Below are 72,089 nucleotides of genomic sequence, written 5' to 3' on the forward strand. Positions count from 1 at the left end.
CGGAAAAATGTATAAAATTTGTATATATAAAGTGATAATACCCCTTAGATATTGTCGAAGGCCTTTCTACGAGGGAAAAAAGGTAAAAATAGCACGTGCTGGTCAGTTTTTGGACTGATAATTGAAAAATAGCCAGCGTTTGCAAAGTCATTCAAAAATAGCCATTATTTTGCTGCAACACGGAAAGTTTCAGCATAATATACTAGAGATTGGTGCACCTATGTATGAACTTCCGGCATATTATGCTGGAATTCCAACACACGGAAGGTTCCAGCATAATATACTAGAGATTGGAGCACATGTGTATGAACTTCACACATATTATGTTGGACCAGTATATTATACTGGAATATTTTCTGAATTTTGAACAATATTTTCGTTCAAATTTATTTTTACATGAAAAGTGGCTAAAATTCGATTACTTTTGAAACTGTAGCTATTTTTCAATTATCACTTGTAAATTTGACTATTTTTGAATTTTTCCCGAAAAATAAAAATATCGCCCATCTTGCCTGCTCAAATATAGGCGGGTTGGGCGAGTTAATAAAATGGGAACTCAATGATTGCTCATATACTTTTAAACATTGATCTCTATTAAGTCCAGAATAAGTGAGTTTGTAAGCTAGGTAATCTGCAATCAGGGGCGAAGCTACAGTAGAGTATGCGGGTTCGGACGAATTCAATGACTTTTTCCCGAACCTTGTATTTGTGTTAAAAAAATTCATTTATGTATATTCTTCATAAAGCACGCCAAACCAAGGGGTTTGGGTTCAGCGCAAAGGTTCTGGTTCCGGGGAAAATAAAACAAACGTTTTTCTGTTACTTTTTCTTTTAAAAAAAACCTAACTAACTTAAAAATAAAGCAAACGAAGTTCCAAAAGTAAAAAAGGAAGTTCCAAACTTACGTTTTTTCTGCTTTTTTTTTTCTTTTCAAAATAACTAAGAAATAAGAACTAGTTTTAGGTCATGGTCTTGTCTTAAAATTTAGAACTCATACACTTTAAATTCTAGCTCCGTCTCTGTCTGCAACTGATCATGTGTTTGCTCGTTCGAAGGTGTACAGAAACTTGTTGTTTGTTATACCTGTTTATATGCTTACCACTCGTAAGGTTTTTAGTTTGTGATGCAACAAATGATAATCTAAATGTTCAATATCTATTTTGGTTTGTATGAATACAAACACATTTTGAAACTTCACAAGAAGTGGGGAGAGAAAATGAAAGGAAAACTAGATCTTAAAAAAACAATTCAATCTTTTCAATTAGGTCCAGCCTGTGACAAAGATGCGAATGGTCCAACTTTAACAATGGCCTCAACTTCAACTTCATTATTATTAGATGGGAGCTGCAAAAATGAATTCACGTAACTATCCTTCATTTCTTGAATTTGATTTATCCCATTTGCGATTTATAGATAGTCATATCAAGTGACAACGTTAACGTTGCTTCTATTACAACCCACAAAAATCTTTGTAAGATCATCCACCGGTCTTTTGTTTTCCATTCCCTTTCGAGGGAAAGAGCCGCATTGGCGGAGCCACAACTAGGCGTGACAAACAAGCGGTTCAGGTCGGATATGGGTAGGTTAAAAGCGGGTAATGTAAAAATAGATAAATTATTCGACCTTATCCATATTTAATATGGATAGAAAATAGATTAACCTCCCCAGGAAGCAACCTCCACTTCCAACCAAGAAGTTGTGAGTTCGAGTCTACCCAAGAACAAGGTGGGAAGTTCTTGGAGGGAAGGATGTCGAGGGTCTATTTGGAAATAGCCTCTCTACCCCAGGGTAGGGGTAAGGTCTGCGTACACACTACCCTCCCCAGACCTCACTAAGTGGGATTATACTGGGTTGTTGTTGTTGTTGTAGAAAATAGATTAACCGGCATTCATAGCTTCTTGAGTATTATCACTTTTACAAATATAAAAGTTAAACTCATTGATTATCCATTATCCTTTTTTAAGCGAATAATATGGATCTTATCTATATTTGACACGCTTATAAAAAGTTCATTCCAATTCATATTTTAATGGATAATATAGATAGATAAATATTTTTGTTATCCATTTTGTCACTGCTAGCCACAACCGAGAAAGTTAAGGGGTTCAATTGAATCTTCAACACAAATACAATTTTTTTTTTCATATATGTTGACTTTTGAATTTCACTGTAATGATACAATTAGTTTAAAAATTGCTTTAGGTCACAAATTCCAATCTTTTTGAGGTTCAACCATTGAAGAGAGAAATAACTCCATGTGTTGATAAGAAAGGACTTTGCTAAAACGAATAATTCTCATTCGCCCATTCTATTCGACATTATTCATTCGTGTATCATAAGTTCAAGATGTTAATTCAAATGTTGTGCTGCTATTACAGAATTATAACCATAAGTAAAAGTAAATTAGTGGTTAGAAATTTATTGATAGCTAAGAAGTGCATCATATTAATGTTTAAAATTTAAATAGCTAAGTGAGTTTTTAATTGAAGTTTGTATAAAGTACACTACTAGAAACACATCATTTTTCCACGAAAATTTCCCACGGAAAAGTTTTCAGTGGCACATCCCACCGAAATACAATGAGAAAATTAAAATTCTTTTTCCTAAAAAAATAATAACATTTGCCATTGACTATCTGTGGGAAAGTTTTGGCGCAAAAATGTGCGGGATTCAGTTCCCTCTGATTCTATGGGAAAAGTTATTAAAAAATAATTATATAAAACTGAAAAAATTTCCTAGTGAAGACAGTGGGAACTTAAACAATAAATAATTTTTTTTTTTTACATATTCCCATAGATTTAATGTAAACAGATATTTTTACATTTTTCTTATAATTATGAAAAAGATTTCCCACAAAGATTTCCTAGGTAGTAGTGGGAAAGTTTTATTATTATCCACATAACCTTAAGTTTTCCCTCATTCTATTCACATCATGTTTTCCCCTCTGTATCTTTCACTCTAGACGCTTCTCACTTCACTCAATTCTCAAGTAATTCGACCCCTCCATCCCTCCGCCTCTCTCTCTCTCTCACCCTCTCCTTTTTCGTTTTTTATTTCCCCCAAAGTACTTTGAAACTTAGGAATTTTTTCAAATCCTAGGTTTAAAAAAATTAATGTGAAGCGAATCAAGTTGCCCTTTCTTTTCTTTCTCGATTTTTTTAATTTCTAGGTCTCAATTTTCCAATTTTCGTAGTTGTTAATGGAGTTATATAGTGATAATGTGACTTCCACTTTCAAGATCAAACTTGTTTCTCAAATTTTGCACCTGTACATTCGATTTTTGTATGTTTTTTGAAGAATCCAAGCAATAGGGAGAAAAATCATAAAATAAATCATAGATTATATGAAATAGTTATTCAACAATCTGTAACAGGTAAACGCTCAAATCATAGATGATAATCTTGAATGGATTTTTAAGAAAAAATGCTTCAAAATTTGGACTGGGGAGTTCCTGGTTTGTTGATTATTACATACCAAGATGCGAGATTTTTTATTTGGCCATTCACTGTTCTCTTGTGCATAGAAAAACTTAATGGTTCTTCTCCAGGTGTGATAGGGTAGGGGTTATTTTTGATTTTTGTAATTTTTGGAGTATAAGCTGACTGGATGTGATTTTTTCACATAATATTAAAGAACATCTTGTGTGGTGCTTATAATTAGTTAATTTCATTAATCTATTAATGCCATTTAAGACTTGCCCGCAAATTTTAGTATCATTCCGAGTAGTGTAAGTATGTTTCGGTATATTGGAAGTAGATTGAAGAACTTGAAGTTCATAAGTTTGATTCAATTGGTTTTAGGGTGTGTTTCACAGTTTTAATGTTGTTTCAGGCGTTCCGAGGGCTCGAGTGAGTCCGTTTTATGATTCTAAACTTGTCGGTATGTTCGAGCGGGACCCTGGGAGCCCCGAGCGTCAATCGGATGAGGCTCGAGCTAAGTTGAAATTTTGAGAAGGAGTTGAAGTTCCAGATTGTTGTCATAACCGCACCTGCGGTTGGCTAGCCGTAGGTGCGAGCCCGCAGAAACGGCTAAGTCATCGCAGATGCGGCCCAAGGGGAGGAGCCCAGGTTCCGCAGATGCGGCTCCTCTTCCGCACAAGCGGCCACCCGACCGCAGATGCAGCCCCAGCTAGCCCGACCAAATTCCGCAAAAGCGGATGATCTTTTGCAGAAGCGAGACCGAAGATGTGGTCCTCTCATCGCAGATGCAGAAATGCTTAAGGCAGTGGCCTTCATTTAATACGGGAGTTTTGTCATTTTTGACACATTTTACTCCATTCTTGGGCGATTTAAAAGCTTCAAAAAGGAAGATTTCAACCTAGCTTTGTGAGATAAATTATTTCTACTTAATGTGAGTTTAATACATAGTTTATGGGTAGATTATAACATGTAAATTAGTGAAAATTATGGGTTTAGAGTAAAATCTAGGGTTTTGATAAGAATGAGATTTAACCACGAAATTTGTTATGGAATGTAGTAGAAATCGTATATTCTTGATCCTTAGATTATGAGTAACAACTTTCTTCGAAAATTTTCGAAATCCCGACACGTTGGCCTGGGGATGAATTTTAGGAACCTTGCATTTAGGGTTGAGAAATTACATTAATAGTTAGAATATGAACTCTTGAGCATGTATTGACTAGTTCTTACCCCATTTGAATAGTTTTGGATTGTTCGGCTCCGATTTGAGGGTTTGAGCGCATTCTTGAATTTTGAAGTAAGCTTTGAGGCAAGGTAAGTCTCCTTTCTAACCTTGTAAGAGGGAATTATCCCCATAGGAGCAATAGTATAATATGTGTCACTAATTACGGGGGCTACGTACGCACAAGGTAACGAGAGTCCATGTGTAGCTACTATTATGCTTAAGTCCGGGTAGTCTAGGACCCAAAAGCATGCTTTACTTGTCGTACTTGTAATTTGTTGTCAATTTAAAGTGCGTAAATCATATCGAATTTGGAAAATGAATTTCTAAAAAGTTAAACATCATTTTTTTGACAGTTAAAGAGAAGTTAACATTACTTTGGGTAATTGCTTTCCTGATGAATTTTTGATTGACTGTTTGATGTGTTTATTCGTATTTGACTGTGTCACATGTATGATTCGCGAGCGGGGCAATAGATACATCTGTGGTTCGCATCGTTCGACCCTCCAGCAGTGCACACTTTATTATTATGTTGGATCGGGTCGTTCGAGCTCGGCATTATTTGCGCATGTTGCTTGCTTGGTACTTTCTGTGATTTGAACTGCTTTAAATGCCTTGAAATATAGATTGTTAACTGAAATATTATTTATGAAAGAACCTGCCACTTCCTGTTATTTATTCATGACATCCATGCTTAGCATAATACTTAAATTATATTATTATTGACCCTAGTAAGTGTCAAGTCGACTCCTCGTCACTACTTCTTCGAGGTTAGACTGGATACTTACTGGGTACGTATTATTTATGTACTTATACTACGCTTCTGTACTTAATTGTACAAGATCTGAGGCAGGTGCATCTAGCTAGTCATCCGGCGCGCGGTCCTGATACTTGACCGAGATTTCACGGTGAGCTGCCCCTTCTGAGTTGTTCAGCAGCATGCCGGAGTTTCTCCCTTTTGTTATTACTGTCTATTCTATTTCTGGCAGTATGATAGTTATATTCTTTTATACATTCTACTAGTTGCCCTAGTACTTGTGACACTAGATCCTGGCACACACACTAGTAGACTTTTATTTTTGGGTTGTATTCCTGTTATTATGATTCCCTTTAGTCTTTCCCAATTCAGTTGCCTTATATATTTATTAATTATCGATTATTTTAAATTTTAGTTAAATAAATGTTTAGATTGTTTATTAAAATAAATGAGAACTCATTAGTTGATTAGGGTTGGCTTACCTAAGAATGGTGTTGGGTGCCATCACGACCTATAACGGAATTTGGGTCGTGACATAGGCTTCCCTAGAAAATTATTTTTGGATATCACTTATATTATATACAAAAAAAGCCAAGACAGCTATCCACCTTATTAGGAGGTTGGTGGAACAGTACAGAGATAGGAAGAGGGATTTGCATATGGTGTTTATTGAACTAGAGAAGGCATATGACAAGGTCATTAGGGGCGCTCTTTAGAGATGTCATGAGGTGAAAGGTGTACCGGTAGCTTATATTATGGCGATAAATGATATGTATGATGGAGCTAAGACTCATGTTAGGAATGTGGGAGGTGACTCACAACCGTTTTCGGTGGTTATGGGGTTATACCAAGGATTTACGTTTAACCCGTTCTCATTTGCCCTGGCGATGGACGCACTGACACACCATATTCAAGGGGAGGTGCCTTGGTGTATGCTGTTCGCTGATGATATAGTTCAAATTTATGAGACGCGAGGCGACGTTAACGGGAGACTAGAGGTATGGAGGCAAGCCTTGGAGTCTAAAGGTTTCGAGTTGAATAGGACCAAGACGGAATATTTGGAGTGTAAGTTTAGCGACGTGTCGGAGGAAGCGGGCGTGGAAGTGAGGCTTGACTCACAAGTCATCCCTAAAAGAGAGAGTTTCAAGTACCTAGGGCCTATTATCCAGGGAGATGGGGAGATCGGTGGGGATGTCACAGACCGTATCGGGGTGGGTGGATGAAATTGATGTTAGCGTCTGGAGTCCTGTGTGACAAGAATGTGCCACCGAAACATAAAGGTAAGTTCTACAGAGCGATGGTTAGACCAGCCATGTTGTATGGGGCTGAGTGTTGGCCAGTCAAAATTTCACATATCCAGAAGATGAAAGTAGCAGAAATAAGGATATTGAGATGGATGTGCGGGTATACTAGGATGGACAAGATTAGAAATGAGGATATTCGAGAGAGGGTGGGCGTGGATTCTGTGGATGACAAGATGCGGGAAGCGAGGCTTAGATGGTTCGGGCACGTACGGAGGAGGAGCCTAGATGCTCCGATTAGGAGGTTTGAGCGATTGGCTCTGGCAAGTACGAGAAGAGGTAAGGACAGTCTAAGAAGTATTGAGGCGAGGTGATCAAGCAGGACATGGCGCGATTTCAGATTTTTTAGGACATGACCCTTGATAGGAAAGTGTGGAGATTGAGCATTAGGGTTGTAGGTTAGAGGGTAGTCGAGCGTTTTTCCTCGCTGTGCCGGCTAGTCTGATAATGTTTTATCTAGGACTACTAGCAGTTTTTGTTGTGTTTCACATTTGTGTCGTCTTTCACATTTTGGCCTTTCTATTTATTTGTTGTATTTTATGATGCTGATACTATTGTTCTGGTTTATGTTTGTCACGACCCTAAACCCGAACTCGGTCGTGATGGCGCCTCTCGTGAAGACAAGGCCAGCCGATACTTTCCATTTTAGATTTAAGCAATCAAACCATAAGAATTTAAGTCTAAAACATAATAAATAATCCAAAAGTAAGCAATTAACAGTACAGTTGCGGAAGATAAACCCAACACAGCCTGATATCGAGGTGTCACTAGTCATGAGCATCTAACAATACGCTATAAGTCTGAGATGCCTACTAAACTATTACAGAACGACTGATAAAGATATAGAAATGAGATAAAGGGGGGAAACACGGGAGTGCGGATGCCAAGCAGCTACCTCGTGAACTCCGAAGTCTGCCGGGAGCTCTCAACTCGCGCTAGCAGGATCAACAACGTTTGAATCTGCACACGGAGTGCAGGGAGTAAAGTGAGTACTCCAACTCAATGAGTAATAATCATAAATAAAGAGTGAAGGCAGGAAATTACGTAAGGCACATTACAGGTTATGATTAAGCAGTAAAGACATGTAAAAATCGTTTTCAGTTCAGTTTAAACTTCATAAAAGACCTTTTTTTAACAATTAAGCAGGTAAGTGACGGGCAATAAGGAAAATAAACACATAAAGGTTCGCCCCTCGGGCACAATGTCAACAAATCCGCCCCTCGGGCAATATCTCAGAACAAGACAGCCCCTCGGGCTATATCTCACATCATAATGGGTACCCACGCTCACTGGGGTATGCACACTCTTGGAGGGGCCCCTTACGGCCCAAGTGCAATATCAATCCATCTCGCGGCATCATCACTAGGCTCTCGGCCTTATATCAACAAGTTACCTCGTGGCGTACAAATATCAGGCCCTCGATCCTATAATCATAATCAGTGTTTCCTCACAACATAGGCCCTCGGCCTTACTCAGTCAGAATCTCACAAGCCACTCGGGCAACAGTAAAACATGGTGCTCAGCCTAAAATATCAGTTAAAATATCATTTTAAGTGTTAAAGCAGAGTAGACATGGTTGAGTTATGAAAACAGTAGAATATAGCATGACTGAGTTCAAGTATAAAGTCAAAATATGGTATTCAGCCCAAAACATGATGATAGCAAATAGTTTTCAGTCAAATACGCGGTAAAATAGTCATTCGGGATGGACTAAGTCACAATCTCCAATAGTGTACGACCCCACGCTCATCATCTAGCGTGTGTGTCACCTCAATATAGCATAATGATATGCAATCCGGGGTTTCATACCCTCAGGACATCAATTACAATCATTAGTCACCTCAATCCGGTCCAAACTCTAGCCCGCGACACCTTTGCCCCTCGAATCGGCCTCCACTCGCGTCGAATCTATCCAAAATCAGAATCACGACGTCAAAATATGCTAAGGGAACGAAACCCAAGTAAAAATAATAAATTTACAACATAAATTCCGAAATTACCAAAACCCGACCCTCGGGCCCACGTCTCAGAATTCGATAAAATTCACATTAATAGATTCCTCATCTCTCCACGAGTTCATACATATCAAAAGTACCAAAATCCGACCATAAATGGTCCCTCAAATCCTCAAGTCTAGGTTTCCAATACCAAGCCCTAGTTTTCCCAAGCTTTTGATCCTTAAATTCCATTAATTACAAGCCTAATCCGTGAAATAAGGCCATAGAAACGAGTTTTAGGTCCAAAATCCTTACCTCAATGAAGTTCCCTTGAAATCCTTCTTCAAAATCGTCCAAAAAGCTCTCAAGCCGACTTAGAAATGGTGGAATAGCTCAAAAATCGCGAAGGAAACAATTTATACTTTCTGGCCCAGGGATTTTGCATCTGCGGCCAATTACCCGCTTCTGCGGTACCGCTTTTGCGGTCAATGGACCGCTTCTATGGTCAATGGACCACTTCTACGGTCATCACTTAAATGACCACTTTTCGCTTCTGCGATCCTTTTCCCCCGCACCTGCGCTATCGCAGATGCGGTTCCTCAGCCGCTTCTACGGCCCCAGCCTTTCTAGTCCCTTTTCGCTTCTACGGTCCTTTTCATCGCATCTGCGGCATCGCACTTGCGGCCCCAATCCGCAGGTGCGGAAACAACAGAAGTAGAAAATCTGCAGCTTCACCAAAATTCCAAACTTCTCCGTCAACCATCCGAAATCACCTCGAGGCCCCCGGACTTTAACCAAAAACACAAACATACCCTATAACCTTATTCAAACTTATACCAACCTTCAAAACACCTCAAACAATATTGAATCAACCAAAACACATCGGATTCAAGCCTAAGTTTCCAAAATCTTCTGAATTCCGCTTTTGATCAAAAACCCAACCAAACCTGAAATGTTGCACACACATCCCAAATGACACAACAGAACTACTGCAACTCTCGGAATTCCATTCTGACCCCTATATCAAAATCTCACCTATCAATCGGAAAACGCCAAAAATCCACTTTCGCCAATTCAAGCCTAAATCTACTTCGGACCTCCAAAACACATTCCGATCACGCTTCTAAGTCTCAAATCACCTCTCGAAGCTATCCGAACCATCAGAATTCACATCCGAGCCCTCTAACACATAAGTCAACATCCGGTTGACTTTTTCTAATTTAAGCTTCCTCAAAAGAGACTAAGTGTCTCAAACCTTACCAAAATCTTTTCGAACCCAAGCCAACCAACCCGATCACATATAGAACCGATAGACAAAGCAATAATAAGCAGAAATAGGGGAAACGGAATGGTAACTCATGAGACAACTGGCCGGATCGTCACAGATCTACTATGCGCCTTTATCTCACTGTAAGCCTCGCCGGCGTGAGCTCTAACGTGAGCTTTAACTCTCGCATCGCTTGCTACTTCATTTACAAATTTGTTGCCTAACCTTTCAATTTTACGTGTTCTCTTCTTTTTGAATTGTTCTTTAGTCTTCTTTTGGTTTGTCTTCAATCATTGCACAGTAATACATCATAATATTTTCCGTCATCAAATAATCATTGTGAGCACGTGATTTTTGCCTCACACGAATTACTCGAAAAGAATTCCTAAAATTAGGTTTTTTCTTTAATTATGTGTTATTTTAAGAATTATTGTGCAATTTTCCTAATTGTTTGCATATGTTTGTGTGCATGTTTAATTTTATTAATGCATTAAAAATACAAAAAATATAGCATTTGCATTTAAGATTTAATTTTTACATTTTTTGGAATTAATTAATAATTAGGAGTTTTATAAAAATGAAAAAAATAATAATAATAATAATAACATATTTTTAGTCAAATTGTGTGCTTTTCTTTTAATTTAGTGTCTAATTATTCATGTTAATTATAATTTAGAGTGAATTAGTATTTTTAAGATTAATTTTGGTTTTATAACTTAATTTAGGATTTTAATTTTTGAAAAAAAAAATAATAAAACAAGAAAAGAAGGAATTAATTTGAAAAGTGAAGAAATGAAAAATCAAAGTTTGGGTTGTTCTTTAAACCCAAATCTGCAGGCCCAAAAAAATACGCCCATACCCGGTCCAAACTTTTAGGTCTCTAAGACCAGCGAAACGACGAGTATAGGGACAGAACTATGTCGTTTCGATTTCAACAGATCTCAACCGTCCATTCATCTACATCCAACGACCAGAACTTCGCCCCATCACCCGTATCTGACCCTGACCCGCCCTTGAACAGGTCTTGCCCCATGACACCAAAACGACCTCGTTTCCCATTTACGATTTAATCAGAGCCGTTAAATTCCAATCATCCAACGACCCTAATTAAATCAAACATTTAATATATCAAACCCCCTCAAAACCCGACCCTTCCCATTTCATCCCCCCCATCTCTCATCAAAGACCAAACATAACGCCACCACGAACCGCCGCCTTCCGCCCACCGGAAATTGCCTCACGACGGTTCCGGTGGCCCAAATCACCCCATCTTTACACCATAGAATATCCTCACTCCCCTCTTCCACAAACCTTAGCCCTCAAATATCCCTAGAATCCCTCGAATTTTAGATCAAAGGGATGAACCCTAGCGTCTCCCTAACTTCCTCCTGTGGCGGCGCCACTTCTAACCAGCCCCAAAATAACACCACGGAACCATCAAGACCCCCTCTTCCCAAATACTTACTCTGTTTCCCTCGAACATGGCCTGAACCCTTCGAATTTTAAATCTAGGGTTCGAGCCATATAAGCCCAAAGCCAAATTCAGACATGCAAGACTACTCCTTCAAGTTTTCTCAAGTGTTCAAGACGGTTTGGTCACAAAAATAATGCTGCTCGTTTGTTCTTGGCAGAGAACAAATGATCGACATTATTTGGGGACCAAACTGGATTATCAGTTGCAAGTTCAAGTGTAGGGTGAGTTCGTTCCTATTTTATGGTTATTCTTATTTTCATTTTTCCCCATCTCTGTTTCTTTTCTCTGGTCGATTTCAGTTGAAATTCGACCAGTTCTCCGTTTTAAAATGTCTTTTGTTCACTATTTTGTTTTTCAAACTGCTTTGTTGTCGGTTTGTTTAAAATTCTAAAGTCGTAGCTTGTTTAATCACTTAGTCAATTTAACTGACATTAATCTGATAATTTCTTGTTGATAAGAATTGATTAGTGTAAGTTTGATTCAATTGTTTATCTAACTTAGGAAGTTTCTCAATAGTGGTAGGGTATAAATTGCACTACTGAATTAATTAAAGGCACTAGGCTAGTGGAGACAATTAAGAAATAAAAAGCTGAAATTGATAATGGGAATGACACTAATTGATTAATTTAGAGAAAATAAGTTAGTGGGGATAATTAAAATAAGAGAAGGGACACTCGTAATAGGGATGGCATTAATGGAATGCCTATAAAAGGACATGGACAAGAGAACATTCTAAAAAAAGAGAGGACCAGAGGAGAAGATAATCTGAGAAATACTGAAAAAATAGATTTTTACTGTTCCATTAAAATTTACGAGATTTTGAGGCTTTTCATTTATGAAACAATTCCTGAATAATCACAGGTTAAAATGATTTGAATGTGCTGGTTTTCAAGTGTTTGGTATAAGTTCTGACTGCAATTTGATTACTAAGTATCAGTTGATCCTTCTACTAGGCTGAATTTGGCTAAAAAACTAGTTTCCTTTGGTTTATTTTACTGCTGAGTCCTGTTGATGCTACTGCTGCACCTTACCCCTCTTTACTCTCATTTCCAGGTATTCATATCACATCCCAATGTATGAGAATGGATGAATATGAAGATTGGTTCCCTTAAATAGAAATTTGTACTAATGTAGTTTGTTATTCAAATGTTTCTGCACTTTCGAAACTGTTTAGCTTAGTTTAATCTTATTATATTTCTTTCTGTTCGTTCCGAGTATGGACTGTTGTAGTATTATTGGCTGGGTAGTTCATTGTGGAGCATCAAAGGTGCATGAAAGGTCATGTTAAATGTTTGGCAATGTTTGAAAGTCGTAGGTATCTATGAGATTGGATAATTAGTACATTTGGTGATCGGTATGTAGGCCAGCTTCTATATTTATCTTGTTGAAAGGAGTATGTTCAAAGTTAAGTTGTAAATGTGATTAAGTATAGAATCCATGTTAGAAAGGGGAGGTGTGATTATATAGTTAGTTGTTTCAGTGGTGTTTCAATTCTTAATATATGAATAAAATCTTGTGAATGTGTTTCATGGCTGTGGATTGCATGATATTTATGCCAATCCATCTCTGCAGTAGTTTAGTGAGTTTGATCTAAATGTACCTTCCATTAAACATGTATTAAGTAAGAGCTTCTTAGTTTGACGTAATATATTTGGATCTACTATGCATAATGGATTTGTAATTACTTAAAATGAAATTTGATTTATTAATTTTAGGGGTGTTCTAGCTTAGTGGTATCTATGTTTATACAATGTTGCAATTTTTTATTTTATTTTTATATGTTCAAAGGGCTGTTGGTGTAATTGTACGTTTAAAATTAAATTTGAAAACCTATGAGTTGATCGTGTTGCTGCAGAGATTCGACCTTGAATCCCTGCGTGGCCATTACATTGTGTCATTGAATTGGGCTGGCATTGGTAACATGATACTAGGCTCCCTTTGGGCCCAGGATTTAGATAGTATCTGGACTCATTTGTAAATAAAATAAGGTAGGTTGTTGGGCTCAGGTTTGAGCCTAAACTGGGCAGCCTTGTGTTAATTAAACCATCAGTCCGTTAATTGAAGAAGTATAAAAGAATGGGCATTAGTTGGATTGTAGGGATTACTTCCGAATGAGACAGGAATCCGGGTAATTGGAAAATGAACGTGTTGAGTTTTGGTCATATTATGCATCGGGCTTAATATCAACTTTATTTTTCTTTTTTCATTTACACTAGTAGTATGTTTATTTAAGGTAAATTACTTGCATTTGAATGTTAAATATTGTTTGGTTTATTAATTATGCGAGTTTGCTTTAGGTGGTTTAGGCTAGTCAATATAATAAAATCTGGGTGTTGTAGTGCCATGATAAAAGTCATTTAATTGTTGGAATTTTACATCTCAAGCCTAAGGCTCAAGAATGCGAAAGGTGGTTATTCTCGTAAATGTCTCTACCTTAGTGTAAGGCTAGTTATTCTTGCAAATGGTTGTTTAATTAATGAGTAATTAAGGTTGCAAATTAAAATAGTTGGTGCAGTTTGAAAGGTAGGAGCGAATTAACTAATTAGTGTAGGAATTTAATTGAGGTGCGTCATGCCGAACAAAAATGACAATTGCGTGAACCTCACTTTAATTAATTTTTAACTCAACCTTAGAATTCGAGACGTGCCATTTAGCAAATTTCCATAGCAAAGTTAAAACTCGTAGTTGCTTTAGACGCGTATTTTAATAATATTACCTTCCTAAACTCGGGTGCACATTTATGTGATCCAAATCCAAATCTTAACAACGTTAAATAAAATATGTCGTGAATCGCGGGTGTATTTCATGTGGCATGATTACGGGTTCCAGAATTAAGACCAACGTATGCGTTCGCACAACGTTGGGCGAAACAATCTTAATCTTAATAAAATACTATCGTGGTTGTGTACATGTTCGCGTGACATAATTACGATTCTAAAAGCAAAATCGGAGTATGCGCAACTTTGGCCCAATTTTCTTAACATTAATAAAGCATTATTAATTGTGGACACATTCGCGTGACATGATTTTTGACGCACCAAACAAAGGGGTATACGTGCGCGTAACCCGTTTCAAGATAATTTTCTTGATTAAAAAGCGTTGAAAGGTAAATGCACATAGGTTTTAAAATCAGTAATTAAACAATTTTAATAAGCCAAGTATGATCAAAGCGACCGTGCTAGAACCACGAAACTCGGGAATGCCTAACACCTTCACCCGGCTTAACAGAATTCCTTACCCGGATTTCTATATTCGCGGACTGTATTACAGAGTCAACCGTTCCTCGATTCAGATTTTAAACCGGTGACTTGGGACACCATAAATCTCCCAAGTGGCGACTCTAAATTTAATGTAAATAATCTCGTTTTGATTGTCCCTTAATTGGAAAAACTCTCTTATACACTCCTTCCCGAGTGCAGGAAAAAGGAGGTGTGACAGCTCTAGCGACTCTGCTGGGGAAAAGAACCCAGAATCTCTGGTTCAGGGTTTAAGAATTTGAGCTTAGAATAATTGTTATATTTGGCTTTATTATTATCTAATTTTTACATGTTTGGGCCTAATGTGCTAAATGTTACTTTTTACCGCTTTGATATTTTCTGAACTGTATATATAAGCTGTTACGAAATCCTTCTTCTTTCTGAGTCTTCTGAATTTATGGTACACACGTGCGCGTGGCCCACCTTTATGTTAGAGTTCATACAAAATAGAACGAAGTTAGGCCAAGTAACTAGGCCGGGTAGACTTTCGTGCTCCCGGTACGTTGCCCCACTTCGGCTCGAGTTGTTTGCTTGGGTAATCTAGAATAGTATACCTCAGGTTTTACACTTAGAATAACTCAGCTTCATGCCGGATCCCTAGTAGGAACGTTTGTTTGCATCATGTGCATTTGACTTCGGAGACTCAACACAGGGGTTGGGTCTGTCTAGGACAGGTGTATCCGAAATGAAAAGACCATCCTGATGCATCTTACTTGCTACTTGTGCATTCATTTGTTTCGGATTTGCATGTTGACCAACTTATAGGAAAAGTTAGAAAAGGAAAATCAATGTGAGGACCGAGAAAGAAAATTGGCTGTTTTCGGAAAAAAAAAACAATTTCCAAAATATTTTAAAATACTACCGAAATTTTGAAAAAAGAAGAAAATTTTTGTGTTTCTTTTAAGAGTGGCCTTTTTATTACGAACTATGTAAGTTTGATTCTCGCCGGATGTGAGATACGTAGGCAACCCACATCGGGCCCAACTATTTTAAAATAAAAATAAATAGATAATAAATAAATAAAAATATGGGTACATAAATGTCACTGTATTGTCATAAGTAAGGCGATGTCATTCTTGTCCAAAATATGCCGAATGTCCCCAAAAGGGCGCCGGAAGGCTGTTTTTGCAAGAACAGCCGCCTTTGGTCGTTTTTTTTCAAAAAAAAAATGCCGGTTAGTAAACACAGCCTTTAAATCTTCTTCATCGAAGTGTTTTTTTTATATGAATTTTTTTAGAAATATTAATGATTTTTTTCAAAATGAGTCTTTATTTTGGTTTTTAAAATTAAAATCAATCACAGGTACAAAATGAGCACCATCCAAAACCCACCGTTCACAGATATAGATGAGTTTCTATTTCGGCTTCAGATGTGGTGGTATGAATTAGGAGGAGATGGTCAGAAATGGGTCATTAAGTATTTGGGAGCTCTCACAGATATTATGAAAGTTAAACCACGCGATGATTTGATTACGGCACTAGTGACTTTTTGGGACCCTATTCACAATGTCTTTCGCTTCTCTGATTTCGAGCTTACTCCCACATTAGAAGAAATAGCTGGATATTCCTGTTTTGATGGAGATTTGAGAAATCAGAATATTATATTCCCCAAGGCTCCCTCTGTACATCGATTCTTTGGTTTTCTGAATATCAGTAATCAAATCAGAAAAATCAACGTTGTCAAAGAGTGTTGTTCTTTCAACTTCCTATATTCAAGGTTCGGAAAGCTGGATGGATTTAAAATTCATGAAAAGGGCCTTACTAACAAACAAAATAAGGACACCTGGCAAATTCACCGTCGCTTCGCTTTCATGGTGGCTTTTCTGGGAGTCATGGTCTTCCCAAACAAAGAGTGGACGGTTGATATTCACATAGCCAGAGTCATACAAGTCCTCACTACTAAAGAACATCACACTCTTGCCCCGATCATTCTTTCAGACATTTATCGGGCGTTGACTTTGTGTAAGTCCGGGGCAAAATTCTTCGAAGGGTGCAATATTTTGTTGCAAATGTGGTTAACTGAACATCTCCGACATCACCCCAAGTTCATGCAGTATGGTCCGAGCAAGGACAATTTTATTGAGAGTTATGAAGAAAGAATAAAAGATTATAAATCTCCAGAAGGGGTGGAAGCCTGGATATCCCATTTAAGATCTCTAATGGCAAGTCAAATTGAGTGGACTTTGGGATGGCTCCCGGTAAGAGAGGTGATACATATGTCAACCTTAAAGAGTTATTTGCTATTGTTAGGTTTAAGAAGTGTCCAGCCGTATGCGCCACAGAGAGTTCTAAGACAGCTAGGGAGATACCAAGTGGTGCCTGATGATGAAGATTTGAGTGTGCAAGTGATTGAGCTACACCCCGAAGCCACACTCCCTGAGGCTTTAATCCAACAAATTTGGAATGGTTGTCGATACTTGAAAGATTATACCAAGTTCCAGATCCTGTGAAAGGTGAGATAAATTCGAGTTATGCTAGGTGGTTTGAGAAAAGATCCCGTGTGGATGATGCACCAGAACCCGATCCCAGAAGGCCCATAAAAAGACCGCATGTTCAAGCCTTTGATGACAAAATCCAAGAACGGTTGGCTTGGGGTGAAAAAGGAAAAGGGGTACAAAGCAACTATTCATGCCTTAGAAGAAAGCATGAGGAACCTCAATTTGGAGAAAGACTTACAAACACAAGAAGCAGAAGGTGAAAAGAAGAGTCTGATTTGCGAGAATAAAGCTCTCCGCGCTCAGTTTCAACAAATGAAGAAAGCCTCTGAAGCTCTAGTGAGAAGTTGGAAAGATCAGAAAATCATTTCCAATTTGATGGAAAGGATGCAAGATTATGACTCCATTTTGGCAAGAACCAAAAAGGCGTTAGATAAAGCTAGGGAAAAAATCATACAGTTGAATGAGGAGGCCAAATCTAGTAAAAAACACCAAGTAATGAGATTTGAAGAAGAAATGGCTCAATTCGAGAAAGAGAAGGATCATTGGGTACGTTCAAAGGCTCAGCTCCATGCACAATTGGAAGAAATGAGAAGGTACAATAGAGAACATCAGCATGCAGATATTGATAGGGAGATAGCACAGGCAAGACTCGAGCAGGCTAGACTTCAAGCTCAATTGGAGTCAGCTTTAGATCGCGAGGGCCACAAAAGAGATATAGCCACCACTCGCCAACAGCAATTGCAAAACCAAGACCAAAATCTCTAAGATTTCAGAGCACAAATCCATGATTTGGCCGTTTATACTTCTCAAAGTTATGTGAACTACCAGGGGATGGATTATGAAAGGTTCTTGGAGCATGCGCCTACTTTTGCCTATCACCTTGCAGTAGAGATAGAGAGGATGTACCGTACATTAAGGGGTCAGCCGGGTCAAGCTCCGCCGTGAGCATATGTTCCAGTGATTGAAAGAAAAAGATTGTGGAGTGAAGCATAGTCATAGTTGTTGAAACTTTTCATATAATAGTCATATTTTAGTTGACTACATGTCGAGTCTTTGAAACCATTTTCTTAAAGTATTGTCCAAATGTAATGTCATTTCTGTCTTTATACTGTTTTATTTGTTAAAATAAATATAAGTAATAATAATAATTGTTTCCACCAGAACTACGCTCGGTCTGATTCATGCAGGGTCATGATACGTAGGCAGTCTTCCTAAGATTCGACCACAACCAAAAGAAAAGAATAAAATGAAAAAAAGGAGGGGGAAGGGAATAAAAGATAGGCGTGAGCGACAATAAAAGGGAAAGGTCAGGAAAAGCTGGGATGACACAAGCAACCGAGCAAATACATGGTAGAAATGACTAATTGCCTAGGTGCATTGCATCCCTATGTGTGGTTGTTTATTTGTTAAAACTCTAATCACTAACAAGTTTGGTTGTTGTTTCCAGAATTCAAGCAGTTAGTACACCTAAGCATACTGGCAACCCACCCCTACCAAACCAGATCCAAAGGAGAAATAATCATGTCTATCCCAGATGTAGACACCAGTGTCATTGAAGGAGAAGAGTTGGACGTTAACGCCATAAAAGAAGAGATGTACAAATTAAAACAACAAATGGCCGAAATGTATCAGGCCTGGGCTAAAGGACAACCGCCATCCGCCTACCCGGCTAACCCTACCTTCACTCCACCACCGGCACAAACTCAGGATCATCCTGCCACCTATCTATCCCCGAGCTTTCCCATTTACCAACACTACCGAGGCACCACTTCTCATACACCATAATCTCCACCCCCTAAACCAATTCCATACCCTCCTATACCAGTAACTCCTGTCTTCATAGCACCTCCACCAACTACACTCCACAAATCTCCTAGCGAGCCTATGTTCTAGGCCCAGGAAAACCAATACTACCCCTCGGAGCCCACTTTCAAAGCTCCAGAAACCCATTCCTATACTCCTCGTTTTGACCTCCCGATAGAAGCTGATAAACCAGTCAAAAATACTGAACAGGAGGAGATGTTCAGGAAAGTTAAAAGCTTAGAACAATCATTCAGAGACATGCGGGGGTTGGGAGGGCAAGTCAGTGTGGCCTACAAGGACCTATGTCTGTTCCCGAATATGCAATTACCGACAGGTTTCAAGATGCCCAAGTTTGATCTATACAACGGGCACGGTGATCCAGTAGCCCACTTGAGGGGTTTTTGCAGCAAGATGAGGGGAGCTGGAGGAAAAGATGAATTGTTAATGGCTTACTTCAGTCAGAGTTTGAGTGGATCAGCATTGGAATGGTATACCCGCCAAGACCATGGGAGATGGTACACATGGGATGATCTGGCGCAAGCATTTTCTTGTCACTTCCAATACAATCTTGAGATCATTCCAGATCGACTGTCCTGACTAAACTTGAGAAGAAGCACAGTGAAAGCTTCAGAGAATATGGTTTCCGATGGAGGGAGCAAGCAGCAAGAGTATATCCCCCAATGAAGGAAAGTGAGATGGTAGATTACTTCCTACAGGCTTTGGAACCTACTTACTATAGCCATTTGGTCTCAGCTGTGGGAAAGTCATTCAACGAAGTAGTAAAGATGGGGGGCATGGTAGAAGAAGGCCTCAAGTCGAATAAAATCATGAGCTATTCGACTATCAAAGCGACTACTCAGGCTATTCAGGACGGCATAGGAGGGATTGGGAAGAAGAAGAGAGAGGAAGCAGCAATGGTTGATTCAAGAACTTGGTCCGGATCCAGAGGTTCACCTTACCACTATAATCAACCTCGACCCCACCAACAAACTTATCACCACAATCCACCCCAACACTACTATGCCCCACCAGAACCTCATTTTTTCGTCCACCATGCACAAGCATACAACCAACCTCCTGCCCACACTCAATGGCGTGCTCCCGTCCTACAAAATACTTATCCACATCCACGAGCCTACCAAAACACTCCCGGACCAAATTTCTGGCCTAGTCAAGCATTCAAGGGTGAAAGGTTGCAGAAAAAGAAAACCTTCACTCTGTTGGGAGAATCATACACTAGTCTGTTCCATAGGCTAAAACAACTAGATATGCTAAGGCCGATACAGTCCAAACTGCCAAATCCTCCTCCAAAGAATCTTGACTATACTATCAGATGTGAGTATTGTTCTGGTACTCTGGGTCATGATACAGAAAAGTGCTGGCACTTGAAAAGTGTGATACAGGAGCTTATTGATACCAATAGAATTGAATTTCAAGCTCCCGAGGCGCCCAATATTAATAGGAATCCAATGCCAGACCACCAGGAGGCAAATATGATCGAAATAGTGCATGCGGAGAGAGAGCCCAAGAAGCCATCACAGACTATCATGATGATTCGGTCTAGTGGAGTCAAGACAGAAGAACAATCAGCAGGTGAGAAGTTGGTAATCAAGCCAAGCAAAAAGAGTGTTGAGCCATTTGTGGCAGTTGAAAAGTGGTCTTTAAGCAAAGTTACAACGAAATAGGAAGGGGTGAAAGTGATTGTACCAGGAGCAGCCAGAAAACCCGTCATAATTGCGGAAGGTGATCGCGCAGATCAGGTTATTATCAAGCCGGTAACCCAGTTACCAATAATCAACAGCAAGGCTATTCCATGGAATTACTAACGGGTAACAGTGATGTACAAAGGGAAGGAATTCAAAGAAGAAATCTGTGAAGTACAGGGTTTGACTCGCTAGGGAAGGTGTTTTACTCCCGAGGAGTTAAGAAGAGCTAAAGATAATCCAGTGCTAGTAAAGAAAGTCGTAACTGAAGAAGAAGCAGAAGAATTCTTGAGGAAGATGATGCTACAGGACTACTCTATCGTGGAACAATTAAGAAAGACGCCTGCTCAAATTTCCCTATTATCATTATTGATCCATTCAGATGAGCACCGTCAAGCTTTAATGAAGATCTTGAATGAGGCGCACGTTCCCGATAAGATCTCCGTGAATCACTTGGAAAAAATAGCCAACAAAATCTTCGAAGCAAACAGAGTCACATTTTCTGATGATGAATTGCCTGTAGAAGGTACTAAGCACAATAGAGCTCTTTACCTCACAGTAAAATGTGAGAAATTTGTGGTGACCCGGGTATTGGTTGACAACGGGTCAAGCGCAAACATCTGTCCTCTCTCCACTCTAAGCAAGTTGAAAATAGAAGATGAGAGGATCCATAAGAACAGTATTTGCGTGCAGGGATTTGACGGCGGAGGTAAAGATTCAGTTGGGGACATAGTGCTGGAGCTGACGATAGGGTCAGTTGAGTTCACAATGGAGTTTCAGGAGCTGAATATAGTTGTTTCCTATAATTTGCTATTGGGTCGACCATGGATCCATGCCGCTAAAGCAGTCCCATCAACACTACACCAGGTAGTCAAATTTGAATGGGATAGACAAGAAATAGTTGTGCATGGGGAAGATAGTTTATCTGCTCGCAGCAATGCCATTGTACCGGTCATTGAAGTGGAGATGACCAGGGACCAGGGGTCTACCAGGTTTCTGACACGATGTTGGTAGAGAAATTTACGGAGGGAAAATACATTCCAAATCCAAAGATAACCTCCGCATCAGTCAGGGTAGCCTATGAGATGTTGAATAATGGTTTTGTACTCGGTAAAGGTTTGGGCTCATCTTTGCAAGGCATCATACAGCCGGTGTCCCTTCCTGAAAACTTAGGAACATTTGGTTTGGGATTCAAGCCCACTTCCACATACATAAGAAAGGCTAGAAAGCTAAAACAGAAGGCATGGGTCCTTTCAAAGCCAGTCCCACGTCTTTCTAAATCATTTGTTAAGTCCAGTACCAGAAGTCGCCCAATAACAGCAATTTCCAGTTCTGTGACTGATCCTGACAAGGAGTTAATTGAAAGATTTGAGAAGTTGTTCAACAGTGTGAACATGGTGGAAATTGGAGAGGGTTCTAGCAACGCGGAAGTGCAATTTGTCGGGCCAAAAACAAAGCTTAACAATTGGAAGGCTACTCCTCTCCCCACTCGGAAGGAGTCTTGGTAGTTTATTTTGAGTTTCCTTCAGTTTGTCTGGGTTATTCCAGGGTTGTAATCCAGATTGTTTTATCTTTCAATCTGTTTGAAGTGTGCAAACCTCGTTATCTTTCATCATTCAATGAAATACAGTTTCACTTTCTTTATCATTCTTGATAGTTTTTCTTTTGTTTTTCTTTTCGTTTATGTACAGTTCTTTTTACACTAGTTCTAATGACATGACATACATGAGGAATCCTCAGCCCAATCTTAAAAATCAATCTAATTCCGAAATAATAGTTCAAGAAGTAGATTGTGACTACGAATCAAAATACGATGAAGATGAAGCCTTCAAAGAGATTAGTAAGGAGTTAATTCACTTCGAAGAAAAACCCAAACCCAACCTGAATGAAACAGAAACCGTCAATTTAGGGGATACAGACAATATCAGAGAGACTAAAATAAGTGTCCATCTCGAGCCAAAGATCCGGGAAGAGTTAACCAAAGCACTCATCGAATACAAAGATGTTTTTGCATGGTCGTATGATGACATGCCGGGTTTGAGCACTGATTTAGTGGTCTACAAATTGCCCACTGATCTAGCATTTCCTTCCGTCAAGCAAAAGTTGAGGAAATTCAAAATTGATATGAGTGTAAAGATTAAAGAAAAAATCACCAAGCAGTTGGATGCAAAGGTTATTTAGGTCACTCAATATCCTGTTTGGTTGGCTAATGTCGTGCATGTGCCGAAGAAGGATGGCAAGATTAGAGTATGCATCGATTACCGCAATCTCAACAAAGCAAGTCTGAAGGATAACTTCCCACTACCCAATATCCACATTTTGATCGATAATTATGCCAAGCGTGAGATTGGATCTTTTGTGGATTGTTATGCAGGGTATCATCAGATTCTAATGGATGAAGAAGATGCATAAAAGACGACATTCATCACACCATAGGGAACTTACTGCTACCGGGTAATGCCATTTGGTTTGAAGAACACCGGGGCAACTTACATGAGAGCAATGACTACGGTGTTTCATGATATGATACACAAGGAGATTGAGGTATACGTGGATGATGTGATCATAAAATCAAAGCATCAGGCTGAACCCATTGGGGATTTGAGGAAATTCTTCCTAAGACTTCGCAGGTACAACCTCAAGCTTAACCCTACCAAGTGCACATTTGGTGTTCCATCCGGAAAGCTGTTGGGATTCATAGTCAGCCGGCGAGGCATCGAGTTGGACCCATCAAAGATCAAAGCCATCTAAGAATTGCCACCTCTGAGGAACAAGACTGAAGTGATGAGTCTGTTAGAGAGGTTGAACAATATCAGAAGGTTTATTGCTCAACTCACGACAACTTGTGAGCCTATTTTCAAATTGTTGAAGAAGGATGTTGCGGTCAAGTGAACTGATGAGTGTCAAGAAGCATTTGATAAGATAAAAGGATACTTGTCAAACCCACCCGTGCTTGTTCCGCCAGAACCAGAGAGACCTTTGATTCTTTACTTGACAGTCTTGGAAAATCATTTGGCTGTGTACTGGGGCAGCATGACATCACCGGCATAAAGGAACAGGCCATCTATTATCTTAGAAAGAAGTTCATGACTTATGAGGTTAAGTACACTCATCTGGAAAGGACATGTTGCGCCCTAACTTGGGTGGCTCAGAAATTGAAACATTATTTGTCATCCTACACTACTTACCTCATTTCGCACTTGGATCCGTTGAAGTATATCTTTCAAAAGCCTATGCTGACAAGAAGACTTGCGAAGTGGCAAATCTTGCTCACAGAGTTTGACATCATCTATATGACTCGGACTGCGATGAAAGCCCAAGCATTGGCCGATCATTTGGCCGAAAACCCGGTCGATGAAGATTACGAGCCATTGAGAACTTATTTTCCCGATGAAGAAGTGATGCATATCGATGAACTGGAGCAAATTGAAAAACCAGGCTAGAAACGTTTCTTTGATGGGGCTGCCAACATGAAAGGAGTCGGAATAGGAGCTGTGCTTATTTCTGAAACAGGGCATCACTATCCTGTTACGGCTCAACTTTGGTTTTATTGCACCAACAATATGGCTGAGTATGAAGCCTGTATTTTGGGTCTAAGGCTAGTTGCAGACATGGATATCCAGGAAGTCTTGGTCTTGGGAGACTCAGATCTTCTGGTACATCAAATTTAAGGAGAATGAGAAACGCGAGATTTGAAGCTCATACTGTACCGACAATACTTGCATGATCTTTGTCAACGGTTTCGATTAGTGGAGTTCAGGCATATTCCAAGGGTCCATAATAAGGTCGTCGATGCTTTGGCTACCCTGGCATCAATGTTGCACCATCCGGACAAAGATTATGTCGATCCTCTGCATATTCAAGTCCGAGATCAACATGCTTATTGTAACGATTGAAGAAGAACTTGATGGAGAACCATGGTTCCATGATATCAAGGAGTACATCATAATGGGGATATATCCAGTGCAAGCCACGGGGGATCAAAAGAGAACAATTCTACGGTTGGCAAGTGGATTCTTTTTAAGTGGAGGAGTTTTGTATAAAAGAACACCAGACCTTGGATTATTAAGATGCATAGATGCTAGACAAGCTACGACTGTCATTTCCAAAGTACATTCGAGTGTCTGCGGACCACATATGAGCGGATATGTGCTGGCGAAGAAAATTCTCCGAGCAGGTTATTATTAGCTTACCATGGAGCGAGATTGTATCAGTTTTGTGCGCAAATGTCATCAGTGCCAAGTACATGGAGATTTGATTCATTATCTACCATCGGAATTGCACACAATATCAGTACCATGGCCCTTTGTTGCTTGGGGCATGGATGTCATTGGACCAATTGAGCCAGCAGCATCCAACGGACACAGGTTCATTCTAGTAGCCATTGATTATTTCACCAAGTGGGTTGAGGCCAAAACTTTCAAATCGGTGACCAAGAAAGCAGTGGTCGAGTTTGTTCACTCAAATATCATCTGTCGATTCGGAATCCCAAAGGTGATTATCATAGATAATGGTGCTAATCTTAACAGTAACTTGATGGAAGAGGTATGTCAATAGTTTAAGATTACACATCGCAATTCTACCCCATATCGTCCCAAGGCGAATGGATCAGTCGAGGCAGCCAACAAAAACATAAAGAAGATACTTTGAAAAATGGTAGAAGGTTCGAGGCAATGGCACGAAAAATTACCATTTGCGTAGTTAGGATATCGCACTACTGTCCGTACTTCGGTACGTGCAACTCCTTATTTGTTGGTATATGGCACTAAAGCAGTAATACCTGCAGAAGTTGAAATCCCTTCCCTTCGGATTGTCGCTGAGGCTGAGATTGATAATGATGATTGGGTCAAAACCTGTTTGGAGCAGTTGAACTTGATTGATGAAAAAAAATTGGCAGCAGTATGTCATGGCCAGTTATATCAAAAGAGAATGGCAAGAACATACAACAAAAGGGTGCGTCCCCGAAAGTTTGAAGTGGGTTAGCAAGTGCTGAAACGTATCCTTCCACATCAGGTTGAAGAAAAAGGCAAGTTCGCCCCGAATTGGCAAGGGCCATTTATTGTAACCAGAGTATTGTCCAATGGTGCTTTATGTTTAACAGATATTGAAGGAAAATGCATAGACATGGCTATCAATTCTGATGCAGTCAAGAGATATTATGTATGATTTCTTTGTTATAATTGTTGATTGTTTGTACTTGGCATTGTTTCGAAGAATGAAATGACGAAGGCAATTTGTTCCGATATCTAAACAATTTACCCTTTGTTCCCCCTTTTGATCCTTATTTATTTCTTTCATACTTCTCTTTTGGAATCAATAACGAAAAAGAGAGAAAATAAAGAAAAGAAAAGAAGCAAAAAGAGAAAGTACAAGAAAACAAAGAAATTCGGGTGTGAACTACGTTTGACCTGATTCCTTTTAAGGATATGTAGGCAGCCTCACGGCTCGGTCATAGTAAAATAAAAGTCAAAAGATCCCCAAGCAAGAAACTAGGGCAGAAGTTGTGATTGTAATAAGAAATGTGATTCCAACAGTTGTAATTCTAACCCATTTTGAAGTTGTTTTGAGCCCGTTTTATACCCTTTTCTTTCCAAGCATATTCTAAGAACCCACATTGCTATCCAAAGAAAGACCTCCCGATCAGTCTTCGAGAGATACCAAGTTAAGCAATGTAAAGAGAATTCATATCAGGGGCAACACTCCGGTTTAAGCAAGAGAAATCAAAAAAATGAGAGAGTCTTATTGGTGAAAACCCTCATGGGCACCATGAGGCGACGAAATCCAAGAGAAAGTAAAAATGAGAGAGTCTTATTGGTGAAAACCTTCACAGGCACCATGAGGCGACAAGGAATCGAGAAATTAACAAATGAGAGAGGTTTGTCGGTGAAAACTCTTCAGAGCACTGCAAGTCGAACAAGGTCCGTAACTTGGCAGAAAGTAAATTGAGTTGTGGAAATCTGGGAGCACAAAGTAAAACAATTGGAAAGGAGATTGGTTAAATAGACTGGGCTGATTAATCCAAAATGCATACCATGATCATTGGTGCCAGTGACTCCACTCAGATAAGTTCCTCTTCCTATCTCCAACAGTCATCCAAATTTGGATTTTCCTCTTTATTCTTAATTCTCAAAATCGTTACATTTCATTACTATTAATTTTTACTCCTCTAAAGCTCTCCCAAGGTTAGCCTTGTTTCAACAAATAAGAAGGAGTGTCAAAGTGTACTACCAGATTCAAAATTGCACAAAGAAAAATGCGGCTAGGACATACTAGAGATAGTAAGATGAAAAATGGGACATAGGGTGTAAGCAAAGGTTAAATCGGTGGAATGGTTCAGTAATGTCATGGGAGATGTACGGGTCCAGGTAGAAAGGTCAAGAGGGCAGAATAACAGTTGGGGGATCCTGCAGTCAAGGATCAGTCAGAAGGTCAAAACAGTCTTTTCGACTAGTTTAAGGTAGTCGGACGAAGCAAAGCATGGCAAAGAGAAAACCACCCCCAACAAGAATACCACAACTAACTGCCACGTTTTAAACTAACAAGATTTTCTTTGAAACAGGGGCAACGGCGACATTTTTCTCAAGAAGCACCCTGTAAGGATAACAAGTACCATGCAGGTTTGATCGCATAATTCTTAGGACCCTCCTGGAAAATGGGACGTAGGTTAAAATCCAAAACAAACATAAGTAGTGAATACCAAACAAATGTGCACCAAAAGGAATAAGTTGTCTTCAATGTTCGCATAAAAGTTTTCAGGACCCACCCGAATAGTGGGACGTAACTTTAAGCATTCCATTAGATAAGTAAGTATTGTTATAAGAGAGTACAATTTAGAGTTGAAATTGTCATTCGTAAGATAAGCTTTAAATTGAAATTTCAGGACCCTCCTGGATAATGGGGAGTAGTTTAAGATTTTCTTAGATAACAAAATTTAGCAGAAGTCATAACTTTAAAAGATATAGCTTAGATTTAAAATTGTCGTTTAGTTGAGAGTTGTCAGGACCCCCCTGGATAATGGGACCTAGCTTTCAAATTCTTAGTAATATTTGGTAATATGATCCAGTTTAACACTCACAGATGCGCTCAGCTACCAAACTGGGGCAGAAAATTTTCTTTTGTTTTGTCTATTTTTGTTGAAGTCAGGTGCCCATCTGAAGAACAGGGAGAGCAACACGGATGTTAAAGATAAGAGCGTGACCAAGTACTAGCAATCAGGCGTCCACCTGGATAACAAGGAAAAATAGTTGAAATATCAACAATCAGGCGTCCACCTAGAGAACAAAGAACAACAGTTGAAGTATCAGTAATCAGGCGTCCACCTGGAAAACAAGGAACAATAATTGAAGTATCAGCAATCAGGCATCCACCTGGAGAACAAGGAAGAACAGTTGAAGTATCAGCAATCAGGCATCCACCTAGAGAACAAGGAAGAACAGTTAAAGTATCAGCAATCAGGCGTCTACCTGGAGAACAAGGAACAACAGTTGAAATATCAGTAATCAGGCGTCCACCTGGAGAACAAGGAACAACAATTCAAGTTTCAGCAATCAGGCGCCCTCCTGGAGAGCAAGGAAGTACAATTCAAGTTTCATCTTTCAAGTTCTTACTAATATTTGGTAACATGATTTAGTTTACACTCACATATGTGCCCAGCCACCAAATTGGGGCAGAAAATTTTCTTTGTTTTGTCTATTTTTGTTGAAATCAGGAGCCCACCTGGAGAACAAGGGAATACGTTTCAAGTTTCAGCAGTCAGGAGCCTGCCTGAAGAATAAGGGAATGCAATTCAAGCTTCAGCAATCAGGCGCCCACCTGGAAAGCAAGGGAATACACTTCAAGTTTCGGCAATCAGGCGCCCACCTGGAGAGCAAGGGAATACAATTCAAATTTCAAGTAATCAGGCGCCCTCCTGGAGAACAAAGGAAAGGAAATAATAGTCAAAGAAAGACATTTAAAAGGTTCAGCAATCAGGTACCCGCCGGGAAGAGAGGGAAAGCATCTCAAAAAATACAATTCAAGTTAGCAACAAAGGAACTTCTAAAGAAAATACAAGTCAACAAGGCAACAACAGTCACAAGATCAAGTTTGAAAATAAATCTTTGTAAAGGATAGATTATAGCTTAGTCTAGCTTCTTCATTTTTGTCATGGTGTAATAAGGAGGTCAGTAAGCAGTATCAGCAGCAATAGCAGTAACAGTGAAACCACAACTTCATGGTAGTCCCAGCTACCGAAACTTCCCGAACTACATTGACCTGATTCCTTTATAGCCAAAGATATGTAGGAAATCTTTGAAGCAGAGGTCCGGTCAAATCTTTCAAAAAATGCTTCCCACGGAGTATTCAAACGGGCAAAAATTGCTCGTATCCACTCACTTTATCTTTGCACAAAAACTCTTCGTGTTTCCGGGCAAAGAGGGGCAGCTGTGAGCACGTGATTTTTGCCTCACACGAATTACTCCAAAAGAATTCCCAAAATTAGATTTTTTCTTTAATTATGTGTTATTTTTAGGAATTATTGTGCGATTTTCCTAATTGTTTGCATATGTTTGTGTGCATGTTTAATTTTATTAATGCATTAAAAATACAAAAAATATAGCATTTGCATTTAAGATTTGATTTTTAGATTTTTTGGAATTAATTAATAATTAGGAGTTTTATAAAAATGAAAAATAATAATAATAATAACAACATATTTTTAGTCAAATTGTGTGTTTTTCTTTTAATTTAGTGTCTAACTATTCATGTTAATTATAATTTAGAGTGAATTAGTATTTTTAAGATTAATTTTGGTTTTATAACTTAATTTAGGATTTTAATTTTTGAAAATAATAATAATAATAAAACATGAAAAGAAGGAATTAATTTGAAAAGTGAAGAAATGAAAAATCAAAGTTTGGGATGTTCTTTAAACCCAAATCTGCAGGCCCCAAAAAATACGCCCATACCCGGTCCAAACTTTCAGGTCTCTGGGACCAGCGAAACGACGTAGTATAGGGACAGAACTACATCGTTTCGATTTCAACATATCTCAACCGTCCATTCATCTACATCCAACGACCAGAACTTCGTCCCATCACCCGTATCTAACCCTGACCCGCCCCTAAACCGGTCTTTCCCCATGAAACCAAAATGACCCCGTTTCCCATTTACGATTTAATCGGAGCCGTTGGATTCCAATCATCCAACGGCCCTAATTAAATCAAACATTTAATATATCAAACCCCCCCCCAATGCCCCAAAATAAAATTTTCATCCCTCCCCCCCCCCCATCTCTCGTCAGAGACCAAACATAACGCCACCACGAACCGCCGCCTTCCGCCCACCGGAAATTGCCTCACGGTGGTTCCGGTGGCCCAAATCACCCCATCTTTACACCATAGAATACCCTCACTCCCCTCTTCTCGAATCCACAAACCTTAGCTATCAAATATCCCTAGAATCCCTCGAATTTTAGATCAAAGGGATGAACCCTAGCGTCGCCCTAACTTCCTCCTGTGGCGGCGCCACTTCCAACCAGCCCCAAAATAAAACCACGGAACCATCAAGACCCCCTCTTCCCAAATCCTTACTCCGTTTCCCTCGAACATGGCCTGAACCCTTCGAATTTTAAATCTAGGGTTCGAGCCATAAAAGCCCAAAGCCAAATTCAGACATGCAAGACTACTCCTTCAAGTTTTCTCAAGTGTTCAAGACGGTTTGGTCACAAAATAATGCTGCTCGTTTGTTCTTGGAAGAGAACAAATGATTGTCATTATTTGGGGACCAAACTGGATTATCAGTTGCAAGTTCAAGTGTAGGGTGAGTTCGTTCCTATTTTATGGTTATTCTTATTTTCATTTTTCCCCATCTCTGTTTCTTTTCTCTGGTCGATTTCAGTTGAAATTCGACCAGTTCTCCATTTTAAAATGTCTTCTGTTCACTATTTTGTTTTTCAAACTGCTTTGTTGTCGACTTGTTTAAAATTCTAAAGCCGTATCTTGTTTAATCACTTAGTCAATTTAACTGACATTAACCTGATAATTTCTTGTTGATAAGAATTGATTAGTGTAAGTTTGATTCAATTGTTTATCTAACTTAGGAAGCTTCTCAATAGTGGTAGGGTATAAATTGTACTACTAAATTAATTAAAGGCACTAGGCTAGTGGAGAGAATTAAGAAATAGAAAGCTGAAATTGATAATGGGAATGGAACTAATTGATTAATTTAGAGAAAATAAGTTAGTGGGGATAATTAAAATAAGAGAAGGGACACTCGTAATGGGGATGACATTAATGGAATGCCTATAAAAGGACACGAACAAAAGAACATTCTAAAAAAAAAGAGGACCAGAAGAGAAGATAATCTGAGAAATACTGAAAAAAATAGATTTTTACTGTTCCATTAGAATTTCCGAGATTTTGAGGCTTTTCATTTATGAAACAATTCCTGAATAATCATAGGTTAAAATGATTTGAATGTGCTGGTTTTCAAGTATTTGGTTCAAGTTCTGACTGTATTTTGATTACTAAGTATCAGTTGATCCTTCTACTAGGCTGAATTTGGCTAAAAAACTAGTTTCCTTTGGTTTATTTTACTGCTGAGTCCTGTTGATGCTACTGCTGCACCTTACCCCTCTTTACTCTCATTTCCAGGTATTCATATCACATCCCAATGTATGAGAATGGATGAATATGAAGATTGGTTCCCTTAAATAGAAATTTGTACTAATGTAGTTTGTTATTCAAATGTTTCTGCACTTTCGAAACTGTTTAGCTTAGTTTAATCTTATTATATTTCTTTCTGTTCGTTCCGAGTATGGACTGTTGTAGTATTATTGGCTGGGTAGTTCATTGTGGAGCATCAAAGGTGCATGAAAGGTCATGTTAAATGTTTGGCAATGTTTGAAAGTCGTAGGTATCTATGAGATTGGATAATTAGTACATTTGGTGATCGGTATGTAGGCCAGCTTCTATATTTATCTTGTTGAAAGGAGTATGTTCAAAGTTAAGTTGTAAATGTGATTAAGTATAGAATCCATGTTAGAAAGGGGAGGTGTGATTATATAGTTAGTTGTTTCAGTGGTGTTTCAATTCTTAATATATGAATAAAATCTTGTGAATGTGTTTCATGGCTGTGGATTGCATGATATTTATGCCAATCCATCTCTGCAGTAGTTTAGTGAGTTTGATCTAAATGTACCTTCCATTAAACATGTATTAAGTAAGAGCTTCTTAGTTTGCCGTAATATATTTGGATCTACTATGCATAATGGATTTGTAATTACTTAAAATGAAATTTGATTTATTAATTTTAGGGGTGTTCTAGCTTAGTGGTATCTATGTTTATACAATGTTGCAATTTTTTATTTTATTTTTATATGTTCAAAGGGCTGTTGGTGTAATTGTACGTTTAAAATTAAATTTGAAAACCTATGAGTTGATCGTGTTGCTGCAGGGATTCGACCTTGAATCCCTGCGTGGCCATTACACTGTGTCATTGAATTGGGCTGGCATTGGTAACATGATACTGGGCTCCCTTTTGGCCTAGGATTTAGATAGTATCTGAACTCATTAGTAATTAAAATAAGGCAGGCTGTTGGGCTCAGGTTTGAGCCTAAACTGGGCAACCTCGTGTTAATTAAACCATCAGTCCGTTAATTGAAGAAGTATAAAAGAATGGGCATTAGTTGGGTTGTAGGGATTACTTCTGAATGAGACAGGAATCCGGGTAATTGGAAAATGAACGGGTTGAGTTTTGGTCATATTATGCATCGGGCTTAATATCAACTTTATTTTTCTTTCTTCATTTACACTAGTAGTATGTTTATTTAAGGCAAATTACCTGCATTTGAATGTTAAATATTGTTTGGTTTTTTAATTATGCGAATTTGCTTTAGGTGGTTTAGTCTAGTCAATATAATAAAATCTGGATGTTGTAGTGCCATGATAAAAGTCATTTAATTGTTGGAATTTTACATCTCAAGCCTAAGGCTCAAGAATGCGAAAGGTGGTTATTCTCGTAAATGTCTCTACCTTAGTGTAATGCTAGTTATTCTTGCAAATGGTTATTTAATTAATGAGTAATTAAGGCTGCAAATTAAAATAGTTGGCGCAGTTTGAAAGGTGGGAGCGAATTAACTAATTAGTGTATGAATTTAATTGAGGTGCGTCATGCCGAACAAAAATGACAATTGTGTGACCCTCGCTTTAATTAATTTTTAACTCAACCTTAGAATTCGTGGCGTGCCATTTATCAAAATTCTATGGCACTCGCGAAGTTAAAACGCGTAGTTGCTTTTGGCGCGTATTTTAATAATATTACCTTCCTAAACTCGGGTGCACATTTATGTGACCCAAATCCAAATCTTAACAACGTTAAATTAAATATGTCGCGGATCGGGGGTGCATTTCATGTGGCATGATTACAGGTTCCATAATTAAGACCAACGTATGCGTTCGCGCAACGTTGGGCGAAACAATCTTAATCTTAATAAAATACTATCGTGGTTGTGTACATGTTCGCGTGACATAATTACGATTCTAAAAGCAAAATCAAAGTATGCACAACTTTGTCCCAATTTTCTTAATATTAATAAAGCGTTATTAATTGTGGACACATTTGCGTGACATAATTTTTGACACGCCAAACAAAGGGGTATACGTGCGCGTAACCCGTTTCAAGATAATTTTCTTGATTAAAAAGCGTTGAAAGGTCAATGCACATAGGTTTTAAAATTAGTAATTAAACAATTTTAATAAGCCAAATAAGATCAAAGCGACCGTGCTAGAACCATGGAACTCGGGAATGCCTAACACCTTCTCCCGGGTTAACAGAATTCCTTACCCGGATTTCTGTATTCGCGGACTGTATTACAGAGTCAATCGTTCCTCGATTCGGTATTTTAAACCGGTGACTTGGGATACCATAAATCTCCCAAGTGGCGACTCTGAATTTAATGTAAATAATCCCGTTTCGATTGTCCTTTAATTGGAAAAACTCCCTTATACACTCCTTCCCGGGTGTAGGAAAAAGGAGGTGTGACAATCACGAACCATTCTTGTAGTATAAAAATACACTTAAAATCTCTACTTTGCTCCCAATTTCGTCTTCAACGTACCTACACATAAAATAAACTCAATTAAGCACAAATATATTATAGTTTAGCATTAAAGCCCCAAAAAGTTAAGGTAAGTAATGCACTAAAAATATATAATTATAGCCAAACATCACTACTCCACACTTAAATGTTGCTTGTCCTCGAGCAATCAAACTACACTTTATATAGACATGACTTTTTTAAACAATTCTCCTAACTCATCACACCAAGAATCTTTAAAATACACTAAGGACAAGAGTGTAACATTTTCACCTCAAGATTTGACTCACAAGTACCATACATTATTTATAACTCACTCACTTACTCTTACATAGAGGTCAATGACATTACCTTTTCCTCATAAATCAAGTGCCCTCACACAACAAACGACAGTAGTTCCACACCCAATAAAATTTAAGAACAATTAGGAACTCAAGATAGAAAGAATTCACTCACTCTTAGAAACAACATTCATATCTACAAAAGATGCACCATAGGCTTGCCCGTACTGTACTACTCTACTAATCGAGCTCATTCAGTCTAGGATTAAAGTAGGACTTTAATTGGTTGTAATGTAAGCTGCGGGTCGGGTAAGATACATATGGATATAAGAGCGACTACGCCTCCCTAAGCACTTTAATACATACATTTTAACATTTAAATCCCATACTTATGTCAATCCATAAATTCACCTTCACATCAATGTATATTAACTCCATACTTCTTTAGGCACAAGTACATCAAGAGTCACCACTATCAAAAAATATTTTTCACAGCAATACAACTATATATATTCTTTTTCAATTCAAGTGACTTTTATTTTTTCAAAAATAGTGCACCTTTCTCCTTATTTCATTAGTTCCACTCAAAAGCCAAACCAACCACCCCACACTTTAACTTTTACAAAGTTCATAACAATTCAAATGTCATGAGAGGTGAAAAGGTTCAAATAGATGGCTAATTCAAACAAATGGGTAACACTTGTAATGTGGTTGCCAAAAAAGTAGGATTACAGGCTCAAAGGGCTATACATAATAATTGGGCGGGTAAAATATGCGTATCTGGATCAACAAAGAAACGCTTATATCACTTTCAAGGCTGAACAAAATTACTATTTCGCTTTGCAGACACACGGGGCAAATTCTAGACATTAAATGCAATGCACAGAATAACACATAAATCTCACACACACATGGCACATAACTTACTCAGGTTGGACTCATCAAGACACTCTAGTCAAAGCAGTTAAGCAAAGTTAAGATTATACAATTTAAGGTATTTATACAAGAGTAAAAAATTGAGCCTAAGCGTCACAACCAAAGTACTCACTATTCTCAAGGCATAACAAAGTCAAGAGATATTGACTCAATTCAATTTATAGCACAATAGCTCCTACTCCTAAAAAAAAATAAAACTAACTACACCCGGTTCAAATAAAATCCTTAGAAAAGAACTGTGGCTCAAAGAAAAACCAAGAAAAAATTACTACACTACCTACAAAGAAAATCTTTTTGTCCTTTTTTTTAGACTTAAATCCCTCAAGAAAACTATCTAGGAGATCCATCGTCGGGAAAAGTACAATTTTTCTTCTTCTTTTTTCTTTTTTTAATATTTGTTCTTAGGAGCTACTAAAATATTACACAATTACGAAAACAAAAATAAGAAGTTAATATTTTTCTAACATACTACTACTAATTATCTAGAGAATTTCTCCCACCCTATACTTAAAGAAGTGCAGTGTCCCCACTGCACAAATAAAGTAAAATAATAACAAGGGTGGATAAGAAACTCACTGAAAGGCCAAAGGCCGAAGCAATCACCACTCACGACGTACTCAAACTTCCCTCAAGCATGGTCCTTTGTGTGGGCACCCCGCACTTAGTTCCAACCATCTAGCTCGCTTTTGCATCCTTCCAATGGTTTTGTTTCCGATGATTGTAATCCTATAAAATAGAAACAAATAATACATAAAAAATTACAAAAATAAAAATAAAAGAAAGCAGTAAAGCTGGGTTGCCTCCCAACAAGCACCTGATTTAACATCGCGGCACGACACTACTACTATGCTCAGGCTGGGCGCTTTTTCTTCTTCTTTCTCCCATTAAGTCTAGCCTTTTTACACACTTTCAGAAGGTCTCTTCTTTCATCTATGGCTCTTTTCTCAATCATCCTTACACACTCAGCGTGCAACACCATTTCCTATAACTCAGTTGTCCCATCCGAATCACTACAATTCACATACAGACTTTGCTCTATCCCCTTCAGTTCTACCACAGTAATCATGCACAAGTCCTCATAATGCTTAGGAAACTTAAGTGTCTTGTACACATTAAAAGTAATTTTCTCATCGTCAACTCTCATCTTCAACTTCCCTTCCCTAACATCAATAATCGCTCCACTAGTAGCTAAGAATGGTCGCCCTAAAATAATGGGTACTTCCTCATCTGCCTCGTAATCAAGAACAACAAAATTAGCAAGAAGAATAAACTTTCCCACTCAAACTAACACATCCTTAATAATTCCTTCTGGCATAACTAGTGACCTATCTGCCAACTATAAAACGATTGTAGTAGGTCTAAGCACTCCCAATCCGAGTTGCTTGAACAAAGAGGATGACATCAAATTTATACAAGCCCCTAAATCACACAGTGCTCTACCAACTTCTTATTTTCCAAGAGACAGAGGAATTGTGAAACACCCAGGATCCTTTAACTTAGGAGGAAGTTTACTCTGAACTATAGCACTGCACTCTTCAGTAAGTGCAACTATTTCAAACTTTGTATGTCTTCGCTTGTTTGCCAATATCTTTGAGATACCTTGCATACTTAGGCACTTCTCATAAAATTTCCACCAAAGGCAAATTCACACGCACTTAGCTCAAAACATTTAAGAATTTCTTTTACTTAGCGTCATCTTTTTGCTTTTGCAGTCTTTGTGGAAACGGAGGTGGTGGCCTTTTCACAATTACTGGCTCTGATCCTTTGTTCTCTTTCTCATTCTCCTCAACTGGCTTAGGAACTAATTCTCCTTCAGGACTAGCTATATACTTCTTTTTCTATGGAACGTCTTCTTATACTCTTCCATTTCTCAAGGTAACCGCATTGACTTGAGCCTTAGGATTAGGCTTAGTATCACTCGGGAGAGCTCCAACAGGTCTAATATTTTGATTGTTAGCCAGTTGCCCAAACTGACTCCTAGATTTCTGAACTCTGTGCGCAATTGTTGATTGTCTATCAAGAGTTTTTTCATCATATCAGTCAACCTCTCTTCTGCTTGCTATGGGGGTTTAGGTGGTTGATTGTAGTTAGCCTGAGTCCTGATATTCTAATTTCCACCCCAAGATAAGTTAGGTTGATTCCTCCAATTCGAATTGTATGTGTTACCATATTGAGCATTTTGATTTATCGACCCTCTAGCTTGTTGCCCCACGCAATAATGGATTCAGGATTCACGGGGCATATGTCAGTTGTGTGACCTTCACCACATAACTCATAGCAAATAGACATATGTTACACATATTGCATCTGTTGTGCTTGATGCATTGTCATTTTATTCATCTGATTTGCTAATCTCGCTATATCTGCCCTCATGGCTAAGAAATCATCAAGCTCGATCACACCTACTGCTTTTTGTTTAAGTGCTCTTCGTGGTTCCCCATCTCCTAGCCAATTATTATCATTAGCAGTGAAATTGTTTAGCAGGATATGGATCTCACTGTACGGTCTTGCCATGCAACTACCCCCACATGCTGAGTTAAGATTCATCTTTGATGCCTCGTCCAGCCCATCAACGAAATTGTGACCCAACACCTCATCAGTATGACAATGGTGTGGGCAGTCTCTGAGTAGCTTTTTGTATCTTTCCCAAGCTTATCAAAGAGTCTCACCATCTTGTTGTTGAAACCCAAGAATCTGGCTCCTCAGCGACTTTGTATTCTTAGTGGAAAAAACTTGATTAAGAATTTCCTTGCTAGATCATCCCAATTGTGGATTTAGTTCGCGGGCTCCTTTGGTAACCATTCTTTAGCTTTCCCCATCAGTGAAAAAGAAAACAATGTCAGCCCGACATAGTACTTGGAAATGTTCGAATAATTGTAAGTGTCTGTAATTTCCAGAAAGTTCTGAATGTGCCTCTGCGGGTCTTTATGAGATAGACTCATATATTGCCCTATGGATTGAATCAGTTGTACCATGTACTGTTTGAGTTCAAAGTGACCTGTGATATCAGGCTTCACAATCGGCTGAGTCATTGTCACGACCTAGATTTCCCACCCTCGGGAGTCGTGATGGCATCTACTAGTGAAAGTTAGGCAAGCCAACCAACTGAACTATTTACCTTGTTTCCATTTTTAATCCGATAACAGTTAAGAGCCAACAATTAGATAATAACATAATGGAATAAGCGGAAGGCTGCATTGTAAAGTTTTAATAATACTGCTAATACCAATCCATAACAAATCTACCCAAGACTGGTGTCACAACTTCACAGACTGTCTAGGAGTACTACAAATAAAGGTCTGAAATAAATAAATACAACACTGTCTCTAGTAAATACATGAAATAAATAGGAATAGTAGATAGAAGGAGACGCCAAGGCCTACGAACGCCTGCAGGACTACCTCGGGTCGCTTGATGAACAAGAAACAATAATCTCACTGCGGTCCGAAGTCTACAGCACTGGGATCTGCACAAAAGAGTGCAGAGTATAGTATCAGCACAACCGATCCCATGTACTGGTAAGTGCCTAGCCTAACCTTGGCAAAGTAGTGACGAGGCTAGGACCAGAATACCAAATAAACCTGTGCAGTCAAATCATATACAACGGAAGTAAAAGCAGATAATTACAACTAAAGTTGGGCGGGGGAAACATGCTGCGGGGAGTAACAGATAACAACATAATAACAGTAGAGAAATGTAAGAAATGCCATAAATCAATTACCAGCAAAAGATAAGGAAATAAGAAAAACAAGTACACATGTAATACCATTGCAGGCGTGCAACCCTCTCCCATTTCATATATTACCGTTGCAGGCGTGCAACCTGCTTCCATTTCATGTGTTACTGTTGCAGGCATGCAACCCGCTCCCATTTCATGAATTACCGTTGCAGACGTGCAACCCGCTGTCATTTTATTTATCAACACCAATCATAAAAGAATTCCGGCGAGGGAACAATAGTATAACAACAACATCCCGGCAAGGGAACAATAATATAATAACAATATCCCGTCAAGGGAGCAATAATATTACAACAACATCCCTGCACGGGAATAATAATATCACAACAACATCCCAGCAAAGGAACAATAATATCATAACAATATTCCGGCAAGGGAACAATAATATAATTCTCATATGAAGCACGAATAAAGCACAACGGAGTTATAAAAATTACAATACAAGACTCACGAGCATGCTTGACACTGACGTATAGATACTCGTCACCATGCCTATACGTCGTACTCCACAGTTAACACGTAGCAAAAAGACACAACTCTTAATCCATCAAGCTAAGGTTAGACCAAACACTTACCTCGATTCCACGAACACAATTCAAGCCTCAACTATCATTTTACCTCTTGATTCCACCACCAATTCGCTCGTAACTAGCCACAAGTTACGTAACTATATCAATAAATGCTAAATGAATCAATTCCAATGCATGAAAATAGGTTTTCTAAAGTTTTTTCCAAAAAGTCAAAAATTTCCCCCGGGCCTACATGGTCAAAATCCGAGGTTCGAACCAAAACCCGATTATCCATTCCCTCCCGAACCCAAATATACAATTTGTTTTGAAATCGGACCTCAAATCGAGGTCCAAATCCCCAAAATTTGAAAAGCTTAGGTTCTACCCAAAACACCCAATTTTCCCCATGAAAACCTTTGATTTTGAGTTGAAATCATGACAAAAGATGTTAAAGATTAATGAAAACAAGTTAGAAATGACTTACAATCGATTTGGAAGAGTACTTGTCTTTGAAAAATCGCCCAAGAGTGTTTTGGTTTTGACAGGGTTTGAAAAATGAAAGATTTTCGGGTAAGTTATGAATTTGTAGGTCGCAGATGTCGCAATTGCGACCAAGGTTCAGTACCTGCTACACTCGCATTTGCGACCACTGTTCGCAATTGCGAACTCGCATTTGCGACGGGGGAGTCGCATTTGCGACCAATGGGGATTTCTGGGCCTCTTCGCATTTGCGAAGAAATGATCGCATTTACAATCAGCCTTGCCCAGGCCTTCTCTCGCATTGGCGATGGATTATTCGCATTTGCGAGCCAGACTTCGCAAATGCGAAGCCTGCAGACCTTCAACATACCAGCTAAAAACATGCAACTTCCTAAGTCTAAATTTCACTCCGAGGCCTATCCAAAACTTACCCGAGCCCTCAGGACTCCAAACCAAACATGTACACTAACCCAAAAATAACATACGGACTTGCTCGTCCAATCAAATCATGAAAATAACATGTAAAACTATGAATTAAACCTCAAAACTAATCATTTTCATTAGGAACACTTAAAGTTCATAACTCTTCAACCGGAGGTCCAAATCACGTCAAATAAACTCCATTTTTCACCAAATTTCACAGTTATCATTAAAAATACTTTAACACGTTTGTACCAGACTCCGAAACCAAAATACGGGCCCGATACCAATGGTTTCAAACATTAATTCTTTTCTTTATTTAATAAATAATTCAGTAAAATAATTTCTTTAAAAAATTAATTTCTAAGGCTTGGGACCTCAGAATTCATTTCCGGGCATATGCCCAAGTCTTATATTTTACTGCGACCTCCCGGGATCGTCGGAACACAGATCTGGATCCATTTGCTCAAAATGTTGATCAAAGTCAACCATAATCAAATTTTAACTCTAGAAATTTCTATTTCTTATATTTTCACATAAAAGATTCCGGATATACGTCTGGATCACGCACACAAATCGAGCTAAGGTAAAAAGGAGGTTTTAAGGTCTCGAAATGCTGAATTTGTTTCTAAAACAAGTGATGACCTTTCGGGTCATCACAGATATATCTCTTGGGATGAAAGAAAAATATAGAGGAAACTAAAGGTGTTTTAATAGATTAATGAAACTAATTGATTATAAGCACCACATAAAATGTTCTTTAATACCCTGTGAAAAAATCACATCCAGTCAGCTTATACTCCAAAAATTACAAAAACCAAAAACAACCCCTACCCTATCACACTTGGAGAAGAACCATTAAGTTTTTCTATGCACAAGAGAACAATAAATGGCCAAATAAAAAATCTCATATCTTGGTATGTAATAATCAACAAACCAGGAACTCCCCAGTCCAATTTTTGGGGCATTTTTTCTTAAAAATCCATTCAATATTATCATCTATGATTTGAGCGTTTACCTGTTACAGATTGTTGAATAGCTTTTTTATAATCTATGATTTTTCTTCTTATTGCTTGGATTCTTCAACAAAGCATACAAAAATCGAATGTACAATTGCAAAATTTCAGAAACAAGTTTGATCTTGAAAGTGGAAGTCATATTATCTCTATATAACTCCATCAGCAACTACGGAAATTGTAAAATTGAGACCTAGAAATTAAAGAAATCGAGAAAGAAAAAAAAGGGCAACTTGATTCGCTTCACATTAATTTTTTAAAACCTAGGGTTTGAAAAAACCCCTAATTTTCAAAGTACTTTGGGGGAAATCAAAAACGAAAAAAGAGAGGGTGAGAGGGAGAGAGGGAGAGAGAGAGAGAGAGAGAGAGAGAGAGAGAGAGAGAGAGAGAGAGAGAGGCGGAGGGAGGGAGGGGTCGAATTACCTGGGAATGAAGTGAAGTGAGAAGCGACTGGAGTGGAAGATACAGAGGGAAAAATACGATGTGAATAGAATGAGGGAAAACTTAGGGTTATGTGAATAATAATAAAACTTTCCCAATACTACCCTGGAAAATCTTTGTGTGAATTTTTTTTCATAATTATAAGAAAAAATTAAAAATATCCGTTTACATTGAGTCTATGGGAATATATAAAAACTTTTTTTATTTATTGTTTAAGTTCCCACTGTCTTCACTATGAAATTTTTTCATTTTTATATAATTATTTTTTTAATGACTTTTCCCACATAATCAGAGGGAACTAAATCCCGCACATTTTTACGCCAAATCATTCCCACGGATATTAAATGGCAAATGTTATTATTTTTCTAGGAAAAGAAATTTTAATTTTCCCATTGTATTTCGGTGGGAATTGCCACTGAAAATTTTTCTGTGGGAAATTTTCGTGGGAAAATGATGTGTGTCTAGTAGTGATACACATGTGCACCAATATCTAGTATATTATGTTAAAACTTTTCATATTGCAGTAAAATGGTGGCTATTTTTCAATGATTTTAAAACGCTCACTAATTTTTTAAGAACCAGTCCTAAAACTGACTAGCCCGTGCTATTTTACCTTTTTCTTTTGTTGGTTTAATCATTAGGTAACTAAACTAAGTCAAATGTGAGTAGTGTACGTCTATTAAAAGGATAAAATATTCCCTACTTAAAAGGCTTTTCATATCTCCACGAGCTAATACAAAAATCTTTGACTAAGGATCGATAAATCCCAGAAACATTTGCACAAATAAGCTTTTTTTTTCTTTAACTTATGTCTCTCGATAGGAAGGTTTGGAGGTTGAGAATTAGAGTTATGGATTGATAGGTAATCGAGAGTCTCTTCTAATCATACTAATAGTATCAGTACTAGTCTTGTATTCTCCTATTTCGAGTTTCTTGTTGTTAGACGATGTGGCATTATTGATTGTAGTTTTCGCACTTCTCTTGTAACTTCGTATTCCTAATTTCTTTGCCATTACATGATGTGCTATTTGTTTCTGTTATCTTATTTCTTTGCCATTGTCACTGCTTATTTATTGTGTCATTTTCAATGTTCTTGAGCCGAGGGTCTATCGGAAATAATTTCTCTTCCTTAGAACCCACGTGTAGGATTGTACTTGATTTATTGTCGTTGTATATCTCTTGTCTCTGAGCTGAGGGTCTCCCGGAAATAACTTCTTTATTCCTCCGGTATAGGGGTAAGGTATGCGTATACTCTATCCTCTCCATATCCCACTGATGAGATTCTACTGGTTTTTTTTTTTGTTGTTGTTGTTGTTGTTGTTGTTGTTGTTGTTGTTGTTGTTGTTGTTGTTGTTGTTGTTGTTGTTGTTGTTGTTGTTGTTGTTGTTGTTGTTGTATGTCTCTCGTAACCTCATTAACCGAGTCTCCAATAAACCAATTTTATTTTATTCAACTACTTTGTGATGATGAAATTTATTCCATTGAGCTAACAGTTAGCTACTCGCTCCGGTCCATAATAAGTGACCAGTTTACCTTTTTATTTTGGTCTAAAATAAGTGTCCATTTACATAATCAAGAAGTAATTAATTTTATTTTTTTTAAAATTGCCCTTATTAACATATTCCAATGTGTCAAGGTAACAATTAATTAAGGTTAATTTAGTGAATACATCTTTTTTTCTCTAAGAGTTCGTCTTTCCTTAAAGGGTGTGCCAAAGGTAAAATAGTCACTTATTGTGGACCGAAGAGAGCATAATTTAGGAGTATTATCACTTTTAACCCACGTCAGAAACTATTTACATTTGGTAGCCGGAAAATTTTATAAAATTTGTATAATTTTTATATATATAATATATAATTTTTTTTATATTTTTTGACTATTATTTTTTACAACGGTTATACAATGTCATTTTTCGCATTTCAATAAACGCCATACCATGCAAATGATGCGATCCTAAGCAACCACTACACCTTTCGGTGGTTACACACTTGTTTTCTATTGTACGTAGTTATTTACAAACATTAACTAATCATTGCATGTTTGTTTGGTATATACTTCCTCCGTTCACTTTTACTTGACATGTATATTAAAAGTTGATTTTTATTTTTACTTATCACTTTACGCATATCAAGAGAAGACAATTTTTTTCTCCTGTTATACCCACTGTATTTATTACGCATTTTAAATCAGTTTCTCAAATCCAATAAAATATGTATCAATTAATATAGGTATTATGGTAAATTATGCACTTCATTTATTATTTCTTAAAGGCGTGAAAATTCAAAACGTGTCAAGTAAAAGTGAACAAGGAGTAAAAATGGTTTAGGTGAGAAGAAGGTATGGGAAGGAGGAGTGAAAGGGACCTCGAGAGTAAATACTTACCCACACCGGGTGTTTATACCAAATTATATTAACTCACTATGATTAATTAATTTAATTAGATGAGAATGCATATAATTTAACATGGTTAAATGATTGAAGTCTATGTGAAAGACACATGTCATGTATCTATTGATTTGGTGCAAATACTCGATGCGGGTAAATTTTTACGGAACCTCGAGACGAGACCTATTAATAAATGAGTGTTTGTAGCGTCAAAATCTCATTTTCACAACTAATGTAACTTGTGTATAGCGTGTGGACCACAACTTTGGCCATAGATTTTGGTGATTCCAAAATTTGGTGTAATATTTGAAGATTATTGCGATAAGTACTTGTTTACTTTTTCGTTTTGGAGATAAACTAGATACATCACACCAAACTTTGTAATTTCTTATCTTCCAATTTTTTTTAAAGTACATAATCAATGATAGTTGTGAAATTGTATTAAGGTAGGCTGATTACATCACATCTCTTTGGAGTGTAATCCTTCTTCGGACTCTAAATGTGGTATGTTTTGTGCAACAAACTACTATTTTTTATATGATAGATGACAATGAAGTAAATCTAAAGGAAAAAAAAGAGAGAAAAAGATAGCAATGGAATATTACTTTTTTTTTTGGGGGGGGGGGGGAGGAGGGGTTCTCAAAGGAGAAAATATGGTAACGGAATACATAGGTTTTTCTTGGGAGAAATTTAAAAATAGCCAGATTTACAAGTGGTCATTCAAAAATAGTCATAGTTTCAAAAGTCATCGAAATTCAGCCATTTTTCATGTAAAGATAAATTTGAACGAAAACACTGTTCAAAATCTGAAAAATACTCTAGTATATTATACTGGAGTTCCAGCAAAGTATATCGGTCCAACAAAATATGCTGAAAGTTCATACACAGGTGCACCGAACTCCAGTATATTATGCTGGACCAGTCTCTGTTGCAGCAAAATAGTGGCTATTTTTGAATGACCAGTCCGAAAACTGGCTACCCCGTACTATTTTAATGTTGTTCTCCTTTGTCCCAAGAAGATCCAATTAGGGATGGCAATCGAGCGGGGCGGGGCGGGTTTGAAAAAACCCACAAAAAATTTAACCCGCCCCGCCCTACCCCATATAGTTATTTTTTTTAGTTTTCAACCCTCCTTGCCCCACTTAATTTTTTTCTTTTTTCTTTAATTTTTTTCTAGAACAAACTAGTTTGACATTTTATTATTTTATAAAAATGGAGAGTTTAATAAAATCACATAAACATAAAACTGAGAGAGTATTACGCTGATCTTTCAAAATAAATGGGTTATTATCATTTTCTATTATTAATACGATATCTTAACTTATGTAATATCATTTTGGTGAGACTTATGCAAATTGGTTAATTATAAATCAAAATAATATTCGTGCTAGTGAAGAATAATGTGAAATTGTAGTTGTAATGATTGCTTTGTTTCAAAAAAGATAAAATTCAAAGTTGCCCCGCATTAAACCCGCAACCCGCTCTGCTTTAAAAAATTTAAAAATTATTTTAACCAGCCATGCCTCGTATCCGTCCCGCCTCGTTGCCATCCCTAGATCCAATCCACAACAACAAAAAGGAGAGGGGTATGTAGCAAAATACAAAAGGTTGGTTTGTATCATTGTATGTATGTATGTATGATATAATATCAGGACAAATTGTAAGAAATTTCGTGTTTGGAACAATTGAATATGTGGACTATAACTGAAATAGTTACGGCATCAGAAATGGTTAATAGCAAAGGCATTAGAAGATTAAAATAGAAAGGTCATTGAGCTTTTATAACAAGTGAATATGAGGACTGCAGACATTTCATCTCTAGTTTTAATTCAACAACTTAAATTATAAGATTAAAATAGAAAGGTCGTTGTCTCGTTGAGCTTGCAAATGTCAAACTGCCAGACAACATTCGGCCTATAGTACAAGTTGGAGTTATTTTTCTAGCTTATTATCACAAAAGATCTGCACCATTCTCTCATAAAATAAAAATAAAAATAAAAAAGAGAGGAGAGAATGATAGTATTAGAAAAATAGTCAGTGTTTGAAAATTCTTTGAAAGTAGTCACCTTTAATATGAAAATTCGAACTTAAACCAGTAAAAAAATTCAGGATATTGTGTTGATTTTTGAAATCCTTGATAGTGTCATTGATTCCGAACTCTAAAAGTGAAACTCGTTCACCCTTTTAAGTTCGAAATCAATAACACTGTCATGAATTAAAAAATATGGCTATTTTTCAAAGATTTTTGAATCTAGCAAAAAAAAAAAGAGAAGAAGACTATTCAATTACAAGGTCGAGAAATGGCTAGTTTTTTAACTTTTCCGAACAAAAAGGCCCAAAATGGGATGTATTATATTAAGAAGAATTAACATAAATAGCCGCTCACCCAACCATTTGAATTAAAAATAGCATGTGGATATATAATATATGTATAATTTATGTATTAAATGGGTATAACTATGTATAGTTAATATATAATCTATGTATATGACTGGAAATAGTAAACAATAAATATAACCGGCTATTTACGTAAAGATTCCATGTAGCCCCAATAGAATGAGGAACAAAGCCCATAAATACGGCCCATCTCCAATCTCCACCATTTCAGATTCCGTCCATAGCTCCGTTGATTCCAATTTCGACCTTTTCATATTCTTTGCTTTCTCCGGTACGCCTGCAGGTTCCTCAATAAAGGCTCTGAAACCCTAGATCTCCGTCATCGACCAGAATTCACAATTTTTCGAAGGTTTGATTCCCTAATTCTATCATGCTTTATATTCTTTCTTATTTTGGGAAAATTTAGCTGATTTTGGTTTAGATATTATGGAAATCTACGTGTGCTTTGATATGGTATTCTTATATATTCTCACAGTATGCTCAATTTGGAATCAAGTGGTAGTTATCGTGAATATGAAGTGATCCAATAGTGAAAAATTGTTGCTTGATTTGGTTTCTATAAAAAATGTAGTAATTCAGCTGGTAAACCAGCTGACCATGCTTGTCAATAATTATAATGCAGCTTATTCTACCCTATGAGAAGGGGAGTCTCGGCGTAACTGGTAAAGTTGCTGCCATGAGGTCACGGGTTCAAGTCGTGAAAATAACCTCTTGCAGATATGCAGGGTAAGACTGCATACAATAGACCCTTGTGGTCCGGCCTTTCCCCGAACCCCGCGCGTAGCGGGAGCTTAGTGCACCGAGCTGCCCTTTTTATTTCTACTCTATGATTCCTTGGAGGCAACAATTTTGGTCTAATATATTGCACATGTTATATATACATACACATATCAGTTTGATATTCTGATGGATACCATGTATATGTGAACATTACGATAGATATATGTATATCTGATTGGAGTTCTTTCTTTATAAATGATAATGTGCTTTAAACATTTTACATCAAATATAAGATGCTTGAGGGGTGCTAGTGTGCTACCTACTCGAGCTGCACTAAATTTTACTCATTTGGAATCAAGTAAATTTTGTATTAAGGAAAGTAAATTTTGCTCATTTGGCGTGATGCGGTTGCACTATGTACAGCAAAAACAATCTGTGTTACAATACTATTCATATATTCAAAAACTAAGGGAGTTGATACAATTCGGGAAGAACCTCTATGTTATTTATTAAATCTACTTTACGCCAAATACCTAAATGATTTAAATGTTTGGCTCTCACTGAGGTGATACTGCCGTCGAACAAACCTGCAATTCCTTTCTTTCCTGAATAGACCAGATTATAACAGCAGGGTACGTTGATCCAAACTATCTTGAGTTTCTTCTTTGTCTTCACTAAATAAAAGTTGTTAGCTACTTCCGTCAAAGTACCTGCCACAACCTATTTATCCCCCTAATGCTTAGTTATATATTCCAGATCTCTCTACCACTATACTGTATGTTTGTTGCTTATTTATGTAGTCCTTTGCTCTGGGTATTTAATTTATGATGTTATGGCCCGAAAAATGGGTCCTCGTTTTCGACTAATTTGTATTTGGGCTCATTTTTATCCTTCTCCTTCATGGACTTAGGGCTGTGAATGCTTCGAATGAATTCTGCAAAGACGGTTTTTGTTCAGTAGCAACACTAATTAACTTTTCATCATTAAAATACGTTAGAATGCTGACAATGAGGTCCTTGTTTTCGACTAATTTGTATTTGGGCTCATTTTTATCCTTCTCCTTCATGGACTTGGGGGCTGTGACTTATGCTTCGAATGAATTCTGCAAAGACGGTTTTTGTTCAGTAGCAACACTAATTAACTTTTCATCATTAAAATACATTACAATGCTGACAATGAGGTCTGTTCAAATCTTAGCGGAGACAAGAAAACACTAGGTGATTTCTTTCCATCTGCCAAGTCTTGTTGGCTGAGTTATCTGGTACGTTCGTTGGGGTATCAAATCCGAATGAACAAAAATGTTGAATTGAATTGTACCAGTCTCTACTGGAGGTTATTCAGAGGAATAGTTGAGGTGCGCACAAATTGGCCCGAACGCCACTGTCGTGGAAAAAAAAGAAAAACAAATTTCTCTGTATCTGTTTCACTCTTTTTAGGGCCACTTTGTTTCCGATAATACCAATTTCTCTGCTTGCGCAATTTGTTATGTGAAAAGTTATTAGTAACTGCTTCCATTGATCTTCTAGTGTTTAATAGCTGTGTATTTACGCAATTGCTTTATTTATTTACATTTTATTAACCTTCTAAGTTGCATTGTTGGGTAATTCTGAACACAATTTAGCTGATTTAGAAAGATTTTACAAATAAGTGAGATATGAGAACAGATTCTTGTGAAAGAAGATACTGATATAATATTACAACATAATTCAGGCCATGGGCTTGTGGACATTGCTCGAGGGCTGCTTACTTCTTGCAAATGCACTTGCGATATTGAACGAAGATCGTTTCCTTGCTCCAAGAGGATGGAGCTTCCAGGAATATTCAGGGGTCAGAAGAAATTCATTCAAGGGCCAGCTACTTGGTCTTATTTATGCAACTCAATATCTGAGAGTTCTTCTCATACTCCTTAACACACTTTGTATTGTTGTAAAGTTTGTATCTGGATGATGATTCTTGCGTGAGGTATGCTTGTTTAACTTTGTTGCTACATTTTGAGATTGATGTGTGTATTTGGACCATTATTTCTGAGAGTCCATTCAAGGGCCAGCTACTTGGTCTTACTTATGCAACTCAATATCCGAGTGTTCTTCTTATACTCAACACACTCTCTATTGTTGTCAAGTTTGTATCCAGGTTATGAATTATGGGTGAGGTATGCCTGTTTAACTTGGTTGCTACATGTCAAGATTGAGTTGTATTTGGAAAATAATTTCTGGTTACAAATTAACAAAAGGATCGGTTGACAAGCATTCTGGGGAGTAATTAGAAATTGCTTTTCAACCCTCTAGGATTTACAGTGGGTGATATCCGGAGGCTACATTGTAGCATTTTTCTACTTTCTCTCATTTCCTTGGGTGGGAAGGGGGGGGTGTGGTGTTATTTAGCACAAAGTAATCTTTTGGTGACCAGTTTTCTGAACTACATTTTCTTAAAGTAAGCTAAAATGCTTTATATCATGATGTTCGTTGCACTCATAAGGAGATTGAGTAATAATGTTTGCTACAGTCAAATAGGATCAACCATGAAGTTTGATGCATTTTGTATTTTTTAATAGCAGCATAAAATTGATCTCTTGATCTGTAGTAGACCATTCTTTTGTTGAAATGACTTTTTTTGTATATACAGACACTGAAGTTCATAGATGGAAGGGTTTAGAAAGCTTCCTGGAGGAAAAGCACCAACTCTAGTCGCATTTTGTTAGATACCCTGATACAAACTGTTCTTCTTCAATTAGTTTAGGATAGTAAATTATTTCTTGGTCTTTATGGACGGCTGTTGTAAAATAGGTCAGTGCCTACCTCTGCATGTTCTTACTCAAGAATCATGTTCTTGGAGTCTAAGCTCTCCGTTTTTGCATTGCTGCATCTTTTGATTACATATAAGATACTCTTCTTAGAGTTTGCTAATTGATGTTATTGCTCTGTTTCCAGGAAAATTACCTTTTTCCAAATATGAGTATGGGTGATGAAAACCAATTCTTGTGATAAAAGGGAGTCTTGTAGTTAGGATTGTGATACGATGATCAAGACCCAAGTCTTTCAACTTTAGGCTCTCATTGTTCTGAAAAACGTGAACCTTGTTATGTTGTTTCACAGGTCAACTGATATCTTCAGTCAAGACCAGCTTCTAAGCTGATTAAAGCTGTGCTAGTGTAGAATATGTGTGTACCCTTTACAAAAAAAGAAGAGTAAATATCCTAAAACCCGCCTAAACTATCACGTTTTTGTCAGTTTCCTCCCTAAACTATTGCATATCCCCAAAACTTCCCTCAACTGTATCCTCCTTCATATTAAAAACCTCCCGTCGCCTTTTTAATGGTATGTATGATACACTCGCAAATTTGTAAGAAATGTGCCATGTGGCACTCCACATGGTTATTATTTAGCCTAATCAAAAAATAACTGAATTACGTATTTTAAATATCAACCCCAATTTATTAAATGGGTAAATATTATTCACCCGATTAAAACATATAAGAGGTCTGAGGCAAAAAGCATTCAGTAAAATCCCTTTTCTCTTATCTTTCGATAATGGCTTCTCTTTCTCTCACGAGCGATTTTCTCCATTAAGTTTCGTTGTGACCTTCATTTCCCCCCAATAACCCTCGATATAATATATCGAGGGTTTTTATGTGGGTTATGTCCCTTGCATTATGAAAACTCCATTGTTCTCATATATCTTGTTCTCCTCCAAATGTATTTCAGAAGCTTGAAGAGAAATTCAATAACAAGAGAGGGAGAATTTCATATGGAACCGGATGGAGAAATGGAAGGGAAAGGTGAAAAATGGAGAAGAAAGGTGGAAAATGAGGAAGGAGGGTGAAATATAATGAAAATGAGAAAAAAAAAATTAAAAAATACATTTTTTTAAAAAAGGGCTAATTAGCAATTAGACACTGCCATGTGGGCTATTTTGATGGATTTTTCTAGCCTTCACGCGCTATTTCACGAGTTATTACACACAATATGCCACATAAGCAGCGTATACGAAGGAGGATATAGTTCAGAGAGTTTTTGGGGACAAGGGATAGTTTAGATAGGGAACTGGTAGCGAATACTAAAGAGGATATAGTTCAGAGGGTTTTTGGGGACAAATGATAGTTTAGATAGGGTACTAGCTGCGGACACGAAGGATGATATACTGCAATGCCATCTTGCATTGCCGCGCATGCTAAGCAGTTGGTTCTGGGTTTCGTTGATCATTTGCAACTATACTCTTGATTAGAGTTAATTCTGATATGCTAGGGAACCACTTCTAGCAGCTTTCCTCATTCAACACTGAGTTGGGTCCAAAACTCAAGATAAAATGTACTTAGAGTTCCTAATTCATATTTCAACCTGTCTGTCTGTAAATTCATTAGCATCCCACTACATGGGCAAATATTTACCTGTTTAATTAACTAGGAAAAATCATAACAATCTTATTCTAATGGAGAAGCTGCATACAATTAACACCCTGAATATTCAATCCAAATAACATATATAGTGTTGAAGTTTGGCAAAATGCCAAAGTCCCACATCGGTTGGGAGAAGAGTTGAGGGGGATTTTCCCCCCTATAAAAGAAGGCCTAATGTTTAGGATTTATACACACCTCTCATTTGCCTTCTCATCTGTTTAAGGCATTTATATCTTCTCTCTTTAGTATTATTTCATTTGTATTTTTGGAGTGGAATAAAATATTGGTTGTGTTCGAGGAGTAGGCAAAATTAGCCTAACCTCGTAAATTCTGGTGTTCCTTTTATTGTTGCTTTATTGTCTTATTTATTATTTGGTGGCTGTCATAATTTTTGGCATAGTAGTTGTGACTTATTCACACTATATACATTTGGCTTCCGCAACAATTGGTATCAGAACCAAGGTACTGTCTAAGTATGCTCTGTGGTTGCAACATAGTCTGATCTTCCACATCAGAAAAGATTTATATTGGTATCAGAGCCAAGGTACTGTCTAAGTATGCTCTGTGGTTGCTGCATAGTCTAATCTTCCACATCAGAAAAGATTTATCTTGGTAACTGAGTCAAGGTTCTGTCTGAGTATGCTCTGTGGTTGCAGCTTAGTCTGATCTTCTACATCAGAAAGGAAATAATCTTGATTTGTGTCGTCAGCTATTAAATAATATTTGTGTCAAATATGGGAGACAATAAACAAGAAGAATCTACATCAAGTGTCAACAATACGTCATCATTGGCATCTTCGCTTATGACAAGAATTGTGTCAAATGCGAAATTTGCGGTAGAAATTTTTGACGGGTCCGGGCATTTTGGGATGTGGCAAGGCGAGGTTCTAGATGTCCTTTTTCAACAAGGGCTAGATCTGGCCATTGAAGAAAAGAAACCAGATGTTATTGGAGAAGAAGATTGGAAGATTCTCAACCGTGTTGCTTGCGGTACCATTCGATCCTACCTTGCTAGAGAGCAGAAATATCCATACACAAAGGAAACTTCTGCAAGTAAATTATGGAAAGCACTGGAGGATAAATTTTTGAAGAAAAATAGTCAAAATAAATTGTACATGAAGAAGAGACTGTTTCACTTCACCTATGTTCCTGGTACCACGATGAATGAACATATCACCAGTTTCAATAAGTTGGTCACAGATTTGCAAAATATGGATACAACTTATGATGATGGTGACTTGGCCTTGATGTTGTTGGCGTCACTTCCTGATGAGTACGAGCACCTTGAAACTACTCTACTCCATGGAAATGACGAAGTTTCTCTCAGAGAAGTTTGTTCGGCTTTGTACAGCTATGAACAAAGAAAGCGAGAAAAACAGAAGGGCGGAGAAGGAGAAGCACTATTTGTGAGGGGTCGTCCTCAAAATCAAACGAGGACAAAGAAGGGAAGATCCAAGTCAAGATCCAGACCCAGCAAAGATGAATGTGCCTTTTGTCGAGAAAAAGGGCACTGGAAGAAAGACTGTCCGAAGTTGAAGAATAAGGCCAAACATAACAATGGAAAGGCCATTATGGATTCAAATGTAGCTGATTGTGATGATTCAGACTTCTCATTAGTTACAACAGAGTCATCAACATCATCAGACATATGGTTGATGGACTCGGCTTGTAGCTATCATATGTGTCCCAACAGGGACTGGTTTGTGGAATTTCAAGAAGGAGAATATGGAGTCATCCACACAGCGGATAACAGCCCTCTTACCTCATATGGCATTGGTTCAATACGATTAAGGAACCATGATGGAATGATCAGAACATTAACAGATGTTCGATTTGTACCGGATTTGAAGAAGAATCTCATCTCTGTAGGAGCCCTAGAATCAAAAGGGTTCAAAATCATTGCAGAAAATGGAGTGATGAGAGTATGCTCCGGTGCACTAGTGGTAATGAAGGCTAATCGGAAGAATAATAATATGTACCGCTATCGTGGCAGTACAGTTATTGGGACAGCGACAGTGACATCCAGTGACGACAAAGAGGCAGAAGCAACCAAGCTATGACACATGCGCTTGGGACATGCTGGAGGAAAATCCTTGAAAACTCTATCAGATCAAGGATTGTTAAAAGGAGTAAAGGCTTGCAACTTGGAGTTTTGTGAGCATTGTGTCAAAGGGAAACAGACAAGGGTTAAATTTGGTACAACGATCCATAATACTAAAGGCATTTTGGATTATGTACACTCTGATGTTTGGGGTCCTTCCAAAACACCTTCATTGGGTGGGAAGCACTATTTTGTAACCTTTGTTGATGATTTTTCCCGAAGAGTGTGGGTGTATACAATGAAAAACAAAGATGAAGTGCTGGGAATTTTTCTCAAATGGAAGACGATGGTGGAGAATCAAACAGGCAGGAGGATCAAGTGTATTCGCACAGACAATGGAGGTGAATACAAAAATGATCATTTCAATAAGGTCTGTGAAAATGATGGCATCGTCCGACACTTCACTGTTAGACATACACCACAACAGAATGGAGTGGCAGAACGTATGAACCGGACCTTGCTGGAGAAGGTACGGTGTATGTTGTCCAATGCTGGCTTGGGCAAAGAATTTTGGGCTGAGGCAATTACATATGCATGCCACCTCATTAATCGTCTACCATCTGCTGCTATTGATGGCAAGACACCATTTGAAAAATGGTATGGAAAGCCTGCTGTAGCTTATGACTCTTTGCACGTGTTTGGCTCAACTGCATATTATCATGTGACAGAGTCAAAATTGGATCCAAGGGCAAAGAAGGCTATTTTTATGGGAATTACTTTTGGAGTTAAAGGATATCACTTATGGTATCCTATGACAAAGAAAGTAATATTCAGCAGGGATGTTACCGTTGATGAATCTACTATGGTAAGTAAGGTAACAGAAGATACCAAACAAAATGAAGGTGCTTCTAAACAGGTGGAGTTTAAGGGAAAATTTATTTTTCCTACACAAGAAGCAGAGGAGGAAACAAATGAACATTACCCTCTGGAAGGAGAGTCTGTAGAGGAGATTCAACCTCAGGAACCTCAACAACAACTTGAATCAATAGCAACCAGCAGGCTAAAAAGAACAATAACGAAACCTGTTCGTCTCATAGAGACGGTTGCTTGTGCAACCTCAATTGTAGCTGATGATGTTCCTACCACTTATAAAGACGCTGTACAAAGTTCAGAAGAAGATAAGTGGAGGATTACCATGAATGATGAAATACAGTCCCTTCATCAGAATCATACATGGAGATTGGTCAATCTCCCGAAGGGAAAGAAAGCAATTGGGTAAATATTATTGCATATCCCCAAAACTTCCCTCAACTGTATCCTCCTTCATATTAAAAACCTCCCGTCGCCTTTTTAATGGTATGTATGATACACTCTCGCAAATTTGTATGTGCCATGTGGCACTCCACATAGTTATTAATTAGCCTAATCAAAAAATAACTGAATTACGTATTTTAAATATTAACCCCAATTTATTAAATGGGTAAATATTATTCACCCGATTAAAACATATAAGAGGTCTGAGGCAAAAAGCATTCAGTAAAATCCCTTTTCTCTTATCTTTCGATAATGGCTTCTCTTTCTCTCACGAGCGATTTTCTCCATTAAGTTTTGTTGTGACCTTCATTTCCCCCCAATAACCCTCGATATAATATATCGAGGGTTTTTATGTGGGTTATGTCCCTTGCATTATGAAAACTCCATTGTTCTCATATATCTTGTTCTCCTCCAAATGTATTTCAGAAGCTTGAAGAGAAATTCAATAACAAGAGAGGGAGAATTTCATATGGAACCGGATGGAGAAATGGAAGGGAAAGGTGAAAAATGGAGAAGAAAGGTGGAAAATGAGGAAGGAGGGTGAAATATAATGAAAATGAGAAAAAAATAATAATTAAAAAATACATTTTTTTTAAAAAAAAGGGCTAATTAGCAATTAGACACTGCCATGTGGGCTATTTTGATGGATTTTTCTAGCCTTCACGCGCTATTTCACGAGTTATTACACACAATATGCCACATAAGCAGCGGATACGAAGGAGGATATAGTTCAGAGAGTTTTTGGGGACAAGGGATAGTTTAGATAGGGAACTGGTAGTGAATACTAGGGAGGATATAGTTCAGAGGGTTTTTGGGGACAAATGATAGGTTAGATAGGGAACTAGCTGCGGACACGAAGGAGGATATACTGCAATGCCATCTTGCATTGCCGCACATGCTAAGCAGTTGGTTCTGGGTTTCGTTGATCATTTGCAACTATACTCTTGATTAGAGTTAATTCTGATATGCTAGGGAACCACTTCTAGCAGCTTTCCTCATTCAACACTGAGTTGGGTCCAAAACTCAAGATAAAATGTACTTAGAGTTCCTAATTCATATTTCAACCTGTCTGTCTTTAGAGTTCCTAATTCATATTTCAACCTGTCTGTCTGTAAATTCATTAGCATCCCACTACATGGGCAAATATTTACCTGTTTAATTAACTAGGAAAAATCATAACAATCTTATTCTAATGGAGAAGCTGCATACAATTAACACCCTGAATATTCAATCCAAATAACATATATAGGATGAATTATAGATCCGTGAATGCATGGTAAGTTTTTGAATCCATGGCAATAAGTCTTACAGCAGCTATTAGTGCAGCAACAGCAATGCAACTAAAGAAGGCAATATTGAACGAATGCCAGGTTTTTTGAAGAATAAATTTGAGTATATGAAAAGATTGGGCATGAATTTATGCATTCATCAAATCAGAGCAAGAGTCCCAATCTATTATCTTTAACCAGAAAATGGCCTCTTTCTTTTGCCTTTAGACATCTGGTATATAATTTGGGTCACATTGTGTAGGGCCCACTAAAAGGGAAAGCTTTCTCTACTCCCTGGGTTCAGGTCTTGGGTTCAGGTCTTTGATTAAGGCCGGAGAGATCCTACGCTTGTGATAATAGAATGACATTGTTGAGCAAATAGGACGATGATTTGGATCCATATACCCAATGTACAGTGGCACAACTCCTATAGTAAACTGAAAATATAGGGCTTTCACCATGTTGTCAACAACAGTAGCCTGTCACGCAATGGATTATGAGGATCAAATGAAACTGAACAACATATATATAAGTGAAGGTGGAGAATCTTCGTTTCGTTATAAGAATACATATTAGTACTTATTTTTCTTTAAAAAGATGTACCACATCGATCAAACTGTGGCCATCGCGCTAATTACCTGGATCTCTGGGATGATTCCTGTGTTATATACAAAAACAAGATTCGCAGCAGCTCCAATAGTTGAGAAAGTTCTACTTGTTCTGGTTCCTGGAATGCTGTAGTCCCTTGTAGGGGTGCTCGTAACAACCCGAAAAATCGAACCAAACCGACCAAAAAAACCGACACTTTCTAGGTTTGGTTTGGTTTTGGTTTTGAATTTTAAAAACCGATCAAATTTAGTTTGGTTTTGGTTTTAATAAAACAATAACCGGAAAAAACCGAACCAAACCGACGATAAAAATAACTATTTAAATATATTATTACACCTATATATATGTATATTTTTATGTAAAGTTTCTAAAATTTTATAGTACATATTAGTCATTTGTATTTTTAGTCTAGTTCTTTGCTTTTATAATAATCTAATTCATTGCTTTTACATTCTAATTTGATTGGTAGTTTTCTTTTGCTAAATACAAAAATTTATTTCATATTAAAAACAATCGATTCATAATTGAGTACTTAAATATAATTCTACAATTAGGATAATGGTTTTAAACATTTCAAAACATCCACATATATAGATTGTGACGACTGACGGAAAAAGTATGAGTCGTGTAAACATGATGATAACAATTTTAGTTTATTACTTAAAAAAAAAAATGAGTGTAAAGGGACATTGTCAATAAAGTCAATTAAGAGTGATTTTCTCATTACCTACTTATTGTGATTGAAAACAAAAGGTCATAACTCGTGGAGAAGCTCCTCTGATTTCAAATTTGTGACCCATTTCGTACAAGTGAATTAATGCTCAAGGAAGAGAGGAATGTGTTGATATTTTGGTTGAGACTGAGAGTTGAGAATGACCTTCACCAAACTCATTTAAAAATAGCTTCTTCTCGCTAAACATTAACAAACTTTGTCGGCAGTTTTTATGAAACAGCTATTTTTTTTTTAAATTTAATTGTTTGAGGAAAATAAGAACTTAGTGCACTGCCCTCTTCGGGAATAATGAAGCAAGGGTGCTATTTTGCTGATAATTTTACGGAATAAGCCCACAAGTTCTAAAGATACTTTCGGCATGTGCCAAAAATATTTTTTTTTTTTTAAATTTTATATCTAGTCAAACACTGTCATATAAAATGAAACATATGAAATATTTTTTTTAAAGCTCTATTCATTTCAGATGACCGAGAATATTGATCGATGACAAAGGTAAGAATTTTTCTGAAATGGTATAATACTGAAATTGTTACACATGTTGATTGTCAAAAGTCTCACATCGGTGGGTGACAATTTGGGGTTGAGAATTTTTCCCTATAAAAGGAGGCCTAATGTTTAGGATTTAAACACACCTCTCATTTGCCTTCTTATCTTCTTAAGACATTTGTATCTTCTCTCTTTAGTATTATTTCACTTGTATTTTTGGAGTGGAATAAAATATTGGTTGTGTTCGAGGAGTAGACAAAATTAGCCAAACCTCATAAATTCTGGTATTCCTTTTATTGTTGCTTTATTATCTTATTTATTATTTGGTGACTGTTGTGAGCACGCGATTTTTGTTTTCGCGACAATCACTCCAAAAGAAACGAAAATAATAGCAATTGATCTTGCTGTACAATTTTTGGATTTTACGTGGCATTTTGTTAATTATCTATGATTTTGCCCATTTTTATTTTTATTGAAACAAAACACAAAAAAAAAATGTGTGTCATGTGTAGTCGAACCATAGTCCGATTATTAAAAGGAAAATTACGAAATATGCATGTTTTGTCCTATTTGTCGCCTTGGTGATTTTTACTTATTTTTAATATTTGATATGGGTGTAAATAATTGTATTAAGTATTTAATTAATGGGGTTTAATTTTGTTTAAATAGGTTTTGTTTTAAAATGAAAAACAATATAAAAATAAAAGAAAAGAGTGCAAAGTTGGACTGAAATCAAGGTTGGGCCTATTCCCATTTAAAATCTGAGGCCCAACTCGAGCCCAAAACCTGTGTTTTGCCCGGTCCAAACCAGCTGACCCTAGGGGCGTGACGTAGTTTTGATCTGGTCTGATCTGGGCCGTTGATCTCAGAATGATCAACAGCCAAGATCACCTCCCCATACCAGCATACAGACTCGACCCGTTCAACCTCCAACCCAACCCAACCCGTGGAGTTTGAAACGACACCGTTCCCCACTAATTGAAAGATCCTGGCCTTTCATCTCACCACATCCGACGGCCAGGATCTATTCAATCTTTAACTATATAAATCCAAACTCATACCCCACCCCCTATCCAAACACCCCTGCCTTTAGTTCATCCTCACCACAGGCCATAACCCACAGAACCCTAGCCGCCCCCTTTCCCTTCACCATTAATTCCGGCGGCATGGACGCCGGTGACCCCCACTTTAACACCATAGATGCACCTCACCATCCTGAACCCAAATCCACCAACCACTTAGCTCGAATCCCCTCCTACCTTCTCGAATCTTCATTTGAAGATTCGAGTCGGACCTTGATTTACACCGATCTACCCCAGCTTCACACCAGACAGTCCTCGGACCTCCCTCGTGACCAAACCATACTTGGTTTGGTCCGAATCTAACCAAGGAAACCCAAAACACAAATCTGCCCTCTAAGAACCCTAGGAATCCTCACGCCCGGTCTGTGTCCGTTTGAACCGAGTGATTAGGGTCTAATGGACCTTAATCTAAGTGTTCTCAGTTGAGAACACTTCGATTAAAGTCCGTTCAACCCCAAGAAAGATCTATTCAAATCCAAGCTAAGGTTTTCTGATTTTTCAAAGTTTTAAGGTAATTTTTGTTTTCTTTATCAGTTCGTTTTGTCTGTTGTATTTGAATGTCTATTTATGTGTCCAAATGTTTTGTTTAATTTATGTTTTGAATGTTTATCAACTATTGTTGTCCACTTTGCCGGACCTCTGTATATGGCCAAGTCTTTCTTCATTCACTGATAATGTGTGTATTGTGTAAACTGCACGATCAACCGAATTTGAAATGAGTCGATTAATTAGTTCCCAGGTTCATTTTTGTATTAACAGTGCAATCTGAACCCCTTGTTGATACTGTTAGATTTCTGATCATTAGCTTCGACTGTATGTGTTACCATTAGTATAGTCGAGTCGATACACATCGTCAATAAGTTCAAAGCTTTGAATGATAAATAATTTGATTGGTTTTTCTGCTGAAGTCCTACTTAAATCAAATTAGGAATTGAGTATAACTACTTATAGTTGTTGTATTTGAATAAAAAATTTAAGGGTCTGGTCTGTAACTGTAGTCTGAATTGGGGGGCATGTGCACTTGTGCACAACATGTGCATAAAGGCCTTTGTTAAGATTAAAATAGTTTGACAGCATATGCTATCAGATTATATTCTTGCTGCCCCTGGCATGCTTTTAGTTTAATAAAATGTTAAAAGGGGACTGTTAGGGAATATGATGGGGGGTTCCTAATTTTAAATGTTTGAGTTGGAAAAACAGCTGAAAAGGAATAGGTTCTGAGTTGTTTAAACAGGCTGTGAATAGCCTGATGTTAGGCTATAAAAGGAAAAAGAACTTCCATTAGTTGGACGGGAATTTTGAAAAGAAGAGAGATATAATGAGAGGGATATCATAGAGAGGCATATACAGACACATAAATAAGAGAGAAAAACATACAAAAAATCAGAAACTGTTTCTTCCTACTGTTGTTTGGGTTTCATTTGTTCAACCTGTTCAATCAATCCTGATTTCTTCCAAGTCTCGACTAAGTCTATTGTTTGGGTTGCATTGTTTGTTCTCCTGGACTTGGTTTTGTCTTGAAGCATTGTTTCTACTGCACTGGGTGTTGCTGTTGTGTTGTTACTACTTGTTCTATCGGCTATAGCTGCACTTTGTTCTAGGATTTGTCCTGTTGTTATCTACTGTTACTGCTGCTGCGTTTGTTGCCATTGTTACTCTGCTGACTTCCCTTCTTCTTCAACTGTAAACACTTCCAGGTACACACTTCTGAAACCATGTGTTGTTGAAAGCTTGAAGTTTTGAAGCAGAAATAAAGAAATGAATGTTGTTTACTTCACAATGCTTGTGTTCAAAATATAGCCATAGTTTAAATGATAAGTTGGCCTGCATTTGTTTAACTTCAAACTGCAATTGCTCTGTATGAACTAACATACATTCTGATTGAGATGAACCATTAGATAACATTGTTTGTTAGATCAGACGTATTTTAATGCATATAACCATTGGGTCTTGATTTAGTTATGACATTATAACATAGAATCATGGCAAGCATCTGTATGTATTCTGTCTAGACCTCTGAACTGTCAAATATGTTGTATTTGATTCCGTTTGACTTCAGGATGAATGTATCCCAAACAAATTCTCATGTTGGTTACGTTAACAGTTCGGCCATGTACGCCAACTCTCTTGTTAGACTACTTGTTCTGATATAGGCTCGATATGGGCTTCGATATAGATTCATTATTTCGAAATAATGCGACGACTTTTGAGGAAAACTAATAGGCATTTTTAAGTTTAATTAGTAGTAGTTTTCCTAATAAAACAGCCGATTCCACTAATCAAAGCCCAAATAAGCTAGTTTTAAAATTCAAATTTGAAGGTCGTTTAATGTAAGTTTAGTATATGTTATTAGTTTGTTTGCCATCTCCCTTAGCGAATTAACAAGCGTATTCACTCGTTGAAGACAAGTCATGAGGTAACTCTCATAAACAACTAATCACGTAATAATACAAAAATTCGGATTCGGCAAACATATTAAAAATTTAGCCTGTAGTTGCTTAAACAAGTAAATTTGGTATCTTCTTTCTTTTATTTTTTAGTGACAAACGTAATAGAAAATATAGTCGCTATAGGTTTATCCTTTAAATAAAATTGAGACGAGCCTCGACAAACAAAAAAAAATGAACAAGCTGCGGGGCCCTCTAAATGTATATACTTAGAATTCGGGACAGACCGTTTAGCGAATTTTACGGCCTTCCCAAAATAACAATACGTTAATTGCTTTAGGCGCGACTTAATTAAATTACATTCTTAAATTCGGGTGCACATTGATGTGACCCAAATCCAAATCTCAGCGAAGTCTAAATGTGTCGACGACCACGGGTGCATTGATTGTGACGTGGTTCGAGATGCATTTTCACGACGTTGCAATCCTATAAAAAATAAAAATGACAATAATAAAAGCGGTTTAAACTTAATAAAAGCACATAAGTCACAACATGTATTTAAATCAGATATTTAGCCATTATAACAATTTAAGCGACCGTGCTAGAACCACGGGATTCGAGGGTGCCTAACACCTTCCCTCGGGTCAACAAAATTCCTTACTTAGAATTTCTGGTTCGCAGACTTCATTTGGAAAAGTCGAAAATTTCCTCGATTTGGGATTCAAGATAAACCGGTGACTTGGGACACCAAAAGCCAAACCTTTCCCAAGTGGCGACTCTGAATTAAATAAATAATCCCATTTCGAATATTGTCACTTAAATTGGAAAAACTCCCTCGCGCATTTAACCCTTCGGGGCGGGCGCGCAATTATTTGGTGGCTGTCATAATTTTTGGTATAGTAGTTGTGACTTATTCACACTATATACATTTGGCTTCCGCAACAATTGGTATCAGAGCCAAGGTACTGTCTAAGTATGCTCTGTGGTTGCAGCATAGTCTGATCTTCCACATCAGAAAAGATTTATCTTGGTAACTGAGTCAAGGTTCTGTCTGAGTATGCTCTGTGGTTGCAGCTTAGTCTGATCTTCCACACCAGAAAGGAAATAATCTTGATTTGTGTCGTCAGCTATTAAATAATATTTGTGTCAAAGATGGGAGACAATAAACAAGAAGAATCTACATCAAGTGTCAACAATACGTCATCATTGGCATCTTCGCTTATGACAAGAATTGTGTCAAATGCGAAATTTGCGGTAGAAATTTTTGACGGATCAGGACATTTTGGGATGTGGCAAGGCGAGGTTCTAGATGTCCTTTTTCAACAAGGGCTAGATCTTGCTATTGAAGAAAAGAGACCAGATGTTATTGGAGAAGAATATTGGAAAATTATCAACCGTATTGCTTGCGGTACCATTCAATCCTACCTTGCTAGAGAGCAGAAATATCCATACACAAAGGAAACTTCTGCAAGTAATTATGGAAAGTACTGGAGGATAAATTTTTGAAGAAAAATAGTCAAAATAAATTGTACATGAAGAAGAGACTGTTTCACTTCACCTATGTTCCTGGTACCACGATGAATGAACATATCACCAATTTCAATAAGTTGGTCACAGATTTGCAAAATATGGATACAACTTTTGATGATGGTGACTTGGCCTTGATGTTGTTGGCGTCACTTCTTGATGAGTACAAGCACCTTGAAACTACTCTACTCCATGGAAATGACGAAATTTCTCTCAGAGAAGTTTGTTCGGCTTTGTATAGCTACGAACAAAGAAAGGGAGAAAAACAGAAGGGCGGGGAAGGAGAAGCACTAGTTGTAAGGGGTCGTCCTCAAAATCAAACGAGGACAAAGATAGGAAGTTCCAAGTCAAGATCCAGACCCAACAAAGATGAATGTGTCTTTTGTCGAGAAAAGGGGCATTGGAAGAAAGACTGTCCGAAGTTGACGAATAAGGCCAAACATAACAATGGAAAGGCCATTATGGATTCAAATGTAGCTGATTGTGATGATTCAAACTTCTCATTAGTTACAACAGAGTCATCAACATTATTAGACATATGGTTGATGGACTCGGCTTGTAACTATCATATGTGTCCCAACATGGACTGGTTCGTGGATTTTCAAGAAGGAAAATATGGAGTCATCCACACAGCAGACAACAACCTCTTACCTCATATGTAATTGGTTCAATACGATTAAGGAACCATGATGGAATGATCAGAACATTAACAGATGTTCGATATGTACCGGATTTGAAGAAGAATCTCATCTCTGTGGGAGCCCTAGAATCAAAAGGGTTCAAAATCATTGCAGAAAATGGAGTGATGAGAGTATGCTCTGGTGCACTAGTGGTAATGAAGGCTAATCGGAAGAATAATAATATGTACTATGTACCGCTATCGTGGCAGTACAGTTATTGGGACAGCGACAGTGACATCCAGTGACGACAAAGAGGCAGAAGCAACCAAGCTATGGCACATGCGCTTGGGACATGCTGGAGGAAAATCCTTGAAAACTCTATCAGATCAAGGATTGTTAAAAGGAGTAAAGGCTTGCAACTTGGAGTTTTGTGAGCATTGTGTCAAAGGGAAACAGACAAGGGTTAAATTTGGTACAACGATCCATAATACTAAAGGCATTTTGGATTATGTACACTCTGATGTTTGGGGTCCTTCCAAAACACCTTCATTGGGTGGGAAGCACTATTTTGTAACCTTTGTTGATGATTTTTCCCGAAGAGTATGGGTGTATACAATGAAGAGCAAAGATGAAGTGTTGGGAATTTTTCTCAAATGGAAGACGATGGTGGAGAATCAAATAGGCAAGAGGATCAAGTGTATTCGCATGGACAATGGAGGTAAATACAAAAATAATAATTTTAATAAGGTTTGTGAAAATGATGGCATCGTCCGACACTTCACTGTCAGACATACACCACAACAGAATGGAGTAGCAGAACGTATGAACCGAACCTTGCTGGAGAAGGTACGGTGTATGTTGTCCAATGCTGGCTTGGGCAAAGAATTTTGGGTTGAGGCAGTTTCATATGTATTTGACAAGAGGGGTTGCTCTGATGGTAAGCAACCTCCACTTCCAACCAAGAGGTTGTGAGTTCGAGTCTCCCCAAGAGCAAGGTGGGAAGTTCTTGGAGGGAAGGATGTCGGGGGTCTATTTGGAAACAGCCTCTCTACCTCAGGGTAGGGGTAAGGTCTGCGTACACACTACCCTCCCCAGACCCCACTAAGTGGGATTATACTGAGTTGTTGTTGTTGTTGTTGTGTTGTTGCAGTTACATATGCATGCCACCTCATCAATCGCTTACCATCTGCTGCTGTTGATGGTAAGACACCATTTACAAAATGGTATGGAAAGCCTGATGTAGATTATGACTCTTTGCACGTATTTGACTCAACTGCATATTATCATGTGACAAAGTCAAGGGCAAAGAAGGCTATTTTTATGGGAATTACTTCTGGAGTCAAAGGATATCGCTTATGGTGTCCTATAACAAAGAAAGTAATATTCAGCAGAGATGTTACCTTTGATGAATCTGCTATGGTAAATAAGGTAACAGAAGATACCAAACAAAATGAAGGTGCTTCTAAACAGGTGGAGTTTGAGGGAAAATTTATTTTTCCTACACAAGAAGCAGATGAGGAAACAAATGAAGATTACCCTTTGGAAGGAGAGCCAGTAGAGGAGATTCCAATTCAGTAACCTCAACAACAACTTGAATCAATAGCAACCAGCAGACCAAAAAGAACAATAACGAAACCTGTTTGTCTCATAGAGACGGTTGCTTGTGCAACCTCAATTGTAGCTGGTGATGTTCCTACCACTTATAAAGACGCAGTCCAAAGTTCAGAAGAAGATAAGTGGAGGATTGCCATGAACGATGAAATACAGTCCCTTCATCAGAATCATACATGGAGATTGGCCAATCTCCCAAAGGGAAAGAAAGCAATTGGGTGCAAATGGGTATTTGCAAAGAAGGAAGGATTTCCTAACCAAGTAGATGTTCGCTACAAAGCAAGATTGGTGGCTAAAGGATATGCTCAAAAAGAGGGAATTGATTACAATGAAGTTTTTTCTCCAGTTGTAAAACATTCCTCCATTAGAATTATTTTGGCTTTGGTAGCATAGTTGGATTTGGAACTAGTTCAGATGGATGTAAAAACTGCATTTTTATATGGAAACTTGGAGGAGAAAATCTACATGACTCAGCCAGAAGGATTCAAAGTTGTTGGAAAAGAAAATATGGTGTGCAAACTTGAAAAATCGTTGTACGGGTTGAAACAATCTTCTAGACAATGGTACAAGCGATTTGACGAGTTTATGTTGCGGCAAGGGTACAAGAGAAGCAAATACGATCATTGTGTGTATTTGCGCAAGCTTAAAGATGGTTCCTTTGTATATCTTCTCCTATATGTTGATGATATGTTGATAGCTTCCAAGAATTCGAAAGAAATTGATAAGTTGAAGATTCAACTGAAGAAGGAGTTCGAGATGAAGGATCTGGGTGAGGCAAAGAAAATTCTTGGCATGGAGATAATAAGAGATAGACGTTCAAAGAAACTTTGTTTATCTCAGAAAGAATATTTGAAAAGAATACTACAATGTTTTGGCATAGATGAAAAGACTAAGCCAGTTAGTACTCCACTTGCTCCCCATTTTAAGCTAAGTACTACTATGTCGCCAATGGATGAAGCTGAACGAGAGTATATGTCAAAGGTACCATACGCAAATGTTGTTGGTAGCTTGATGTATGCAATGGTTTGCACAAGGCCTGACATTTCACAAGCTGTTGGAGTTATTAGCAGATATATGCACAATCCAGGGAAGGAGCATTGGCAAGCTGTGAAGTGGATTCTACGGTATATTCATAATACTGTAGATGTCGGGTTAGTTTTTGAGCAGGAAGACAATCAGTCTGTAGTTGGATATTGTGACTCAGATTTTGCGGGTGATCTGGACAAACGAAGATCAACTACTGGTTATGTGTTTACTTTTGCAAAGGCACCAGTTAGTTGGAAGTCTACTTTGCAGTCAACAGTTGCTTTGTCTACAACAGAGGCAGAGTACATGGCTATTACAGAGGCTGTGAAGGAGGCAATTTGGCTTCAAGGATTGCTAAAGGAGCTTGGTGTTGAACAAAAAGGTATCACAATTTTTTGTGATAGTCAAAGTGCTATTCAATTAGCGAAGAACCAAGTTTATCATGCAAGGACGAAGCACATTGATGTTCGGTATCATTTCGTACGAGAAATCATAGAAGAAGGTGGAGTCACGGTGAAGAAAATTCATACTACAGAGAATCCTGCTGATATGCTGACAAAGGTGGTGACTGCGGTCAAGTTTCAACATTGTTTGGATTTGATCAACATTGTTGAACACTGAAGATTGAAGATGAAGACACAACTAAAATTTGTTATTGAGAGAAAATTGAAGATGTGGAATTTTGCCAAGGTGGAGATTTGTTGATTGTCAAAAGTCCCACATCGGTGGGTGACAATTTGGGGTTGGGAATTTTTCCCTATAAAAGGAGGCCTAATGTTTAGGATTTAAACACACCTCTCATTTGCCTTCTTATCTTCTTAAGACATGTGTATCTTCTCTCTTTAGTATTATTTTACTTGTATTTTTGGAGTGGAATAAAATATTGGTTGTGTCCGAGGAGTAGGCAAAATTAGCCGAACCTCGTAAATTCTGGTGTTCCTTTTATTGTTGATTTATTGTCTTATTTATTATTTGGTGGCTGTCATAATTTTTGGTATAAAAGTTGTGACTTATTCACACTATATACATTTGGCTTCCGCAATAACACATACGTACATTAAACTAACCATTTGTATTGGGCTAAATACAAAGTTTATACAATTGCACATCAATTCATGTCACTCTAGAAAGATATTCGATGAGCAATATATTGTCATTTAATAGCCAGAGATAAGAAGTTTATATCATAAAATAACACAAACAGTCGTATTCTATTCCCTTTGACCTTGGATATTGAGATTTCCCTGGTTGAGTTTGTAGCCTGTTGTCTGCGTAGAGTGATTATTAGCTTGCTGTCGATACAAAGCTGCCATGTTGTTGAAGTACTCCATGTCCATTGGCTGTCGACATAGTAACCATATAATAAAACGTAAAACAAAGATTGTAAATCACAATAAAATCTTCTCAAAACTAGAATATAAAAACTATGTTAATTTTTTGAACATTCCATGCATCTAATTAAAAGCTTATATAAGTTGTTAAAAAGATCTCACGTCTAATTAGGGAGTACTTAATTATATAATATTAAGTTTTTATTGACCCTTGTAGTACTGCTCTTCCTCGAACCCCGCGCATAGCGGGAACTTAGTGCACTGGGCTAACTTTTTTTTAATTATGTAATATGTGATCAGGCACTGAGGTGTGAGAGGTTGGCCATGGAGAGTTTGAGGAGGGGTCGAGGTAGGCCTAAGAAGCACTAGGAAGAAGTGATTAGGCAGGACATGGCGTTGCTTCAGTTCACTGAGGACATGACAATTGGTAGGAGGGTGTGGAGGTCGATGATTAAGGTAGAAGGTTAGTAGGTAGTTTATAGTGTTCACCGATAGGCTTAGTAGCATGCATTTCCCTTCACATTCTTTGATTTTTATTACGGTATGTGGTTTTGTTCGCCTCAGGTATTGTATTCCGTGTTGCTATTATTGGATACTGTTTTCCTTCCTTTCTTCCCTCTTCTTCTTCCTGCCCTTCCTGAGGCGAGAGTCTATTGGAAACAACCTCTCTACCTGCATTAGTTAAGGGTAAGGTGTGCATACAGACTATCCTCCCAGACCCCACATGTTGGGATCAAACTGGATTTGTTGTTGTATGTAATATGTGATCAATATGCCCCTCATGCGGTTCTGAGCCTTTTCATGGGCCAAACATGATGAATTTCCTGTTCAATGACGATAAGATTCTTGTATATGCTAATAAATAATTAACCACCTTTGTAGAAAATATCTCGTCCAAACATTTAAATTATTAGTGAGAACACACTATTAATTTTGATTTATACTATGTCTCAACTTGTATTGATGATCTTCTAATTACTTTGCTTGATCTATACTAATTAACAATAACAATCAAGAAGTAATTAGACTGCTTACTTGCGTTGGAAAAGCGCTATAGGGGGGCGGTGTAACAGCAGTTGTCGCCCTGCCGACAGTATTAGCTTGTGCAGCGGAAGGAATAGCTGGTGCTGCAGGCATGGCAAAGGCTGGTGGGATGAATGGATTAGTGGGATTGGCGATCGGATTTGTATGAATGAGGGGATGCGTTGTAAGAGACTGATGAGCAGCAGCAGCAGCAGCGCGAGCTAAAGCAGTCATGTCAAACATTCCCATGCCCATGCCAAGACCAACGCCCATGCCCATTCTTGCTAGTAATGACATCTGAATATGTTGATGCATTCCGAGCGGCATCATCATTTGTGGCGCCATGTTTCTTACACTGTTCATCAACTGAACTTGTGCTTGTAGCTGCTTTAAGTAGTTTATTACCTCATCAAGCATTGATGCTTTATCTGTCTGCACTATTCAACATTAGTTGTATCAAAATTTGGGCAGCTGGGCTCAATTTAATGTTCACTACTGTTATATATAACGCACCTTACTTGCATTTGGTACCAACCGCTGCAGAGCTTTCATCTTTTGGTTAATTCTATCTCGACGTCTCTGTACGAAACAATAAAACAACAATATGCTATTAGTACGTAGCTATGTTCATGTAAGACCTGTATTTAGGTGGAGTAATTAATGCAAAGTATATATGTATGTACCCGCTCTGACTGATTATGAACAACTGCTGCTCGGCTGCGTCTTGATGAGTTGGATCTTTTTGTTTCATGTTCTTCCTCCTTGTTTTCCTACCACAAGCGAAATTCGATTTGCAATCAAATTTACATGACATATTCTCCTGAAGCAGATCCAGGATTTTAATCTTATGGTTTCCGAATTTTAGAACGGCGATTTCAAGTGTTGATAACTGGGTTTTAAACTTAATTTTTTTTTTATGTTTAATGAATTTCTTAATACAATTAAATTGTTAGAACAAAAGTTATTGGATTCAGCCAAACACGTATCCGGGCTGCTAGCTCCGCCCTTGATATTCTCTCTAAAGGTAGATATATTAATATAGTACAAGAAGATGTTAGTAGAATTTGCTTACCGAGCCACCATCATGACAAGCAGAATCCTCGTCACAACTGGTTTTGGATTTAATACTACGAGAAGATTCATCAAATGAAGGCCATGTCACCATAGTGGTGTCATTCTCCCTACAGAACGTTGCGCTGGCACTTGCACATGCGCTAAGTTCTGCATATTCATCTTCTCCTACTAATTTTCCACCATATTTAGGGTCAGATTCTGATCTCATCCTCTTTTTAGCCAACACTGTTGCTCCTCCAGGAGGAGCCGCCATTTGATGTTGGGAACTCTCGCCCCATTTTCCTACACACATCCCGATTTTCAGATTCTGATTCTGGTCATAATTTTGAATTGAAGTCTGATTAATTTGCCCGTGGTATGTTGCTTGATGCACGATAGATTCTAATGTATCGCCGGCTCTTCCCAATGTTGGTTTTGTTTGGGACATGGAGAGGATACCACCAACTCCATGCCGGTTTTCCCATGTCAGCTCTGCAACTTTTTCACACTTGGACCTGAAATTTTTTACTTATATTAAGCATGTAATTAATCGTCAAGAAAATGTAACCAGTGGAAAGCATATAATTAAACAACAAGAGGATGTAATCGGTGGCGGAGGCCGGATTTCCGCTAACGGGTTGAAAAAAGAAAAAAAAAAGTTAAAGAATTTGTAGCTAGTGGGGAATTGAACCCTTAGAAAGGTTTTGAACCCCTTGACCACTAAGCTACGCTTTTGAACTATGTCAAGGTGATTCAAAATATAATATATAAAGGTCAAAAATAGATTTTGCCTTATATATACAATGTAATTTTTCGGTACCCTAAATCCATCCTGGATTTAACAATATTGCTAGGAATATTCACTGAATGTTTTCCCAAGCACACTACACGTAAATCAAGAAAAGAATAAAGGGCAACCCGGTGTATAAAGTATCCCGCATTCACGTAGTGTCTAGGTCACACCCTAAGAGGTGTGATGTAAACATTCTACTCTAAAGCAAGCATTAGTGCCCGTTTCTACGGCTTGGACCGGTAATGAAGGATGAATTGAAAGCAGCACAAACTCGTCCAAGTTGTACGTAGTTCCAGTTTCCTTTTTTTTTTGTCGGCTGAATTCACTGAACTTGAAAATATTGATCAAAGAGTGAATTTTATAGGAAGAAAGAAGCTGGAAAAGAAGCTCAAGAAAACTGTTCTAATTAAGAATTGAAGGGTAATTAAGGGAGCATATATACATGGGCATAAAATGATTAATCTGATTCTGCTGATTATGCACGTGAGGGTATTTGTTAGGCTCTTCTGCTTCTACTGCTTGTTCTTGTCTTTGGTGCCTTGGATTCCAAGTTGGTACCGTACAATGACTCATGATGATTCCTTTGATTGAGTCTATTCCTTTTATTCTGTGCGAGAATGAATTTGGGCTTCAGTTTTAAGTTTGGCTTCCCTTTCTCTTTATATAATATAAAATAAAAAAAATTGTTTTCTGGTCCCCTTTTGGATTGTCACATTCAGCTGAATAATTACTGAATAGTACACAACATGTGACAGAGCAAGAAAGCCTGGATTTCAAATGGATATGTTTTGGCTTCTTCTAAATACTCCTCCTATCTCTCTATATATGATCTAGGTGACAATTGTGTAGTTCTGCTTGTGTTCTTTAAGGGGTCGTTTGGTTCTAGTCTGAAATATTCAGGGTTAAATAATCACAGGATTATAATTCTGAGATTATTATCCTACATCCAATGTGTAGCTAAAACCAAGTTTTCTTGGTACAAAAACTTAAACCAGTATTAGCTAATACCTCATAACGGGTCAAGCATGGGATAAATACAATTCGAAATTTTATCTGAGATTAGTATCTTATCCCAATAATCAAACAACCCCCAGGCAAAAAGACATAATCTACCAACCAAATTATACAGCTGCAGTACCAGTAATAATTTTCCTCTTATTACCTTCGCTGCAATCAAGATTTCTTGAAGTTAGCTAGGTGGGGTTACAAGTACTCAATGCGATTAGATTTCTAGTGTCTCATTGTTTTTGGACCTACATAAATAATTAAACAATATACAGAAAGTACAAATATTCCTCCACCACAAGTTATTGTGGTGGATCCGTCAAAATTTAATGTTACAATAACCTGCTAGGATGGCCTTACAACTCTTGAGATCATGCCTTCAATCTTGGGACAGTTTGTTTATTGAGATATTCCTCAAGAAAATATGGTTTTAAGGCGTTACATTCTCTTTTGCGTAACGTGTGTTGATGCAAAATCGTCGCTAGGATACTATGGATGTCAAAGATGTGACGAATATTGGGTGTTCAAACTAAGTCCCACATTAGTAGTTAAAAATATTGAGAACATATATAAAATATAGAAATACTCTTAATTGTGTGAGACCGTCTAGAAAAAATACACGAGCTTGGCTCAAAACAGACAATATATTACACCATATTAGTCGTGTCTTTGGGATGATTGAGCCCACCATTTCAAGAGTGCTATAGCAGCAAGTAGACAAGGACACTAATTAATTTGATATATTTAGTTAATTGGCCTTAATTTCCGCTAGAGAAACATGATAGAAAACTATTTTGTTGAAGAGTTG

At 37.7% G+C, this 72,089-nt stretch overlaps 4 protein-coding genes, 1 long non-coding RNA gene and 1 other non-coding gene across 8 annotated transcripts; 5 read left to right on the top strand and 1 right to left on the bottom strand.

Moving 5' to 3' along the window:
* The first annotated feature begins 6,153 nt into the window (after window positions 1-6,153).
* Window positions 6,154-6,621, top strand: LOC138888684 (uncharacterized). Its single transcript, XM_070170593.1, has one exon. The coding sequence runs from the start codon at window positions 6,154-6,156 to the stop codon at window positions 6,619-6,621; it is 468 nt and encodes a 155-aa protein (XP_070026694.1).
* A 9,322-nt stretch (window positions 6,622-15,943) lies between these two features.
* LOC138888685 (uncharacterized) lies at window positions 15,944-16,956 on the top strand. The gene is made up of 2 exons (XM_070170594.1): window positions 15,944-16,686; window positions 16,884-16,956. The coding sequence occupies exons 1-2, from the start codon at window positions 15,944-15,946 to the stop codon at window positions 16,954-16,956; spliced, it is 816 nt and encodes a 271-aa protein (XP_070026695.1).
* Window positions 16,957-17,278: 322 nt separating this feature from the next.
* Window positions 17,279-17,836, top strand: LOC138888686 (uncharacterized). The gene has a single exon (XM_070170596.1). The coding sequence runs from the start codon at window positions 17,279-17,281 to the stop codon at window positions 17,834-17,836; it is 558 nt and encodes a 185-aa protein (XP_070026697.1).
* Window positions 17,837-37,471: 19,635 nt separating this feature from the next.
* Window positions 37,472-37,578, top strand: LOC138888812 (small nucleolar RNA R71). The gene has a single exon (XR_011406391.1). It is a non-coding gene; the product is annotated as a small nucleolar RNA R71 (small nucleolar RNA).
* Window positions 37,579-46,464: 8,886 nt separating this feature from the next.
* On the top strand, window positions 46,465-49,076 carry LOC104247038 (uncharacterized). Its single transcript, XR_011406362.1, has 2 exons — window positions 46,465-46,605; window positions 48,687-49,076. It is a non-coding gene; the product is annotated as an uncharacterized lncRNA (long non-coding RNA).
* Window positions 49,077-67,129: 18,053 nt separating this feature from the next.
* LOC104221986 (transcription factor UNE10-like) lies at window positions 67,130-70,902 on the bottom strand. 3 transcript variants are annotated; one of them, XM_070171496.1, is made up of 6 exons: window positions 70,719-70,902; window positions 69,503-69,998; window positions 69,114-69,200; window positions 68,949-69,009; window positions 68,443-68,867; window positions 67,130-67,416 (listed from the first exon to the last, which is right to left on the bottom strand). In XM_070171496.1, the coding sequence occupies exons 1-6, from the start codon at window positions 70,847-70,849 to the stop codon at window positions 67,288-67,290; spliced, it is 1,329 nt and encodes a 442-aa protein (XP_070027597.1). In that variant the 5' UTR covers window positions 70,850-70,902; the 3' UTR covers window positions 67,130-67,287. The 3 variants fall into 3 exon arrangements, with proteins under 3 accessions (XP_070027597.1, XP_009771453.1, XP_009771454.1); XM_009773151.2 differs by having other exon boundaries at window positions 68,443-68,862; window positions 68,944-69,009; XM_009773152.1 differs by lacking the exon at window positions 70,719-70,902 and adding an exon at window positions 70,402-70,711 and having other exon boundaries at window positions 68,443-68,862; window positions 68,944-69,009.
* Window positions 70,903-72,089: the final 1,187 nt, after the last annotated feature.

This window comes from Nicotiana sylvestris, chromosome 3 (genome assembly GCF_000393655.2).
Source record: "Nicotiana sylvestris chromosome 3, ASM39365v2, whole genome shotgun sequence".
NCBI lineage: Eukaryota > Viridiplantae > Streptophyta > Magnoliopsida > Solanales > Solanaceae > Nicotiana > Nicotiana sylvestris.

What these genes read in the sequence shown, in the direction of transcription:
- LOC138888686 (XM_070170596.1), top strand. Translation starts at nt 17,279, where the DNA reads ATGAGGAACCTCAATTTGGAGAAAGACTTACAAACACAAGAAGCAGAA.
- LOC138888685 (XM_070170594.1), top strand. Translation starts at nt 15,944, where the DNA reads ATGAGCACCATCCAAAACCCACCGTTCACAGATATAGATGAGTTTCTA. An exon ending in CATCACCCCAAGTTCATGCA is followed by an intron (nt 16,687 to 16,883) that starts GTATGGTCCGAG and finishes TGCTATTGTTAG; the next exon opens with GTTTAAGAAGTGTCCAGCCG.
- LOC104221986 (XM_070171496.1), bottom strand. Translation starts at nt 70,849, where the DNA reads ATGAGTCATTGTACGGTACCAACTTGGAATCCAAGGCACCAAAGACAA. An exon ending in ATTAATCATTTTATGCCCAT is followed by an intron (nt 69,999 to 70,718) that starts GTATATATGCTC and finishes AAAAAATTTCAG; the next exon opens with GTCCAAGTGTGAAAAAGTTG. An exon ending in ATAGCGCTTTTCCAACGCAA is followed by an intron (nt 67,417 to 68,442) that starts GTAAGCAGTCTA and finishes CTATGTCGACAG; the next exon opens with CCAATGGACATGGAGTACTT.
- LOC138888684 (XM_070170593.1), top strand. Translation starts at nt 6,154, where the DNA reads ATGGCGATAAATGATATGTATGATGGAGCTAAGACTCATGTTAGGAAT.